At 39.6% G+C, this 71,648-nt stretch overlaps 2 protein-coding genes across 3 annotated transcripts; one reads left to right on the top strand and one right to left on the bottom strand.

Annotated features, from left to right (window-relative positions):
• The first annotated feature begins 19,268 nt into the window (after window positions 1-19,268).
• Window positions 19,269-63,795, top strand: TARBP1 (TAR (HIV-1) RNA binding protein 1). The gene is made up of 30 exons (XM_054394895.1): window positions 19,269-20,094; window positions 20,180-20,277; window positions 21,101-21,170; window positions 21,552-21,700; window positions 22,744-22,796; window positions 24,547-24,644; window positions 25,918-26,053; window positions 27,317-27,413; window positions 28,245-28,334; window positions 33,578-33,716; window positions 35,330-35,426; window positions 35,716-35,888; window positions 39,277-39,374; window positions 40,325-40,486; window positions 42,073-42,266; window positions 42,920-43,175; window positions 43,255-43,443; window positions 46,875-47,074; window positions 47,218-47,289; window positions 48,405-48,525; window positions 49,866-49,976; window positions 50,473-50,622; window positions 52,987-53,073; window positions 56,016-56,212; window positions 56,719-56,800; window positions 57,421-57,592; window positions 58,999-59,190; window positions 60,151-60,275; window positions 62,240-62,376; window positions 63,489-63,795. The coding sequence occupies exons 1-30, from the start codon at window positions 19,269-19,271 to the stop codon at window positions 63,652-63,654; spliced, it is 4,737 nt and encodes a 1,578-aa protein (XP_054250870.1). The 3' UTR covers window positions 63,655-63,795.
• A 768-nt stretch (window positions 63,796-64,563) lies between these two features.
• LOC128980425 (cytochrome c oxidase assembly factor 6 homolog) lies at window positions 64,564-66,369 on the bottom strand. 2 transcript variants are annotated; one of them, XM_054398903.1, is made up of 3 exons: window positions 66,357-66,369; window positions 66,062-66,218; window positions 64,564-64,964 (listed from the first exon to the last, which is right to left on the bottom strand). In XM_054398903.1, exons 2-3 carry the CDS (start codon window positions 66,203-66,205, stop codon window positions 64,869-64,871), a joined length of 240 nt encoding a protein of 79 aa, XP_054254878.1. In that variant the 5' UTR covers window positions 66,206-66,218; window positions 66,357-66,369; the 3' UTR covers window positions 64,564-64,868. The 2 variants fall into 2 exon arrangements, with proteins under 2 accessions (XP_054254878.1, XP_054254886.1); XM_054398911.1 differs by lacking the exon at window positions 66,357-66,369 and having other exon boundaries at window positions 64,564-64,756; window positions 64,869-64,964; window positions 66,062-66,220.
• Window positions 66,370-71,648: the final 5,279 nt, after the last annotated feature.

The raw sequence follows: 71,648 nt of genomic DNA, 5'->3' as shown, positions 1-71,648 counted from the left end.
GTATCAAGAAGTGTTTGAAGGGAAGGATGACTTCAGGGCATGCAACTGCCTTCATTTATTTCCATCTTTACAACCTGTGCCTCCATGACTGACTACACCATAACACAAAAAAAATAATTGTGGCAGTAGAGGGAATGGAAAAGGAAGACATTTCAACTAATGTCAGGAGCAACCACAAGTCACAGAAGCTGTATGGATGCTGAGAACCTACCCCTTCCTAAAGACTGAAGTATCTTTAACTAGCACTAAAAGCGTGTTCAACTGAATGGTTGTAAGCAAGGAGATACCTATCTTGGCAAGAACAAACATATTCATGGTACAAAGGGTATTGACAAGAAAAGGAAATAAACTACCACACCATATCTAAAAAAAGAGCAGATGCAAATGGTTGAGAGCACCACTGGGATCATATGTGAGGTGGGAGACCATCATCAGTGTCAGCAGGATGTATTAACAGGACTCTGAGGGATCAGTGTAATGGCTGCTGATGTTCTAGAGGTGGAAGCAGAGATAGTGTGGCAGAGGCTGTGGTACATCATGATCCCATCTTCACCTGTCAGTTAGAAACAGTCAGGGAATATATTTAGAGTTGAGTAAAAAACATAATGGTGTTGGTATTATATGCAGTACCCTGTATGAGACATCTGTTGATCTCTAAAGGGCTGGGACCAACCTCAGCAATGTATAACAAGCCGGCAGTTTCTTCCTCTGAGGGACAGAGATTCCATTGACAGCCTGCTGGGATTTGTAACCTATCTGACAACTCTTCCTCTTCTTCCACAGCTTTCACATATGTGCAGGTCATTGATATAGCTCCTGAACAAAGATGCAATATGGATAACTTCTCTCATCAAAGGATGCAAGTATCACATGTGTGAAGGAGCAGACAATTATTCCACCTTTAATAAAGAGGCAAGTATATGATATGTTGCTGACAAGGTGTACTAGCCCTTAAATAAAGACACATTCCACTTGTTATCCTATAGCTAAATCTTAGTAACTCTGGCAGAGCAGAGAGATACATTCAAACAGAAAAGCTGTCTTTTAAAAATATCTACAAGTGCAAAATGTTGTCGGTGTGACAAGGAATAGGAAATGTCCCCTGTTTCAAGAGTACCGAATCTACTGAGGTGGGTTGAATGTACAGGAAATCCCTGCAATCACATTACCCATGTTGTGGAGAATAGACATTTTCTTTGGGAATTGCCCATCTCTTCTCTGTAGCTGCAATCTGTGAGAGGAAGTCAGTAATACTCTGTCTTGGTGAAATATGACAAGAGTATAACCAACATCTGACGGTCTGTGGTGGACAATCAGCAAAGAAGTGGAAACACTGCTCTTCCCACTGCCCTTGGGAAGGACAGGACTGCACATCCCCATGCCAAATCTGTCTATTTGGGCTGCTACTTAGACTTCTAGTCAGTGGATGAGTTTAAAGCAATGAAGTACTTCAGCAGGCAGATTATCATGTGGAGTGGAAACACAGATCTGTTTACTTGCAATCCATTCTCAAATTTACTCACGTCAATCATCACCACAGCATCGCCACCAAATGGTAAAGCCAAACGAGCACTTAAAATGCCTGAAATTTTATTAATGCCAAAGAATACCAAGAAAATACATAGCATCTCTGTCCTTGACTAGAAAAACAATCTCACAGAAAGCCTTGCTCTGTCTGCTTCCACCTTCTCATGCCTTGAGCATGGCGTCATTAATGTAACTAGCAGCGATGAAGGGAATCACAGACAAACAGAAGAAACAGGAGTGATGAAATAAAGACCTCCCAGAACTACCAGCAGGAGAAGGTATTTCTATCAGACTATTTTCTCTGGACATATCATGTTCTGGGATGCAAACTATTTTCTTGATCAAAGAAAGTTCTTTCTCATGTAATATAGCATTTCTAAACACGTATTTCCATGAAACCTCAAATACATTACCCTTCTGTGCACAGAAGACTCAGAGATAGCAGTGAATGATGCACTCTGCAGGCCTGATTGACAGGGCACAGATCAAAGCAGAAGAAAAAGAGCAGTGACTGTGAGAATAGATGCAATAACCCAGAAAACACATTGCTGAAGAACCCAAGCAGAATGCAGTCATCTGCAATCATGAGTGAATGATACAGTCTCCAACATTCCCACTACCATGTGTACACATGAGGCAGTATAGTACTCTGGCATAAAAGAACAGCCCCTTCAGACAAAGAGGAAAACAGCCTTCCTCCCCAAAGAAATGTACAGAAAAAAACCAACCCAACCCAACCCAAAACAACATCAAAAACAAAAACAAAACAAAACAAAAAGCAGCCCATTATTTATAAAATGAGATGAATATTAAGCATGTACAATGGTATATTAAAGGTTCACAGACTGTGCTATTCATGCTTAATGCTGTGGTCTCAAATGTGACCAAAGCTATTAAAGTGGAGTGTCCAATTGAAACTTGGATACTCAGGCAGAGGACAATGTCACCTTAGCAAAAGTTGGTTGAGAAGCAAAAGAGGAACAAACAGATAAACCCACAGGACTGAAATGCTGCTGCAGGTAGCAGGCAGCTGGCAGTCTGGTTGGGAAGAAGAGAGAAGGAAGGGAGCAGCAGGGCTCCAGTACATCAGAGAGCCCAGCTGTAGCTGGTCAGGCTTTCCTGCCTGCTGCAAAGGGCAGGAGGAGTGATGTACTTGGTGGTCCTGTGAGACCTCAGAAGTGCAGCTTATAAATACATCCTTTTAGAGAACCACACTGAGGGCAGGAATTAGCTATCCCTGTTGATCTCTGAAGACTGTAAAACAGAGTGCGCAGACAGCAAACTTTCCCGGCTTGAGCACTGGACATCCATTACCTGTGGCTACCAAGTCTGCAAAGAAGTTCCAACCAAAATAAGCCCACCTACAGTCACTCAATAGGAGATACATACCACAAACCTAGAAATGATAGGACATTGACTAGTCTAAAAAGAGCCTAAGCTCCCTTCAGTTTTATTTTCAGCCTGCTGTAATAACATAAGCCTAGTTGCTTGAAAACTATTTGCAGAATGCATTTTTATGGGCCTTCTGCTAAGGGTAAGGAGTGCTTGGGGTGTTTGTGGGACAGTAGATGTAGGTGCCAAAATGGTAAGTAGGAAGAGGTGTGTCATACTGACTCTTCAGACCTACCTCCTGCCATCCAGTGCTTGTGCAGAGCACTGCAAAGAGGGGCTCCAGATTGCCAGCATTTCTGTCCTGGTATTTCTGAAGTTCATTCTAATTACTGAAAGTGACACCAAAATTGCAGTAACACTGATAATTGTGTTTTATGTAATAGTTGATCATTTACAAAGAAAAATCAGGGTGCCTTTGATCTGGATCATCTCTCAGGTTTTTCATGTCTATCTTGATATAGCATAAGCCAGACAAAGAAGTTAGAAAGAGTGCATATTTAAAGAATGAACCAGATAAAACAAGATGTCACCCCCCTCAGTTGTACATTTCTTGGTATTATAGCAGACATATTGCTGGATTTCAGGTTTTTGCCAGCACTCATGACAGGAAGCTGCTCCAGATAGGGAGTTCTTCAGGGTCTTGTCCTTCAGGGAGCAAATATGGTCTGAAAAGTGTCATGTACTTTTCTTCTTGTTACATCTTTCACTATTGCAGGCACAATCTTCAGCTACTCTCTGAACAGTAAATAAAAATGCTTGCAAAATGAAAACACCGCCCCCCCCAAAAAAAAACCCAAACAAAAACCCTACAACCAAAACAAATAAAATAGACTTCCTCCTCAGTAACAATTAGGCACAAAATACAAGCATCCACCAGCATTTTTATTAGTTAAGTATTTTTTTACTATCAGTGAAGCCAACTGGCTTTAAAACAAAGCCTCATCTCCATAGTTAAAAAGAACACATTTGCCATATTAGTCAAAATCAGTCTCACACAATCTCACCTAAATTTCTGGATGCAAAATGCATAGATGAAACAATTCTGGACCTGTTTTTGTTTTAAACACTTGGAGTATGTTAGGAATAATAAGACAGCAATTTCCTTTAAGGACCAATGTCCATAAATGGAACAAAATGACAAGAGTACACTGTGGTCTTCTTCCACCATCTGCTGGGTTTCCTTTGTTATTGCAGCTGAAGGGTTCCCTTTTAAAGAACATGATTATTTTATTACTCCTTTTCACTCATGACTCAGAAGCATTTTGTGACTTATGAAGTCCTGAATGAAGAAGTATTGCTAATCCTTACTGAAATGTCATATCTTACCACATTTATTGCCAGATATGAGGGAATTTTTTTTTAAGACAATGGAATGGTTTGATTTGGGTTTTTTAACATTGTTTTTCTTTCTAAAGCGAAAGAACATTTTACTGACAAAAATAGATTGTTTTGTCTCAAACTATCTCTTTCTTAACTTTGCATTACTTCATACCAGCATGAACAGGATTTTGGCTTGGATTTAGAATCATAGAATCAGCCAGATTGGAAGAGACCTCCAAGATCATCCAGTCCAACCGATCACCCAGCCCTATCCAATCAACTAGACCATGGCACCAAGTGCCTCATCCAGTCTTCTCTGGAACATCTCCACGGACAGCGACTCCACCATCTCCCTGGGCAGCCCATTCCAATGGGCAATCACCCTCTCTGTGAAGAACTTCCTCCTAATATCCAGCTATACCTCCCCTGGCACAACTTGAGACTGTGTCCTCTTGTTCTGGTGCTGGTTGCCTGGGAGAAGAGACCAACCCCCACCTGGCTACAGCCTCCGTTCGGGTAACTGTAGACAGCAATGAGGTCACCCCTGAGCCTCCTCTTCTCCAGGCCTAAACACCCCCAGCTCCCTTAGCCTCTTCTCATAGGGCTTGTGTTCCAGGCTCCTCACCATCTTCGTCACCCTTCTCTGGACACGTTCCAGTACCTCAACATCTCTCTTGAATTGAGGAGCCCAGAACCGGGCTGTGTGGCCCTGACCAGTACTGAGTACAGGAGAATAACCTCCCTGCTCCTGCTGGCTACACTATTCCTGACACAGGCCAGGATGCCATTGGCTCTCCTGGTCACCTGGGCACACTGCTGGCTCATGTTCAGCCTAGTATCAACCAGCACCCCCAGGTCCCTCTCTGTCTGGCTGCTCTCCAGCCACTCTGTCCCCAGCCTGTAGTGCTGCTTGGGGTTGTTGTGGCCAAAGTGTAGAACCCTGCACTTAGCCTTGTTGAATCTCATCCCATTGGCCTCTGCCCACCCATCCAGCCTGTCCAGGTCCCTCTGCAGAGCCCTTCTACCCTCCAACAGATCAACACCTGCTCCTAACTTGGTGTCATCTGCAAACTTACTGATGATGGACTCAATCCCCTCATCCAGATCATCAATAAAGATATTGAACAGGATGGGGCCCAGCACTGATCCCTGGGGGACACCACTAGTGACAGGCTGCCAGCTGGATGTGGCACCATTCACCACCACTTGCTGGGCACAGCCCTCCATATCATAAGCCATGACTAACCAAGTATGTCTTGCAACATTTTATTAACAGTGATCTGCAAATTAGAAGCTAAACAGATATTTCTTTTCTTAAGAGTCCAGGATTAATTCCCTCAATGGCTGTTTGGTGGGGCAAGTATTTATATAATATAAACTGAGTAGATGTACACAGAAATGAGAAATACTGAATTCCCCTTCCACGCAAAGTCAAATACACAGACACCTCAACGTGATTTTTAGACTTGTTTTTCTTAGTAGAAACGTATTTTAGGAATACAGAACTAGTTAGCATTTATGTGTTTAGTGTCAAAAAGCTGTGTATCACAACTTGATGCTATGTGAGAAGATCTCATCAGAAATGTAAAGAAGGAACATGCATTTTGGCCTGCTAATGGTGCTGAAGCTAAAACAGGCTTTTACAATGCTTCATCTGAGAACTTCCTTGCATATCTAACCTAAAAGTTGGAAGTTTTGTCTCTGGGTTTTATCTTCCAAATGTTTTCATGAGGAAAAATCTGCACCATGATCTGTTAACACCATTTTATTATAAAGCAAGGATGGTCAGAAATCTCTAGAGTGGGCCCACAACTGTAACTCAAATTATAAGCTAAAAAAACAGTTTCCCATGAAAAAGGCTGAAGATCTCCAAAGAAACAGCTTTGCAGCAACAAGAGGTAAAAATTGAATAGAACATTCTTAAAGATGGAGACTAATTTTGGCTGCATCCACTTTTGGGCAGCTACTAGAGGCAAGCCATACTTTCAGAAAATGATTCAGCTTCTGAATGCTGGGTTCCATTAAAGTGTTTCTATTCCCCAAAACCTGATGACTAGTTATTGTGGTCTTTAAGTTCTGTGATTGTGGTACAGTTTCCTGAGTGTAAAAATGGGCAATAAATGCCTCAGCAGTGTGCTTTGAGGTTTCACACACTATTGTCTGTAATATGCTTTGAACGTGTATGGTATTACCATTTTTTTAGCAGATTGAGATATAAAGAGTGAAGCAAAACAGAAATGTTGTGACAATATAATAAATGCCTCTTTTTACCTATTCCTGTATAGACAGCAAGAAGGCAATCCAAGGTAGAAATGCAAGGTCAAAGAAAAGTAATTAATTAAGAATTGTTTTGTTTTGTTTTTTAAATTACCCTCTGTCTTTATAATGAAACTGTAGAAATTATGTATTTCTAAAAATGAACTGATCTGGGAGTTTGTCCTTTGATCCCACTCTCTTCAAATTACACTACAAAAACTGAAGAGATTGTAACCTCCTGGAAAACCTTTTACAGCATCAAACAAGAGCCCTCCTCTGACTTTGAAGATATCCTGCAATCAATTAAGAAGGTCTTAAATGATGCTGGAATGAGTCAGTAGTTTTGCAGAATAACTGGCAGGCTTCCACTTAAGAGAGAATCACTGGGAATATGAGAACACAGGGCAGATTAGCCATCCCCATTAAAGATAACAGCATTAGGAGATGTTTTCAAAACACTAATGTTTTTTCTTGCCTAATGCTTTCAAAGCTGCTCTTCTCAGCTAAACTAATGAGTTGTTCTGTGTCTTTATTTTTAGTATGGGAAATTCAAAATAAACTTGGAAGAAGTTCTTTGAAGTCAAATGCACAAATCAAAATGTGAAAATGACATCCTGACACAACTGGCTGCTGCCTTATTCCTCGTGAGGTTAGTTAAACCAGAGTAACCAAAAGTGCTGTGGAAGATGAATATTTTAAACCTGTTTTCCCTTGCTTTACATTGATATGAAGGACTGTGAGAAGTGGAAGGCAGCTGCAGTGTGGGCCTTTTATATCCTGACATTCCACTGAGGAAATAACCTTGTTCTCAACCAGTGTATGACTAATTCCTTTACTGATCTGAAAACCAAAGATAACTTCTCTGTACCTAGCAGACTGGTCCTTGTGGTTTGCTTTTGTTGTACTCCTGATTTTTTTTTTTTAATCCTTCTCCCTGTAGTATTACTTCCAGTAAACACCAGGGTTTTAAAAAGACTAAAGGCTCCTAGGATTGCAGCTGGTAAATTTTCATGCAGAAGATACAGAGTATTTTCCCCACTATAGTAGATCCTCTTATCTGGTTCATTATCAGTAGAATCCCCTGTAGACTAAAATCCAGAGGCAGCGAAATACTCAAGCGTGTTCTTAAAGATAAGCTCATGTTTACATGACTCACTAGATGAAGACCTATAGACCAAAGCTGGTATAGAGAAACTGTGAAACCACGTGGACATTCTCTCAGTTGTCACATTTCTTCCAGATCTATATACTCTTTTCAGGATGAAAGCTGGAGAACCATGGATTACATGCATTTCAGCAGGCCATTTTGCTCCCCTATAGAGACAATGGTAAAATCCATTTAAGCTTTACTAGCCATCTCTTAGTCCTATCATAGGGGAGAGGGCAAAAATGGACAGTGCAGCCTGTTGCTGAATGGGAAGTCTTGGATTCTTTTTTAAAAAGAAAGCAAATGGGGTCAACAAATGAGAAAGCCAGCTGTTACTAGGAAGCATTTTAATTCCAATCTATACAGCAAATCTTCTTCAGCTACAAGAAGCAGATAAAAATGACTGCAGGTTTCAGTAGTGTTCTGTCAAGTAGGTTAGCAAAATACAGGCAGATGGCAAGGATTATATGTAATTCTTTTTCCTAATTCATCTTTTCCTGACCACTCCACTGCACTCAGTCTAACTAGAGATTTACCAGCTTAACTTCCTCTCTGTAGCTCACCGTGACAAACTACATAGTACAGATTTGCAGCTTCCTATCATTAGGAATGTTTATTTGGATGCAACTGCTTTTCATCAGCTGTCTTTAAGTGCTGCTTCTGAATGAAGGATGTTTACACTGTTACAACAGTGGAACTCTAGGTTCATTTTTAAAGCAAACATCCTAAAAACCTAGGAATATCAGTGTTTTGGTGAATGTAGCTGTGCTGCTCAGTCAAACAAGAGTTTCAGGCTAGAATCTCTTACCTAGATATGGGAAATTTCACAACACGATATTAACAGTACTAAAGAACCCTTGCTGTTTCTTTCCTGTGCTCTTTTCTCCTGTGTAAACAAAGAAAAGAGGCCACGTAGTGCAGCCCTGATAATGCTGAAAACATGCAATCCATGATTTAGAGAGGGCCCATTCTGCAGTCACAGATTCACATTGCCTGCCTGATTTTGTTCTTTCTCCTTCCTCACTCAATTATTTAAAGTTGTTTTCTTATAATTCCCACTAGTTTCTGATGGCTCTGTTTTCAAATGCCTGGCTTTGACATACACTGAGCCTGATGTTCCCAGGTATTCATGATCAATAATAGCTCCTCATGAAGTCAGTGATGGTTGGGCCCAAAGAGTGGCAGAGAATGGAGCTAAATCCAGTTGGCAGTCAGGCATAAGTGAAGTTGCCCAGAGCTCTGTTCTGAGTCCAGTTCCCTTTAATGTCTTCATCAATGATCTGGATGAGAGGTTTGAGAAAGTTTGTAGTTTGTAGACACTAAGATGGGCGAGAGTGTTGATCTCCTTGAGGGTAGGAAGGCTCTGCAGAAGGACTTGGACAGGCTGGATTGATGGGCTGAAGCCGACAAGTGCTGAGTCCGGCACCTGGGTCACAACAATCCCATGCAATGACACAGGCTTCTGGAAGAGTGGTGGAAAGCTTCCTGGCACAGAAAGACCCAGGAGTGTTGGTTGACAGTCATGTGAACACGAGCCAGTAGTGCACTCAGATGGCCAAGAAGGCCACCAGCATCCTGGCCTGTATCAGGAATAGTGTGGGCAGCAGGAGCAGAAAAGTGATTGTCTCCCTATACTCAGCACTAGTGAGGCTACGCTCTAAGCACTGTGTTCAGTTTTGGGGCCCTTACTACAAGAAAGACATTGAGTTGCTGGAGCCGGTCCAGAGAAGGGTAACGAAGCTGGTGACTGCTATGGAGAACAGGCCTTATGAGGAACAGCTGAGGGAACTGGAGTCATTTAGCATGGAAAATGAGGCTGAAGGGAAACCTTACTGCTCTCTACAACTCCCCTAAAGGAGGTTGTAGCAAGGTGTTATCTTTTTTCCTTAGTAACAAGTGATAGGACAAGAGGAAATAGCCTCAAGTTTCACCAGGGGAGGTTTAGATCGGATATTCCAAGAAACTTTTTCACTGAAAGGGTTTTCAAGCACTGGAATATGCTGCCCAAGCAGGTGGTTGAATCACCATCCCTGGAGGTGTTTAAAAGACACAGAGATGGTGATGCTAAGGGACGTGGTTTAGCACCAGATTTGGTAGAGTTAGATAATGGTTGGACTCAATGATCTTAAATGTCCTTTCCAACCAAAATGATTCTACGATTCTATTCTAAAGGGGAACTGACAGTATTCAGCACCTTCCTAAGCCTGGTTTCTAATATCTTCAGAACAAAAGGGGAAGAATGCATCCAACCTACAGTCCGTGCTGCCTCTTTGTTTCTCCTAATTGCTCTTACGCCTCCTCTGTACTAAAATGTCTTGAAAATTCCAGATCTAGGCTCTCTTCTAGACATTTTTCTGTGCACTTATTAGTCTTCTCTTTGAGTTAAAAAAAAAAAAAAATCTAGGAGATGGAAGTTGCCTTTCTTCCCATACCCTTATTTTACTTCCTTTTTCTTTTTTTTTCCACTATCACTCACTTTCTTTTCAAATGGACAAAAAAAACCCCATGCCAAACAAAAATAACCAACTAACCAAAAAACACCAAAAAGGAAAATAAAAAGGAAAGAAAGAAAAGTGGGAGGGAAAAAAAAGGACGTATCAGTGCCAACAGCACCATCTTCTGTTGTGTAGAAATTATGACGCTTTCACTCCTGTTTCCGTAAGTCCTTTGAAGATGGGTCTGTTTGCAAAATTTGGAGCTGGAGCTAGAGCTAGATCTGAACTAACTCTTCATGAGTTTTAATATCTGAACAAGTCTGAATGCACGTGGAGAAGTATGGGTGTGTGCAAGGCTACAAAAACTCAGCTCTCATAGCACTTATCTCTCTTAGCCACCTTTACATTTGTCTTTTATTGTTCTCATAAAAACTCAGTTGCAAAACTTAGGCTACTTTTACTTTCTTTCCTTATGGCTTGGCATAATGCCAGTTTCTGATTTTGGTTATTTGTTTGTTTATCACAGTGTTATCTTTATTCTCTACAGATACTACTGCACCAATTGTCATTGGGGGAAATAAGCAGCCCAAACCGATGACAAGATGATGCATAGACAGGGGATCAGCTTATCAGTCCTCATAGAAGGCCATAGATCACTGAAGGTCTTAGACCATATGCTACCTAAAATTTGTGTCCGAGTGACAACAATGGGATGTTTGAGGTATAAAAGTATAAAATGATGTGGGAGTTAGCACAAGAAAACGAATTAAGCCTTACTCAAAAATCTAATACCTGGACAATTAAGTCTGGCAGTATTGGTAGGTCAGTGTGAAATTCAGTGTCTTGGAATTAGATAACTGGATGCAAAAGGACAGACAAATGGGACTGGAAAGGGACTGGGAAAAGAAGCAGCACGTGTTTGACGTACCACAGAAGAGAGAGATAGCAGAGGGACATAAAGGGAGAGGTGGCAAGGTCAAAACAGCAGGCTGAGAAACAACACAATCTAATTAGTTTAAGATTGCTTTTCTTAGGCAAGGGAAGGGGATGTGGATGTGGTATGATGACAGCACAAATAATAATTTTAAGTATGTGGGTAGATAGAAATAGGCCTGTTTGTGAAAAATTCTGCAGACAGGATTTGCAAGATACAGGGTTGTTTGTCTTTATAGTGGAGTTTGGGGATAGAAACCTGGATCTAGCTACTCAACAGGTAGCTTGTGGGCAGTGGCAGCTGACATGTTAAACTAAGAGTAGACATACTATTTGCCAGACTGGAGTATGAGAATTGACTGGGATGCAAGTGTTGAAATTAACACTGAAAGGGAACTGTAGACAACAAACTTCAGGCTCACTGTAAGCTCAGAAAAGAAAGGAAAGACAGAGAAAAGATGATAGCTGGAGAGACAAGCTGAATCTCAGTTAAAAATGGTAAAGATTAAGACATGCTTGCATTTAACATGTGACATAAAAGAGAGGAAATAAGGCTTTCAAAGCAAGGTCAGGGGTGGTGGTGGGGTAGCAAATGAAACAAGCATGAGAGGATCAGGAGACAATAGCACAACCACCTTGCAGAAGTGCCATGACCAGCTTTTTTGACTGCAAATCAATGATTTCCTTTTTCAGTTTGAAAAGTTCTGCTTTTGTCTTTCTTAACAAGGAGGTTCTAGGACTTGAGGGCTAACTAATGAAAATGAAGCAACTTCCTTATTTCCCTTTCTTACTTGTTCTAAGTCTCTCTTTCCTTATTCCCTGGCAGAGAGTACAATTTTCTTAGCAACCATCCCTTTCTAGTTCTTCCACTTCCATCCATCTTGTCCATCTTCACTTAAGCGTACAAGTACGTATGTGTTCATACTTGGCTAGGAACCATAGTACCTGTCCTCCTTTTCCCATCTATGCTCCTCATTGAAAGAGCTGTCTTGGAGTGAGATTCAAGTACCAGCTATACATGCTTTTGTTTTTTTGCACAATAGCACTAGAAGAGAATGTGAATATACCTAACAATTTGGAAAGGTTTGTTGTATGGAACACATCTGTGCTTTTCATTTCATTCTCCCATTTTTGCTGTGGCATAGAGGTGTGGTGTGTGTTTTCTGCATGACTGTCTCAGAAACCTCCCATCTATTTCTCCTGCATGCAGAAGGAGAGAAAAGGCTGCATTATGTACCTGGTCCCACTAGACACCTTACACTAACAGAGACATGCTCCCATGGATTCCAGCAGGAAAGAAAATCATGCTGCACGGTCAGCCGAGCCTTCCTCCTTATGAATTGTGCAGAATTGCCTTTTAATGTTGTGGTGGTGAAAATTACCCCCAGCATGAAATTTTGCCAGACCAGCTCAGAAGCAAATGAAGCTGTATTTACAAGCAAAATTACAACCTACAATGAAATGCAATGAATATGTACAAAAAATGTACACTATTTACAATATTTACAGGTATTTACAATTTATAAACACCACAAGAACTGCCCTGGCCAAAGACCAGGGGAGCTAATAGCCTCTCTCTCCCTGCCCCCTTCTTGCCCCTCTGTATACAAAGGGACAAGAGAAAAGAGCAGAGAGAAGTTGTTGTTAATACCAGTCACAACAAAAATGATGCAGCCAAGGTCAATAAAGCCAGGAGAAGCATCAGCCAGAGCCAAAGAAGCAGAAAGAAAGTTAGATTGTTTACATTACTAGCTTAAGACTGTTATCTCTCCAATGGATTGTTTAGAACTATCATTATTTTCCTTTTTTACACCTAATAGTGATTTATTTACATTCTACCACTCCCTGTTCAAGATCTGAGAAAAACTTTTAAGGTACAGCCTAAAACTACCACAATCCACCCCTTCTAAACAATTCCATTGGTTGCTAATACTATCCATCTAATCTAAAATAATAGTGATGATAATGAGTAGTATAAAGTTCATCTTCCATTCCGGGTATCTCAGATGTAGATGATTCAAAAGTTCAAAAAATAGGAAATAAGAAAACAGTTTGTCTCTTCACAGATGAGTACACCCTAAAACTACCACGAATGTGCAGGTGGTAGTATGGGACTACTTTCATGAGAAGAAAGGTATTTTTTTGTGATGTGAAACCACCATCAACACAAAACTTTTGGAAGACATATACTTGGCCTAAGATCTAGTAGTCTAGTAGTCTAATGCGGTGCCTTGGTTCAGCAGAAGCTTTGTGACAATGGCGTAACACATACTTCCAAATTTGTAAGACTTAGAAATAACGGTTTGTAGTTTATACTGTAGTTTTTCCATGATGCTTTTCCAGTACAACCAACTGCTGGAATGATCATCCACAGGTTTTTCCCCAATATAGAATCTCCTATCTGTGTGATCACAGGGGAAACATTTACATCAGAATGCGCATATGTTTATCTAAAACAGCATGCACTAAGTGAAAGAGTCCTCTCTTATACATGTAAATCACGTTAGGAATGTCTCAACAAAGATAAAATCACATCTGCTCACCAGACAGTAGCTGCCCTGGGAGGGTGTAGTGGAAGACCCTTGGAATGAGCAACAAAGATAAGATCATCTCTACCCATCAAGACTGAAGCTACCTGGGAAGCAGGGGATGATGTAAAGATGCAACACATCACCTCCTGGCCTGATAAGTGCAGGGAGGTGTATTGGTGTGTGTGGACAGGTAGAAGGCAAAATGGGGAGTGGAGGTCCACGCCAGTGCGGACCCCAACAAGCACACAGAACTCCCTGGAGGCAACACCTGGAAGACAATGGGACTAGAGTGAGGGGCCAAGGGGGAGCTGCGAGAAGAACTGAATAAAAGCCCTGAGCTATACCAACTTATGGGTGAAACATCACCATGGCTCAGCCTGGCAGCAACAGCCCAGGAACACACTCTTCCTCCGCTGCCACCACCACCGAAGAAGGACCATGCCATGCCCTAAATTTTGCCTGCTGTAGGAGAGAAGAACTCCACTGAAGACAACACATGCTGGAAACATCACAGGACTCGGCAACTCCCTTCCCTCCTCTGGCTAAGGACAGCAGAAGCCGACAAGGAAATACGTACCCTGGAACGTGTCTCTCTCTCTCCCTCTCCTCCAAGACGAAGAAGTGACTCAGCAGCACCCTTCTTTGGACCTCCTCTAGCCAAAGACAGAAAAGTGTCTTGGGGTGTGATAATATAATTTCATTCCTGCTCACTCTCTCTTTCTCAGTTTTTCCTCTCTCTCTCCCCCTCTTCTCCCTTCCTCTCTTTTTTCTATATTACCCTTCAATAAATAGCCTCACTTCTGATATTTGGCCTTGTTTGTGCCTCAGTTTCACAAATGGGAATGCTATAAAAAAGAACAAGTCTCTCTCCTCCTCCAGACCGAGACATTAAGGCACTAGTGTTTTAATTAAGGGTGTGAGGAAGGAACCTCATTTCTCTTGTATTACTAAACTGGTGTAGCATTATAGGTCCTCATGAAAACCAATAAACTATTATTAAGTATGCAAGTTGTAAAATCAGCCCCACATTGGTCAACTAGTTTTCATGGGCTGGAAACCCAAATCACCAGCAAAGGTGATGCTATAAAGTTCAGACAAGAATCAACAGCAGTATGTGTTTCTCATCTCTGTCCTGCCTCCCATAGCACAGTAATAGTTAACTAATGGCACAGAGAACCTCTGGTTAAAGGAAAGGAGTGTGTAGTAAACCCTACAGGTCTAACAGGATGCTGAAAATATTTTGTGGTCTATAGATAGCAGTGGTCTGTAAAAAGGACATGCACAGACTGGCCATTTATGTCAAGATAGACTGGTTTTGATATTCCAGGGCTCAGTCTTACGCTTCTAAAAATAGATGAATCTGATTCAGGAAGACTATTTCATATGGCAGGAATAAAGCAAGCAGCTACAGGCTGTCCTATTTTAGAATCCCCCAACAGAACCGTAGAAACATTCAGGTTGGAAAAGACCCTCAGGATCAGCAAGTCCAACCGATAACCCTACTCTACAAGGTTCACCCCTAAACCATATCCCCAAGCACCACATCCAAACAACCTTTAAACACATCCAGGGTTGGTGACTCAACCACCTCCCTGGGCAGCCCATTCCAATGCCTGACCACTCTTTCTGTGAAAAAATTTTCCCTAATGTCCAGTCTAAACCTACCCAGTTGCAGCTTTAGGCCGTTCCCTCTTGTTCTATCATTAATTATCTGCAAGAAGAGACCAGCACCAGCCTCTCCACAATGTCCTTTCAGGTAGTTGTAGACAGCAACTAAGGTCTCCTCTCTTCCTCCTCTTTTTCAAACTAAGCAGCCCCAGCTCCTTCAGTCACTCTTCATAAGACTTATTTTCCAGGCCCTTCCCCAGCTTCGTTGCCCTCCTCTGCACTTGCTCCAGCACCTCCACAGCTCTCCTGTACTGAGGTGCCGAAAACTGAACACAATATTTGAGGTGTGGCCTCACCAGAGCTGAGAACAAGGGGACAATCAGCTCCCTACTCCTGCTGGACACAGCATTTCTAATACAAGCCAGGATGCCACTGGCTTTCTTGGCCACCTGGGCACACTGCTTGCTCATATTCAGTTGCTTGTTGATCAGAACCCCCAGGTCCCTGTCTGCCAGACAGCTTTCCAGCCACAATTCCCCAAGCCTGTAGCACTGCTTGTGGTTGTTGTGACCCAAGTACAGGACCTGGCATTTGGCCTTGCTGAAGCTCATCCCATTAATGTTGGCCCACTGATCCAATCGATCCAAGTCTCTCTGTAGACCCTCCCTACCCTCATGCAGATCAACACTGCCACCTAACTTGGTGTCATCGTCAAACTTACTGATGACACACTCTACGTCTTCATCAAAGTGATCAGTAAAGATGTTAAACAGAAATGGTCCCAACACAGCCCTGAGGAACACCACTTGCGACCGGTTGCCATCTGGATTTAACTCCATTGACCACTACTCTTTGGGCCCTTTCGCCCAGCCAGTGCTTTATCCAGCAGAGCCTGTGCTCATCCAAGCCATGAGCAGCCAGTTTGTCCACAAGAATTCTGTGGGGAAAGGTGTCAAAGACTTTTCAAAAGTCTAAGTAGACAATATCCACAGCCTTTCCCTCATCCAGTAGTTAGGTCGTCTTGTCATAGAAGAAGATCAGGTTGGTCAGGCAGGACCTGTCCTTCATAAACCCGTGCTGACGGGGCCTGATCCCCTGGTTGTCCTCTATATGGTGTGTGTAATGGCGCTTGAGATGACCTGCTCCATGACCTTCCCTGGTACCCAAGTCAGACTGAGGTCTATAGTTTCCTGGATCCTCCTTTCTTCCTTTCTAGATCAACCTTTGAGGTAGTCCATATGGTGAGGTTGGAGAGGACTGGAATGGAGTTGGAAGGATCAGTGAATACAGAGCATCTTCTAAATAGGTGTGTAGAGTATATGAGAGATCAGCAGGTGTGGGATGTTCTGAGTGCTGAGGCTGGTGCGGTAAGCCTTGGCTGAAAGGGCTTTGGGATCCTAAAGGTGGCTGCAGCTGGCAGGCAGGAGGTCTGTGAGCAGGGCTGCCATGGTAAGAAGGCAGGAAAAGGATGGGATAAGCTTGGAAACAGAAGAAAACAGAATGGCAAGATAAGGGTAGTTGTTGGAAGTATACAGCTGGAAAGCACACATTAAAGTCCTAACATGAGGAGGTTTAACGAGTACAGCTCAGGGGTAATGAACGTTGTGGCACCTGCCATTTGAAAACTTAAAAATTTTGCTCCTTGCTCCCCTTTCCCCCCTCTTATCTCCATATCCTCCTTTCTGGTTTTACTTTGTTGTTCTCTTTCTGCATCATGTTCCACTCAGAAGCTTACCAGCCTGACCTCCCACACTCTTATCACTCCTTTTTGTCTGATGAGACAATATGCAGTGAAACAGTTCAAATGTAAATGCTGGCGTTTACCTTGATGTAGTAAGACCTTAGATTTGGTGCCCTGCTGTAATAAAAATAAAGGCAAGGGAGAATTCAGACAATAATGGAGAAACAGCATAGCACCTAGTACTTTATTCTGTTTTGATTACTAGTTGTTGTGCAGGCCTTTAATGCTTCATTTAGTTAAGTCTTACAGGTGCTTGGGAGGGAAGAGTAAGACTGTAATAAAGAAGGAATAGCCTGCTTGGTACTTTTTCAAGCCTGATTAAAATACACCCACAATTCATCAGACTGAATGCCTCCAAGTAATAAATGGAAGAATTACTGAAGACATCAGAGCAAATGGAAAAGCAAACAAAATCTATTATGGCATTAAAGATTTCAGCTGTAAGCATCCTATTTACTAACATACATTGTACTCATTCCTCCTCAGAAAAATGTTTTTCTGTGTGTGAAACAGAGAACCAGGTTTTACATTATATTTTAGTAAATGTATCAGCTTGAAGTATTTCCTTGACCTTTTTCTAGATTCTGTATTTTATATCTAACAGATGGTATACAGAGTGGTAAGGCATACTGAAACTGTGTTAGTTAGCAGGTTTAAAATACTTCCTTTCCATCTTCTTTTTCTAGAACATATCACATATATAGCCATGTGTTAGCTAGCAGGTTTGAAATAATTCCTTTCTACCTTCGTTTTCTAGAACATATCACATATACAATCAAACCACAGGTCCACTTCTAATAAGAAGGTTCAGTCATATTGCAGTCGGTAGACTCTCACAGATAACAAATGTCTGATAAAGTTTGGGGAAAATCAATTCCTAGGAAAAGGAAAGACTGTACTCATGTGATTTAGAGAGAGTGATCGAGTGGTAGCTCACACTGAAAACTTTCAGTAAATGAAGGGTCTAGAGCACAAGCCCTATGAGGAGCAGCTGAGGGAGCTGGGGTTGGTCAGCCTGGAGAAAAGAAGGCTTGGAGGAGACCTTATTGCTCTCTAGGACTACCTGAAAGGAGGCTGGAGCAAGCAGGAGGACAGCCTCTTCTCCCTAGTGGCAAGTGACAGGACTACAGGAAACAGATGCAAGGGGTGCCAGGGAAGGTTTAGGCTAGATATTAGGAAATACTTCTTCACAGAGGGTTACAAAACATTGGAATGGTCTGCCCAGGGCAGTGGTGGAGTCACCATCCCCGGAGGTATTTAAACAGTGTGCAGACCTGGTGCTTAGGGATATGGTTTAGTGGTGACCTTGCAGTGCTGGGTCGAAGATTGGACTAGATGATCTTGAAGGTCTCTTCCAACCAAAGATATTCTGTAATTCCGTGATTCTGTGTCTTTCGCATTAAATGCATAAACAACTATGGTTTAGCCAAAGTAACTCCCACAGCCATTGGAAACCATGCTGTATCCAGGCTGCTGCACAGGGAATTTGTTGTTCATGCCTTTCACGTGAACAGAAGGTTCTAGGATTTCCCTTTCCTATGATTATGTCTTCTAGGAGAGTGGTTTGCCACCATCTTTTTTTAATGTGCTGATCATCAATTTTTTTCTCAAGAGAATTGTAATCTTGTACAGTGAATTTATACTTACAGGAAATCAGCTTGTTACCTTATGTTTTGGCTGCTTTAATATATTAAACTGCTTTGGAGCTGTTCTCTAGCCCTCAGGCCAGTGGGCTGGACCCTTATAACAAGCTAACAGCATGGAGCCAATGCCCAGGAACACCTGTGATCTTCTGAGGCAGATGCAGGACATTCAGGTGGACCTCTGGGGTGCTGTGATGACAATGTAGACTGTTTTCAAAAATTTTTCTTAGTGTAAATGTTAATAGCAAGCATGACAGATAAGAAAATGGGGCATTTTGCATATGGCCGCTGTTTGATTTTGCACTCTAATGTGCATGAGGTGTAAAAAAGTGTTTCTACTCCCTCAAACACGGTGCTAACACTTGGGATGCTTCAGTAAGGCCTTCCCGTGTTCGGCTAGTGAGAGGCAAAGTGAACTGGAAACTCATATGGATGCACACAGCAATGCCTGTGAAAGGTACACGGCACTACATCCCAGAAACCGGAGCTTTCCAGGTGCTTTCTCCCCAGCCTTTGCACAACAGCCACAAAACTCTCATTTCTAGGACCTATCTGCCCATAACACAGCTCACGGATCAACAGATCCACGCCGGAGATACCCAACTTGCTCCCGCCTCGGGAGGCAGGGCGCCACCGCGGGCCACGCACAAGCCGTCCGGACCCCGCCCGCCTGCGCAGGCGCGGCGCTCCTCTTTCCACACCCACCCCCTCCCCGCCTCCCCCGCCTCCCGCAGGATGGAGGTGGTGCTGGCCGACGCGTTGCTGGACCGATGCGGAAATCTGTGCGCTTTGTTGCGGGCCCTCTGCGCGCCGCTCTCCCCCGAGCGGGCGGAGGCGCTGCGCCTCTTGCTCCAGCGCCTGGCTGCGGGCAGCCTGCCGCCGGACGAGGCCGAAGCTCTGCAGCGGGTGGCCTGGGAGGTGGCGCTGGAGCGGTGCCGGCCGCTGCTGCGCGGCGGGGAAGGGGCGGCGGGGTCTTGCGTGGAGCGGCTGCAGCTGGCGCGGGCGGCGCGGGGGGCGCTGCGGCACTGCGTGCAGCTTTGTGGGGCGCAGCTGGCGGCACGGCTGGCGCGCGACGCCCTGACGGAGCTGGTGGCGGGCGGCGGGGCGGGCGCGGAGGCAGCGGTGGAGGCGCTGGTCGCGGCGGCGCCGCGGCTGGAGGAGCCAGCGCTGGTAGCGCGGTGCGTGGCAGCGGCGCTGGCGCTGGTGCAGGAGGAAAGTGAGGAGGCTGTGGCCTCTCTAGTGGCCGGGCGGCTACTGCCGGCGCTGGGAGGCAACGAGGTGGCCCTGCGGCGCGTTTGGGAGGGGCTGCTGAGCGGCGGGGAGGCGCCTCAGACTGGGCGGGTGCTACTGGCTTTGAGTGCACTGGCCGGTGCGCTGCTGCCTCAGGTCCCGTCAGCATTGGACGCGCGGCTCTGTCCGCGGTTCTGGCGGGTGGTGCAGGAGGGCCTGACCGAGCGGGACGCGCTATGCCGGAAGCGGGCTCGGTACCTGTTGATGCGAGCCCTGGATCTCAGCGGCAGCCAGCGCGCCGAGCTGCGCTGCCCCACGGACGGCGGAGACGGTACGGTGGGTCGGGGTGCGAGAGCGGGGAGCGTGGCTCCGCCCGGGCTGCACAGCGGAGGGAAACTTACTCTTCTTTTTGTTAGAATCGAGTCTCTTTTGGTGGTCTGCTGAGAAGACTGAGAAACTTCTGCAATTTTGGGAAACTTACATTTTGATAATGGAAACTTTGGAGGGAAACCAGGTAGGATCACCGTATACTGATCGTAGGGATCTGTGGTACCTTGTGCTGGCACATACACTGTAAATGTTTTTATCAGGCAAATAAAATTCTCGTGTTGGTTATTGATGATACTGAATTAAGGATTCACAGGAAGTTTCAATATTTAAAACACATGATGTGTAATTAATTCAGAATAAATTCAGAACTATCAACCTTTGGAGCGATTCTGGTTAAAGCAGTGTATTGGAATAAGAAAAACTGTGGTGACCTTTCTTAATAGGAATTGGGCTCTTGGAATTTAATAACCTGCCCTTGCTGGAGGGAATGACATTGGTATGGTACAGCACTTACAGCCTTGGATGGGCATTTTTCAGTTTGAGTGTCCAGTGTACTCATCCGATTCCTATAGAGCTGGGGGTTCCATAATTGTTTTGTATCATGGTTTTATTTGCCAGTTGTGTGACTACCTCTTTGTAGTTATTTTGTACATAGTTGTCTTGTAACCGAAACAATATTTACCAAAATGTTTAATTTTAGAGATTTTTTAATATTTTATTATAATTTTGATGAGTAGAGCAGTTGGTTATTGGGAAGTATTGTTGTTATGATACAGTAGCATGCAAGTATCAGTTTTTTTTCAGTGCTAAACAGTTGTTACATACTAAGAGCTGGGATCTATTGCACAGAGGTGGCAAGTTTATTTAAGTGGAGTTGTTTTGTCATAATGATATATTAATGCTATTGATAATAAATTCACATTTCTATTGATAATAAATGCCCATGAATAAATGCCAGTTCCTAAGTTTGAGATATAAACTGACTACTTACACTACTTTCATTTCAGATCCATGTCATAAAGCCAGTACTGCCAAAACTAAACAGTTTATATGAGCATGCTCTATCTGGGGAAAAAGGTAAGGTGTCACTTTTCCTGAAATATTTAAATATTGGGCAGTTAAGTCGTGCATAAGCCTTACTCCGAGAAAAAGAAATCTTAGCATATGCTTACTGTTTGCTCTGTGTTCTGGAAATATTTTTCCCAACAGCAAACACAATTAAATAGTCTTTTTCCCACCATGTTTTGCTTTACAACTTCACTTTACTTTTAATAATGTGAAAACAAAATGAAGCCAGAGATTCTTGGGGTGGGTCATATGAGCCAAGCCACTTGTACAGTTCTGTTAAAAAGTGGAAAGAAACACACCAACTCATTGGAGCAGGGAGAGAATAAATATGATGAGTCCTGAGTCACTGTGATTTCTCTGTCAGTTTAGAAGAATTTGTGTTTATAACAGGTTGTTGGTTGTTTCACCCCTCGTGGCATGTGTGCATGTATAAACGAATGTTTGAGAGTGAGAATAAAACACTGACAAAGGAAGGAATTCTTCATTTTCTGGAGCTTTATGAGACAAAGCATCTTCCAAATTCACTTGATTTTTCTGAGGTAAGGGTGTTACTGTTACTTACCAGAACAGAGATTCTGATTTGTAATACATCTTAAGACTGTTTGTCTTGGTAGTGTGTAATTAGACACTTTCTGTAAAAATACGCTCTTGCTTAGCGGTCCAAGTGAAGGCAGTATTTGTAAGTGGTGTCAAATACATGGTTATTTGAAAAACGGCCAGGCTAGAGGCAGTGCATTTTTGAGTGCAGTCATTCATGCCCATATTTCAATCTAATACTCTCTAGTCAAAAAATTGGCTTCTAATTTATTGAGATCTGTTACCAGAAGTGAAATTTTCAGAGGGGTGATTGATAGTCCAGATATTCAGAGCCCCACAAACCTCTTCAGAATTATTCATTAACTGATTGAACAGAGTTTTGGGTAAAACTGGTCAACAGCCTTCAAGGCTGTCTGCTTGCTAGATAACCCTGTGAGGAGAAGAATGGCTCTGCAGTATGATCAGTATGTTATTGTATCCCTTTAAAAGCAACACTAAAATGCTCCATACGTGGGAAGAAATCATATATAGATTGACTCCCTTGCAAGCCTACACCTTAGTAAGGAATGAACTATATTATAGAATTATTTCTTCCTTTGCTCCTTCGTAGTGTTGCCCTCAGTGGTTAACATTCCTGATTTGCATGAATTATCCCTCTTGATAATTAACTTGAAATTCAGCAACCTTGAAACATACCCTAAGTCTTTCTACTTGTATTGGCCACTAGTCTTTTATTTCATGTTCAAATATCTTCTCTCCATCTGTTTCCCAAAATGCTTTCTTACTTGCCTGCACCTTTCATAGTGCTATGTGAAAGGTGCATTTCAATAGGTACATTTCACAGTGTTCCTAGTGGAAAAATTGCTTTGCTTGTTTATTTTCCTGCTTTCCCTTGTTTCCTCCTCTCTTTGCTTCTACTACTAGCAAGAGCGTTCTCTAATTTCTGACCAAACTTTAAAATTTGGTAAAATAAATCTAGTTTGTTGCAACATAACGGTGCCTTGCAAATGTACATTTAACTTTTGTTCTTGTTTACTTTTATCAGTTTGTTATTGGACCATTAATGGATGCCCTCTCAGAAAGTGCCTTCTATAGCAGGTAAGCCACTGATTTTTTTTTTTAATTAATTGATTATTGAAAATGTATTCTGATAATAGTGGTTTAAGTACATGGGTAAAATCTTGGATAAAGGAAAATACATTAAGCAGATGGTGCTTCTAAAACTCCCCAACAGGTAAGGAGTTGTTCAGTAAAGGTGGGCGTCTGTGAGTAAGATGGAGCAGATTCAATTTAATCCTAGTGATCGCAACATAAGAGATGCCTCAAGCTCCTATTTTATACCTAGCACTGAAACTCTAATTTGAAAATTGGGATATGATAAATAAGTAACTTAGTGAAGTAATTTTTTAAAATTTTCTGATTTTCTTGGCACACGTAAAGAAATGGCTACTCTAATTGTTGCAAATTCATAACTGACTGAAGTGTTTTTTCAAAAGTGCCTGATTACATTTTGGGAAAAAATACTTTTTTACAAGATGTCAACAGATGACAGTGGCCTCTCTTTGTATAGATACAGAAGAGATGAAGGTTTGGGGAGTTGCAAGTTGCTACACAGTGTAGAGATGGTATTCAGTCCTTTATGCTAGTTGCATGATGAGTACTGAGAATGGGGAATGCTATATGCTGTGGGTTGGACAATTCAGCTGCGATTTGTAACTGTTCAGAATGATGTTGGAGGACCCTTGAGTAGCCACTCAAGGCAGCTAGAAAATTTGACACTGTCTCCTTATCCACTTTTTTGGGTGGTGGATGAAGAAGGGGTAAATATGACTGCTGTTCATTGAAATGGTGGTCAGTTTGGATTGGGTGAGTCTGGATAAGGTGTGGTCAAAATAATGTCTTTAAACGTGATGATGAATGTGACCTCTTTGGGCAGTTACATTTGTCGTCTCAGCTGGCTGCAGTAGGTTTTCCATGGAGTTTCACAACTGGGAAGTCAGAAGTTGAAGCAAGTGCTGAATATTTTCGATGTGTATATTAGAGCTGTGTTGGATTCATACTTCGTAACATCTTCTCTTAGCTTTTATATTTCTGGTGAAATGTGTTAGCATATTCATGTTTGAGTATACCAAGAATACACAAAGTTGTCATGGTTCTTATCACCAGTATGAGAGAAAACTGTAAAATCTCATGACTGATGCTAGTCCTTGATAGCCAGAATTCTGAGACTTCTAATAGGACACAGGCTGTCTCCGTTGGTCTCATGGAGAATTTCTTGTGTCCTCACTTAAAACCTGTGCTGGTCAGTGGTTTTGTTTATACAGACTTTTAACAGGGAGAAATCCTTGCTCCCTAGCACACTTGTGTAGGTAATTTGTCTATGGATCTGGCTGGTCCCATCCCTGCACTGCATACTAATCTTGTCTGGGAGGCCTTTGCAGCCTTCTCTGAGGCCTATGTCCTTCTGTGAGTGTGGGCACAGGGTTGAACTGACAATGCTGTTTCTTACCATGGACTCAGTGCAAGGTGCTTTCACTAACCTGACTCGAGGCAGCACTTGAATGCCTAAGTGTGCTGCCACCCTGTTCTTGTAGGTGGCCAGGGAGAGTCATGCTGTTGTGACTATCCCCATCTTCTCTGTGTTTTCTGGATGCTGCGTTTCTTGGTGCTGTTGGAATATTGTGATAAGTGGAGGGGACACAAGCCGATGCACTCCATCTCTATGGTCTGTTTAAGCAGTCTCTGCAGTGAATTAACCACTGAACTGCACTTGGGGTTTGTTTAGGGTCTATTCTACTTGTAGCTCTTAACATGCCAATTGTGTATTTGGTGTTTTAAAACCCAACAGGACACCAGGTCAGTTAATGGGAGCCTGTCCACCCTTGGGAATGAGGCTACAGAAGTTTTTGGCTACTTATCTCATGTGTCTTCCAGAGGAAGAAAAAGGTATATTTCAATTTCGCTGTTAGCTTTTTTAAAATAAAATAACCAAATAAAAACTATGGACACATTTTCTGTATCTTGCCTAAACATTAACCACTATTTCAATGCATTACTTGAGAGAAAAAAGGAGTAGTTCTTCTTGTGGAAGTGGAATTTCCACAGAGGAGGGAGATCTTCAGAAGATTTGAGGGATGCTGCACTATTAAACTACAAATTTGTTTTAAGGGCAAACAAGCAGGCTTGTATTTTTCTACAAAACCAAACCAAACCCAAAACACAACTCCTTAGTTCTGAAGGTGAAGAGTATTAGCTGATTTTTTTTTTCTTTATACGTCAGTGTCGATAATGCTGTGCTGAGCAAAACCTTTAGAACTGTTCATTTGGTTGTTTCTTTTGGGTGTTTTTGGAGGTCTTTTTGTTTTGTGGGCGCTGGGGTTTTTTTTAGCTTAAAATACCCCAAACAAATCCAAACGATCTGCCACGATAGTCACAGCCCGTGTAGTTAGGCATTCAGATGAGTCAGACCAAGTGCTTAAGAAGCTGAAAAAGGATTCTTTGATTGTGAGGTTGGATGGAGGAAGATTTGTTCAGATTTTGGTGCTAGTGTAGGCTGAAAAGGAGGAGCAACATTTGATAGACCAGAATTTAATATGTGGTCTAATTGGATTATATAAGGGTAGAAACCAATTCTGTTCAGTACCCTCTATCTATGGGTACACCATACATATTTCCCATATCTGTGGGAAACACCTTACATACTTCTAATGCCATAGATATCCTATTTCTCTGGCCTATCACAAGACATATATTTTATCACAAAATAGAGGGTCTGTGATTGGTAGCCCTAAGATAGGGTGACCAATTTATACAAATTGTAACTGTGGTGTCTTATTGAAGCTTGCTTTGCCTATGCCAGCATCCATTAAACAGGTTTTGCAACGTGCTTCGATCTGCCTTCACACAAACTGAGTAGCTGCTTAAAGCCATTGTCTATACTCAAAACAGTGTGATCAGTTCAGGTCACTAAAGCCAAAGTTAGGTTTATTCCTGGTTATCTCCTTACCATGTTAACCTTATTGACAGACTGCTTTTTAATGTACTTTTTTTGCTTGAGATAATTAGGAAATAATTCTATTGTCTCTCATATAATTTTCAGAAGTGATTATAACACTCTTCTATTGGGGTCTATGTTACTTAAATGCATTGGAGAACAAGAAATCACTCTGGATTATGTTTTATTTACTTTTATTTTAAGGTTTGTTTTGTTTACTTTAAGGTAGTTTCCTGTTAAAATTCATTCAGAAGATGACTACTAGACATTGGTGTGCTGTTCCCATTTTGTTTCTTTCTATGGCTCTGGCCCATATCCCTGCATGTAAAGTACTGGGTGTTGAAGGACTTCAAGCTTTAAGGTAAAATGCACACTGTGTTGTGCCCTTACAGACTTTTTTCTGAAGAAATGTGCTGAATGTGCAGATCCAGGATTTAACTCACGTTTTTTACTTCTGAGAGGATGTAATGCCTGTGTATGGGAATGGAAAGTTCTCCGTTGTTGAATTTGCAGAAGAAAGCAATTTAAGAACCAATGTATTTATTAGCTCTGCATGACTTAAAAATGAGAGTTTCACATCTCTGACCTTTGTCACTGCTTTTTAAATTTTTTTTCTGGCATCATGCCAGAATACTAGTTTTATAGCTTAGTGGTGAACTTGGTGGTAGAATAGAGTTATGGCTTGGACTCGATAATTTTTAAGGTCTTTTCCAACCTAAATGATTCTATGATCATTTTTCCCTGGTGTTGCATATTTCCTAACTAATATATACCAGACTTCTTCCTTTTCTTGTAATTGTATTAAAGCCCTGTTTAATGGCAGTTCACAGAATCACAGAATATATCTGGTTGGGAGATACATCAAAAATCATCCAGTCCAACCCTTGACCCAACACTGAAGGGTCAACACTAAACCATGTCCCTAAGTGCCAGGTCCACAAGCTGCTTGAACATCCCCAGGGATGTTCAGGGATCCACCACTGCCTGGGGCAGACCATTCCGGTGTTTGATAACCCTCTGTGAAGAAGTATTTCCTAATATTTTCCAGCTATCGTTGTGTCAAGGGGAAAGCATACAAAACTGAGAACTGAAAGACTTGTAAATAAAAGGCTAGATAAATGTTCTTGGCATGCTTATTGTCCTTAATCACACTGATGTTTCCTTAGTGCCTGCTTTCACTTCCTAGAATCATGAAAAATCAGTCATTACTCTGGTTTACTGATAGTTGAAGGAATATCAGATAAATACACAGTCAAATACACCTCTGATAAAAGATAATTTGAGATTTCTTTCAGTTTTGTGCTGACAAACATTGTATCTCTGTATTTGCTATGGTTATAAATATTGCCAGTTTTAACAAATGTAATCGTGGGTATTATGCCTTTAGTTTTCTTTTGCTTCCTCCCCTGTCAGGTATATGCTTATCCATGTTTTAATACCAGTTTTTGAAAGTACATATAGCAGTAGTCTTGCTTCTGGGTTGTATAGTCTTTGATCAGTCAATGATTGTGTTAGTAAGAATGTGTATTAAATACTGTCAACACATTAAAAATGGTTAGTAATTACCAAATACGTGTAAATGTATAAAATTCCTAAGTGTATGCCCTATTTTACCTCTTTTCAGAGATGTCCTCCAGTGTACAATGATTACACATCAGATTTTGTTGCGTGGAGCTGCTCAGTGCTATCTTCTTCAAACAGCTATGCATTTGACAGATGTGGTGAGTTCGATTTTTGTGGGACTTTTGGTTTTGCCTTATTTTCTTCCTGGTGAAATAGACGTTAACATTTTTACAGAGTCAACAATATTTAAAAATTTGCTAAATACAACACGGAAAAACCGATTTCATTGAATTCAAATTTATTTTTAGTGACTGCTTTAAAAAATGTGCTGTGTAAGTATGGATATGCTTCCGTTTGCTTTTCATAAGAGATTTTTTCATTACGTGTTATTAGTTGATCTTTTCTTGTAGAGTTTTCATGCAGTAGTCACATAATAGTATCTTCTTGTTATATCCACTGTAAAACTTGAGTTTTAACAGGTGAAAACTAAATGGACTTTCCTGAAATACTTAAAAGAATAAAAGTATTCCATAATACTAGAGTGATGAAGCCACCATTAATGTTGAAATTAAAAGACCTTTAATTACTCAGTAGTTGAAGTATTGATGTTTGGTTATCTTACAACATGCTTGCTTTCTAGATGAGTAGACAGTCTTCCATGTTGTGTGTTACAGCTATAAACTTACCTGAGCAGAATTTTGTTTTGGAAATAGAGAAATAGTGACTATCAGTGACTCCTAATCATTCATGTAAAAGGTGTCTTCACCAAATTGTACTACTTTAAAGTAGATTTTAATACTTGGTAAAATAAAATTGCGTTCCTTGGTAAAGGTAAGTTGAAGAGGCAAAAATGAGTCTGTCATGGAAAGGAAAAAAATAATTTACTTTCCTGAAACTTTTGCCAGAGGAAAGAAAATTTCTTGTCTTTTACAGATACCGTCTGTTGCGTATTACATTGGCAATTACTGTATCTTGATTAATTTCTGCAGGACAAAGTCTCCCTTCCAGAATTTTCAAGCTTTCTTCTGTCACTTAGACCAGAGGAGTCCCTAAGGAGAGATACTATGTTATGGATGGAGGTGAGAACTGAAGCTAGTTTTATGTTCATCAAACGTTGTTATGCTTTATGAGAATTAATAAGATGGGAATATTACAAAAATACTAATTATGATTTATTAAATATAAAAAATTTATCCCAAATTAATTAATTAGGTTTGTTAGCCCGGTCAATGGCAGGTATTTACATGCAAAAGGTATTAATAACATGGTAGAATACAGTCAGGAAAATCAGAAACTTGGAAATTAAAAGGAACAAAGAGGAAAAGTCTTACATACATGACAATGAACTGTAATGCCAACTTAGGTCATGAGATGGACCCTTCAGCTTAGAAATGGAGCCAAGTAATAGTAATGCCAACCTTTTCGAAATTATTAGGAAAATTAGCCAAAGTCACTCACAAAACTGCTGGGCTGTTATTCAGCAGAACTTTTGCTGGATAGTATGCTACCTGGAGCTGTGATTTGTCATCCAAGGGCAATAAAAATCCAAAACAGTAAATCTCAAAACAGAGGAAATGTGAGAGAGCGAGCTGCTACTGAAGAGCTTTGTAGCTGGAACACATGGCTGATGGAACAAAGAGCTGTTTGCCCTGAAGACAGGATAGGAACACGCAGGTCCTCACCGCAGTCAGGAATCCACTAATGAGAGGTGCGGACTTTTCTAATCGTCCCCTATAAATTCCCCTTTTGAAAATTAAACAGCCCAATGGCAGAGATTAGCTTTTTAAGTTCAGCCAATCAACTCAAAATGCTGTACAGTGTGCAAACTGCTCAAGCAGGCAGTCGCACGTGTTTCAGGCTGCGTGAAACATGTGAAGCACAGGGCTTAGCTCTCACCCTTCAGCCAGACTTGATGGCATCTGCCTATTTTCTGCTTCTCCACCTCTCCCTGGACAGGGGAAGCGAAGAGGGGGTAGTGGCAAAGCAGGTTTGACTTGGTTTTGCCTCTTCCAGGACAATTGTTCACCACCTTTACAAATACATGTTTTATCACTGCTAAATTAATATTTAAATAGTTAGCTACTTCTGCATTGGTAATTTCTGGAATTTCCGGATGTGGAGTCCTGATGGATTTATGTTTCACTTGAAAGCTGTGATTATTAAAGTTAGGAAGATGCTAATGTTAACTGTAAAGAAGCTATTGAACTGGAAGGATTCAGATTGGAATTGGAAGGGTTTTAAGGTGGATGAAGAGCAAAAATGTGATTTTCTTCATGCAGAAATGCTGAATTCTGCAGAAAAAAAGTTCTTTCTAAAGGCAGAAGCTTTTTGTAACTCAGAGCTTGTATGCCAGAATTCATTGAGCTTCCTGGTTTTGCAGATGTTGGGTGTAACCATACTGAAATGCAGATTAGAATCTGGTCTTTCTTAGACTTTTGATCTCTGAATACTTGTCCTTTAAGAGGCTTCTGTGTCCCTATCACAGTCCGAGTCTTCTGTGTGCTTTGTCATGCTTGTATGAACTAAAATTACTATTGCTAACCTTGTGTTAGTCTCTTTAATCTCTCCCATCAGGGATCCATGCTCACTCCTCTATATGGTAACTCCATGGAGAGAGTGGGAAGCAAGGTACCTTATAGAACCCAAACAGTCATGACTTGGGCTTTTCTCAAATAGAGGTGCTTTTGTTCATCAGTTTCTACAGGCAGTTATTTCTGTATATTATATTCCTTTAATGGCTACTTCAGTCTCATTTTCCCTTAGCTATCTGTTGTAAAATTTAATTTGATAGAAAAGAATGTTATTTTATGTTTGCTTTATCTTTAGAGGATATGATGGTTTTAAGACTGTCTTTTTTAATTTTTCTTCACAAAGTTTGACCAGAGAAAGTGAAAGAATGTAAATAAATCACTATGGGGTGTAAGAAAGCAAAATAATGATTATTCTAAACACTTCCATTGGAGAGGTAGAAATGTGTAAGAACCACTACTCTAAACAAGATACGGGACAGTGGGGCCGTCGGGCAGTCTCGCAGTCCATCTTTGTCTCAGTCTGCCTGCTTCTTCTCTCTCCTGGCTGAAGATAACATACTGACCTTGACGAGCTAAGTCTAACAAACCTCTCTTTGCTTCTTGGCTTTCTTCCCCTTTGCCTGCTCGGGCCGGGGGGGAGGGGGGGGGCGGGCGGGAGGAAAAAGAATCATGGCCCCCCCTCTCTTTTGGTGGGCCCCAAGGGGGCTTAGTTGTGCTTTTCTGTTGATTGTACATATTTGTAAATGTTGTGAATAGTGTATATTTGTACATATTCATTGCATTTCATCATAGATTGTAGTTTTACCTGTAAAATAGAGCTTCATTTGCTTCCAGACGGAGCTAGGCTGGTTATTGTTGGTGTGGGAGGGGGATTTCAGCTCTTACACTGTTACAAGAGGGTTAGTCTCCTAGTATGGCTCACGTTTTCCCTTCTTTTAGTTTTGAAAGTACTGTTCAAGTGGATCCTGACTGAATACAATACTAGGACTAGTATACAGGCCAAAAAAATTGTGTAAGACCTGCCTCTGACTTGCATGTTGTTTGGATGAAGCCAGCACTGGCAGAAATAACAGGGTGTGGTGGGTTGAAATTACCCCCAACTAATTTGAGAGAATTACCCCCCAACATAAAATTTGTCAGACCCGCTCAGCTGAAAGCAAATGAAGCTATCTTTAGAAGCAAAACTAAAATCTAGAAATATGAAATGCAATGAATATGTACAAAATATACAATATTTACACATATTTACAATTTATGAACAGCACAAGAAGCCCCCTGGACAAAACCAGGGGGTTACCAACAGTTTCCCCCACCTCAACTCCTGTACAAGGGAAAACAGAAAGAGAAGAGCTGAGAGTAGCTTGTTAGTACATAGTCACAATAAAGAAATGCAGCTGAGGTCAGCACACCAGCAGAAGCAGCCAGCTAGTATCTCCTAGAGCGAAGAAACCAAGAAAGAGAGAAAGATGGCTTATACAACTAACTTTGTTAGTTATCAGACCAATGGGATTATTTAGAATTTATCATTATTTTTTTTTCTTCCAATGGTAATTTATTTACATTCTATCACTTTCTACTCAATCTGTGGAAAACCCTCCTAGGCGTCAGCCTAAAACTGCCACACAGGGTAATCTCAAAGGGAAAAAAATGTGCCTATCATGTAGAACAAGATTGTAAATTCTGAATTTTCACAGGACATATGTTTTATGGCTTTGCAAGATGCAAAATACTACGGGGAAAAAATAATCCAAAGAAATAATTTTATATATAGGATAGACTGAAGCCAACTGAATACATCAATGTAACTTTTGGTTAGTTGTATAGAAATATAATCACAGAATCACAGAATGTTAGGTGCTGGAAGGGACCTCAAAAGGTCTAGTCCAACTCCCCTGCTGTAGCAGGATCACCTATACCAGGTCACACAGGAACACATCCAGAATGGTTTTGAATATCTCCAGAGAGGGAGACTCCACAACCCCCCTGGGCAACCTGTTCAGTGTTCTGGCACCCTCACAGTGAAAAAAATTTTCCTCATGTTTCTATGGAACTTCCTATGCCTCAATTTCCACCCATTGCCCCTTGTCCTGTCATTGGGCATCACCAAGAAGAGGCTGGCTCCATCCTCTTGACACCCATCTTTCACATATTTATAAATATTAATGAAGTCACCCCTCAGTCTCCTTTTCTCCAAGCTGAAGAGCCTCAGCTACCTCAATCTCTCCTCATAAGGAAGATGTTCCACTCCCTTAATCGTTTTTGTGGCTCTGTGCTGGACTCTTCCAAGCAGTTTCCTGTCCTTCTTGAACTGAGGGGCCCAGAACTGAACACAATATTCCAGATGTGGCCTCACCAGGGCAGAGTAGAGGGGAAGGAGAATCTCTCTCAACCTATTAACCACATCCCTTCTAATACAACCCAGAATGGCATTGGCTGCCTTGGCCACAAGAGCACATTGCTGGCTCATGGTCAGCCTTCCATCCACTAGGATCCCCAGGTCCTTTTCCCCCTTTCACTTCTCTGCAACAGGTGAGTGCCCAACCTGTACTGATCCATGGAGTTGTTCTTTCCAAGTGCAAGACTCTACACTTGCCCTTGTTGAACTTCACTACATTTCTCCCTGCCCAGCTCTCCAGCCTGTCTAAGTCTTGCTGAATGGCAGCACAACCCTCTGGTGTGTCAGCCACTCCACCCAGTTTTGTGTCCTCAGCAATTTTGCTGACAGTGCACTTTGTGCCCTCATCCAGGTCATTGATGAATATATTGAATAGTCCTGGTCCCAGTACTGACCCCTGAGGGACTCCATTAGACACTGGCCTCCAACCAGACTCCGTCCCATTGACCACAACTCTCTGACTTTGTTCTTTCAACCAGTTCCCAATCCACCTCACCAATTGATCATCCAGACCACACTGCCTCAGTTTAGCTGTGGCTGCTGAGGGAGACAGTGTCAAACGCTTTACGGAAATCAAGAGAAACCACATCCTCTGCTCTACCATCATCTGTCCACTTGGTTATGTCCTCATAAAAAGCTATCAGATCGGTCAAACTTGACTTCCCCTTGGTAAAATCATGTTGACTGCTCCTAATGACCCTCTTGTTCTTGATATGCCTAAGGACAGCACCGAGGATAAGTTGTTCCATCACCTTTCCAGGGATGGAGGTGAGGCTGACCAGTCTATAGTTACCTGGGTCCTCCTTACCCTTTTTGAAGATCGGAGTGACATGGATTTATGAATATCCAGATTGCTTAACTGTTCCTTAACCCAGTCCTCATCAACTAATGATATTTTCTTTTTCAATGTTCTGTTGTTATGCATACTGTGCATTTAATTTTCTTCCATTGATTTTTGGTGTAAAAGTTAAACCTGACAGTCTCACTAGAATACATTTGACTTTGGGAAGCTCTTTTAAGCTTTTTTACTTGTTTATTTTGGGAAGCTCTTTTGAGCCTTTTTTACTGGTCTTGCTCATTTTAAAGAGCTGTGGGTTGGTTTTTTATTTTAATTATATTTGTTTGTTGGTTTTGTTTTGTTCTGTTTTCTTGTATTGGTACCAATGATCTTTTTTTAGGTACTCTGAACTACTGTCCAGAAGAACTTCTTCTGTGTTAGTTAGAAGAGAATAGCCTGTTAAGCTTCAGGGTAGCTGTAGTGATGACCTCTTACAGCATGGATTTATTGATGTAACAGCTCATGTTTACAGTGCTTTAGTGTGCTGCTGCTGCATTGGTAATGTCAATACCAAGCTGGCAAATGTGGTTTGGTAGTAACATACTGGTTTTAATTTAGCTTTGCAGTTGGTTGCAAGTGAATGATGGATGCTTCAGAAAGTGCATAACCTCTGATACTGAACGTCAAGAGTCGTCATCATTATGTCAGTATGTACAAAGTCTTGTGAAAGAGTACCTTAAGACCTCAACATCTGAAAGTAAGTTAAATGTTCATTAATAAAAGATTTTGAAGAAAATGTAGTCAAAATTATGACAGTCCTTTGAGTTTTAGAATAGTTATTTGTTTATATAGTACCCGCTCAAATTCTACCTAATTTGTTGTATTCACAATTCTTAAGTTTGAACTTTATCTTCTAATTACAGTTTTCCTTCATAAAATACAGTCCTGTAGAATTAATGAGAAGCCTTAATATTCAGTTGTAATGTTGCACTAATGCTTGTTCTTTAGCTTTCTTTTGTTACTTTTTTTTGAGGTATCAGAAAATGTTGAAGTTACAGAGACAGTGTAAAGCACAAGGGAATGTGAATAGATACAGAGTCTGCAGCCTTTCTCAGCAGAGCTGTGTAGAACAACTGTTTCTGTGGAGACAGAGGCTGTGTAGTTAGGTGGCCTGGCAGCTCATTACACATCTGCTTGCAGCAGATGAGCTGCCACACATTATAACGAAGGAAGGCTCATTTTGTGCAGGTAAATTCTGAAGTGAATTCTTTAAATAATTATAACTTCAGTTTAGAATTTTTCAGATACATTGAAAGGAATGGCAATTTGATATTTTCAGACTACAACTTTTGTGTGGCATTCACTTATTTGCTGCTCAAGTACTGCAGTTGTAGAAAATTTTACATAGTTGTATGAAGCCAAACATCAAAACTGAACGCTTCAAATATTATACATATAGGAGATCAAAAAGGTAGGTCAGAGTTTGCTAATGATAAATAGCTTCAGAAGCTTACTGCAGCTAAGGAAGCTTCATTTGATTGTTTTACTGTTACAGAAGTCAGAAGCAAATTTTGTCTGTTGATGTTCCAAGGTAAATGCTTTGCTGAACATTTTGGCACATTGTCACTCCTTCCTGAAATGTTTGTTTGGTCCTTGATCTTTCTTATCTGTAATTCCATGGCAAATATTTCTGATGTTTGTGATTTCCATGTTGGATATAAATCTTAACTTAGAAGCAGCTCTGAGGAGAGAAATAAATAAATAAACCATGTCCAGTTGATAGAACTGGAGCTCTAAAGTGTGTTTGGCTTTTTAAATTCCCAAAGCTGAAAATGTATCAGTCAAAAAACCCTAGAACTAACTTCTGTACTACTATTTAAGAGACAATTTTATAAGTATGATGATGTTGTTTTGCATAAAAGATAGATGAAAAAAGAAATAGGTTTTTTGTTTCCTTTTGTTTTAGTTCACCACATAACTGGTCAAAATCACATCTGATGTTTCTGACAAAGCATAGTGGAATTTGTTTTTGTTAACTTAATTTGAATATGTTACTGTACTTTTAAAAGCAGTAGTAAAGTCTGTAGGAGCTACTGCATAATATATGCAACTGCATAATATAATATACTGCCTAAAATTTGTTCCAATATAGAGGCCAATGAGATTAGGTTCCAAAGCACAGGTGAAAGACCATTGTGTTTGAGTTCAGTTTGTATCCAGATTGAAAGAAAAATATTCTTGTAATACTCTTGTTAGCATTAGTTGTTGTTATACTACTAATTTATTTTTAAGTTATAAGCCCAAAAGTTTTAAAAATTAATAGGAAGGTTTTTTAAATACTGTGGAAAACTTTAAAATATCTTTAATCAGGAGAAAATTGCTTTATGCCTGACTGGTTTGAAGCTAAGCTTGTTGCAACAATGATTCTGTTGGCTGCAGATGTGGAGCAGATGAGGAATAAGTACAGGTAAGTATGAAACACCTTATTGTACATTTCTCTCTTTTTCAACCCCCTCCTGAAGGATCTGTTGGAATCCTGATCAAGTCAGGAAGCTGTCTATTTTTCTCTATAGACTTTCTGTCAACCTGGTTGTTCCTTAGATCTTGTCCAACTGTTGCTGCATACATGCTGAGCAACATTTTAAAAGATATTTAAGTGTCTTGGATATATGTCCTATTTATTTCCATACGTGACTTCAGCCCTTAAGGCAGATATTCGGAAGAATTCTTTCTTTTTAATTTTTGTTTTTGTGTAGTGGAAAAAACAAGGAATGGATTGAACTAGAGACTTTCTTGAACCCTCTCCTGGATGTCTTGATGAAACTTGGCAGTAATGCTTACATTCCAACACTGAAAACAGATAAAAGCCTACAGCTTCTCTTGAAGTTATTGCAGACCCGTTCGTTAAAATGTTCCAATACGCAAGATGGTTAGTGACATCTTCAGTATACTGTGTCTTGTATTAATTGTAATCTAACTGAAACTAAGATACTTGCTGGTTTAGGCTATATTGTCAAAATAATACTAACCTGGAAGAGGTAAAAGTTGACAATCTGGCATACGTGAAATTTAGCTGTGGGTCAGGACTGGAAGGACTGGAAATTTAAGATGTGGAAGTCTTTGGAGAAAGCAATTGTTACCCATCAGGATTAGATTAGCAGATAGTTAAAATTTGGAAGGCATGACTATATTGCAAGTATTTATAGGTCTATGCTTCATCAACAAATGAGTTCCATAAATTATTCAGTCACTTCAGAAACAAGCTAGTACACAAACCTAGCCTAACCCTGCTTAGTTACCACAAAGATCACCTAAAGCCTTCACTCAGTACAGAATTTTTTTCTCCTGGACATGCTGTTTTCTGAGTTGACTGGTAAGTAATTTTGTATCAACTAATGCGGTTCAGACTGCAAAATACAGAATGCCTCTGATTATTTCAGTATGAGGCATGATTTCAGTTGGTATATTTAACTGACTTGCTTTAGCTTGACCTTGGCTAGAAGCAAGGAAGTTAAAAGGTGCCTACTTAAGCATAAATCTGCCAATCTGTCAGTGTTTTAAATTCTCACAGATTGAGTGTGTTAACTTGCATACCTTTCAGGAGCGTCTGAACAACATCTATAGAGTTCTTAACACTCATTTTGTGACAACTTGGTCAGTTGCTAACCAGAACAGACCTAATTTTTTTTCCTGAAAGCAAATGAAAAAATCGCAGTATTATTTTCATGAACTGGCATCCTGAATTGGTTCATCAGGGTTCTTTGCATTTGGTTTCCAATACGCTAGATATTTTTTGTATTTTTTCTTTTCCCAGTGTTTTTGCAACATGGAATACAGGAGTAATTTTGGAGTGGAGGCTACATATTTAGATTCTCATGTGGGGAAAAAATGGTGTTTCATAAAGATGTCTAAACGCATTCATGTCTGTTACAGTTTTAGTGCCTGCCTCTTCCCCTCTTTCCCCTCCTGCCTCCTCCCTCCCCTCTTACCAAGAGATGAGACAAGGAGGGTAAAAAAAAGGCAGGGAGAGTTTGATTGCTTGATTTACACAGAATATTTTACTCTTCCACTAGAAAAGTGTCACATTACATCAGTATATATATATATATATATATAAAAAACAGAAAGAAAGGGAAAGGAAAAGTACCATCTGGAATCACAAAAACAAATGAAAAACGCACCTGCACCCTCAAGACCCGGAAAGCAAGAGAGTGACCCAGAATGCCCTGTCCAGGATGGTAACACCCTACAGTACAAAATGTTGTAAAGTTATGATTTCTGTTAGTGGTTAATGTTAGTGTTTCAAACCACTCCAATGTATAAAGGCATTCCTGAAGTAAACACTCTCATTTTAAAAAGTGCTGTATACATTCACCCTCTTCTTGAATTTTAGCGATTTGACTGAAATACTAAGTAGTAATTACACAGGTTGTTAAAGCTGTGAGATGGTCTCTAACTGCTGAAGTGGGTTTCTTCAAATGAAGCTAAGCTGGAAGATGTGCTGAGTTGCCAGTGTACATTCAGTCTATAGCATGAGGCTAGAACAAGCCTGAAGCAGAATCCGATGAAATGCATGCAAGTGCATGCTAAGTTTTTAATATCAAGAATTGAACTCTAAATAATTTCCTTGTGTGCCTTATTTCCTTATGCACATGCTAATGTAGATGTAATGGCTTGCTCCTGCTTTAGGAATTTTGACACCTGACTTAGAGTTCTTAAGGCTTGGCAAGGCCTTGCAGTATCTTCTTCCTTTTGAATGCCCTTGTAGGTACTCCAGTACAGCTCATTGTCAGTAGAGTCAAAAGGCTTTCAGAATTAGACTTCTAATATTATGTCTTTTGTGCTAAACTAAACAAGGATTATTTTTATTACATTTTTTTCCTACAATGTCTTGTGCTTCTTCCACCTGCACAGGAGAATTAGCTGTGTTGAGGGCTGGGAAGAGTAATTCTATAAAGTACAGAGTTTCTGTTGGTTAAATGGAATTGAAATGTCCTGTTTGTCAAATGGCAAATGGGAGAGAAGAATAAAGGAATTTAAGCTTGTAAATGAAAAATAAAAACAATTGGGAAGTGTCTTATTTAAGAATACTTCACTGGGGATACACATCTGAAATGCACACTGAAATCAGCAACATTTTTCTACAAGTCTTGCTGTCTGTTCTGTGGGTAGGCTTCACTATTGTGAACAGTAAGGTTTTGCCTTTTTTTTTTTTTTTTTTTTTGGTTGTGTTGGAGCCATTGGCAGTGAATTGGATTTTATGTCCAAAATGTTTATCTGAAGAATTTCTAAATTTTAATGGCAGAAGGTGTTTTAGTCTGTGACTTAAGATGAAATGTGGTAATAATCTGTCACAGGTAAACTGTTCTAAACAAATAAAATATTAGAAATGCAGTCCAGTGAGTCATTCTAATAGAGAACACTGGAAGTAAGTGCAATATAGATTTGAACTTCTGGAAATATGTCCCTTTATATTTCTACCTTTTGAAGTTCTTCCATTTCATAAAGATAAGCTTTAGGAAAAACCCCAGCAAATCCAACCTTTGGCTAACTAATTCTCCTAAATACTGAAACTGGGGACCGATACTTTTAGAACAGGGTGGTTGTTCAGAATATTGAAGAACAGATTGAAATCTGTTTGTGGTTAAGTGTTTTTCCAAAGTGATGTCACCTTCCCTGTGTAATAAACTTGTGTTTTCACTTGTGAAATGCTATGCACATGTAGTATACTTTGTAGCTTAGCCTTTACTTAAAGTGCTGCATTTCAGGGTACAATTTTGCATTTTTGTTTACAATGTTAAGCCTGAAAGCTACCCCGCTGAAATACAAGATTACTCTCTATCCAAAACTGAGTTACTTCTAAACATCAAAAGCCAACAAGAAAACAATTTTCACTTCTGTATATGTTAGAAATTAACTGCATTTTTTTCATGTTCAATTAATTGCTGCATCTGGAAACTTCTGCTCATTTTTAGATAATAAGTTGATTAATAAGCTATTTGTGCAGAAGGTTTGGAATAGGACAAAAGCATGCATTTCAAGTTGGAAAATTATGCTTTGAACCACTTGTGTGGTTTTTTTTTTCTGGTTCACTAGTGCATGATAAATCTCAGGAAAGAATATCACCTAGTAGGATTATTTCGGCCCTGTGTCTTACACTAAAGAGTGCTGAAGAGTACAGAGCTGTTTTAAAATGTTCTTAGGCATTTGAATACTTACTACTGTATAACTCTTGACTGTGTAACTTAATTAAATCTGCATAATGTAATATATTTTCTTAAGAAAATGTCATTGTCCCTCCTACCCTCTTCACACAGATGGGGTACTGTTTTTTATTTGGAAATCTCTTGTGACACCCATGGAGAGTATTCTTGAATTTATTCTCCGACAACTTACTACAAATGAGTTAAACACTGTAAGTGATTGTTATGAAGCATACTTTGGTGGTGTTTTATTTGTTTCACCAGTGTTCCTAATTTTCATATTAAATCTTTAAACACCTATAAAGTAATTTTTAATTTTTTGTGAATGAGCACAGTAATAATACAGGAAATGGAAAAGGTGTCTTGACAAGCATTGTTTAGTGTAGGTAGTCCATATTGCTTATTTCTTTCTAAATATAAAGAAATCATACAGTAAGAAATCATGAGTTTCATATCATACTATATTGTATCTACGAATACAGTTGTGGACCTAAGATGTTTGGAGTTTAGACACTTTTAGTACTTGACTTTATTGACTGTCTTCTGCTGTTTGTTGCTGTGACCAGTGTTTAAGCTTGTACCTCAGCTAAACCTGTGATTTCTAAAGCAAAATGACTTGATGGAAGAATAGATTGACTTCTTGTAAAATACCCTATTGAATCAAAGAGCTGCAGTACTTTTTAGAAAGAGGAGGTACAACTTTGCCTTGGTAAATAGCTTTCAAGTCACATATAAATTAAAAGACACAAGACATGTAAAGCAAAACATTTACAGAAGTTTCAGGTGGATAAAGAGGAATTGGAATATAATATTGATAAGAGGAATGGTGTTATTCTTGAAATAAAATAGATTTGAAAAAGAGGGGTTGGTGGAAAGTAGAAGGAAAGTAATTCACATTTTGTTGAGATTTTGAATTTTGAGAAGTAGGAACTTTGAAAGTGAGGTACAAATAGATGAGTTTCAAGAGAAGGATATGAAGTAAGAGAAAATGCAAGATTTTAAAAAGCAAACAAAACCAAACCAAAATTAAACAAAAAAATGTTCAACTGCAATCACTGCTGTTATTTTCTTTCTGTTATCATTGTTACTATTATTTTTCTTTCATTTCAGTTTAAATGTCTTCTTTTAAAGATTCAGTTTGTTTCTGTTTCCTCATTTTAAGGTTGGGGATCTGGATCGTTGTGATCTATACTTAGCTTTAATTCCAGAGATAATGAATTTGTGCTTGCAAGTCAGCTGGAAGAAAGTACCATGTATGAAGAATTTCATTTTGTCCCTGACAAATGCATCTATTCGTAATCTTCAGGAGAGAAACTGTGAAGAGGTAATTTACCATTATTTACAACAGTAAATATTTATATAAAACAACCCAGAAAAAGTTAATTAAAGCTTATTTGTGATGCTTATATAAGATTTAGATTTTTATCCAATTCTAAACATACTACACATGTAGTGTGCACATTTTGATTATACATACGTTTTGCTATGCATTTGTTGCATATAGTATATAATAAAGCAATAAAAAGTTCATGTGAATATGTATGTGTGTATATATTCCCTAACATATGTGTCTTTACTTGATAGTGTAATGTTAATGTAAGATATGTGTAGATAAGAATTTTTAAGTACTTTTGTTTTTCTATATTACGGTTTTTTAGAAGTCCGTATGGCTATAGTAAAACTTTGGATGTAATGTGTACTCAAAAGCTTTTTCCCTAGATAAGAACCAGTCTTAACAAGGAAGTTACTGCTAAATGAAAATTATTTTTGTGTCAATTATCTTGTTGAATTTCCAAGATGAAACAGAGAAGGAAATTCTAGAGCCCAGCATTGCTTCGGCTTTTTCATATAGTTACATTCATTTTTGCCATAGTTGTATGTATTAAGCTAGTATGTCTGAAATAGAGGTATTTTCAAAAGGGAAAGAAACAGTAACTTCTATAAAAGGAGGAGATTTAAATTAAGGTTTGCTGGGTAGCAAAATCGTTGGTATTTTCTGGGTTATCAGCATAACAGTTGATAATACATTAAAAGAGAGAATTTGACTTGCTAGGTTTAGTTCTCTAATGAAACAGAGGAAGAGGATTTTTTGTTTTGTTTTTCTTTTTTTTCCTCCTTTGTTTATGTGAGTTATGTACTTCTTACATTAGTTTCAAAGTAAATATTTTGATTCAAACTTAATGTACCTTGGGGGTCCTTACCAACTGATTTTGTAATTCAGTGGAATTACATTGTCATGATGATTTCTTCAGTTGCACATCAGCTTAAGAAGGAAAAAGAAATTGCTGAGTAATTACAAATGAGAAGAGTCTTTTCTGTGATCTAGATAGCTTAAAGTAACATTAAGATAAGTAACATTGAGCTTTTAATACCCTTGGGGAACTATATGCTTATTGATGTTTTTTATTGAAACTTTTAATTTCATGCTTCTTTGTATTTTGCATTATCATACAAAATAATGATAGTGGGTTTTGTGACCTGTCAGCCTCTCAGAGCAGGTAGCATGTGATATTCTGAACTTCAGCTGTCTTGTTGTGTTTGGTTTAGGCTATGTGAACCTGCATCTTGCTTTCTGATTACTGTTCGTAAATATATAAATGGCTACCTGGCCATAATTGATTCTGTCATAATTGATCTAGGCATCTGCCTTTAATGAGTAAGTGACTATAATTTGCAAAATTTATAGTTTTAAAAATGGTTGCAACTTGCGATTGATTGCAGTGACCCAGCCAACCAAAGCTGTGTTATGCATAGGGTAAGAAAATAAGGAAGTAGAAGAATGCAGAGTGTCTACCTTATGATGTCAAAAGTGATGCAAATAGGAGGATTATCAAATGTATCAGTTATTTGTATCATATTATTGGAAGAAATTGGTCCATGTTTGTTCATGTGTGATTTGGTTTTAATTAGGAGCCGAAACTTAAAGAACAAATTAAAAAGGTAGTTAGCATGGCTTCACTTACAGCAGTTTGTGAGTTAATGGACCGGAAACTTGAAGTGCACCTTGAATCTCTGCCTTCCATGGATGCTTTGAAGAGATTTATTTCCTTTTCTCAATTCAATGAAGTATTAAAAAAGCCGATGATTATTGAGGAAAAAAATAGGTATGTCTGTGTTTATATAGCCTCAGTAATTCTCTGGATAAATTTGATTAGTGTGGAGCTGTGAGTAAGATGCTGACTCTTCCTTTGACTTTTGGCCAAAATAAAAATGGTGAATTCTGAACACGACTTGCTCTTTTGTCTTAGCATTCAGGTTTTAGAATGTTTAATTAGCCGTAATTGATCAGATCAAAGGTTCTTTTGCTCAGTCCTCTAGTGCTATGAAGCCAGAGCCAGCTTTGAATATTGTTTATCCTTGTACCAGCTTAAATCTGCATATAGTGCACAAAGCCATAGCATGTACACACACAGGAGTTTAAATGGAAATTATTTACTGTTGGGGAAGGGAAGCCCAGAGCAAGCTGAGGGCCAAAACCCAAATGCTTTGGTTATAAAAAAAAAAGGGGACCAGCATGTACTGATGTTTCTATTGACTGCTCTCCCAGGTGTTTATGACTGAGATTGCCTGAGCCAGCTGTTTTTTCTCTCATTAAAAACTTTATTTGTAGATTGTCCAACCTCCTCTTGAACCTGTTAAATTTTAGCATCTTGAAGTATAGTGAATTTGTACAGTTAAGCTGTTCCTGGTGGAGCAGAAGTGTGTGGGATAGATTAAAACAGTGTATATATTTAAGAACAATATTTTTTTTTAATAGCTTGTGTGAAGAAACAACATCTCAAGGATGGGGTAGAATTGTTGCACGCTATATTAGTGACCAGTGGATTTGCCTTAGTTTCCTTTTAAATTCATTTCCAACACTGGCTCAAGAGCATGAAGGCACTTCAGAAATGTCAGTATCTACAGCTGAAAGGTCAAGAAAAATTCTGCAGTCAGCGTTAAAAGCCCTATCTATTCTTCCTTCAGACCAAGTTCTACCTGTGTTCAACTGCATGAAAGTCCTTGTTCCCAAGGTAAAAGATAAAACAATATTTATAGCTTTAAGGGTGTTTTTTGTCAAATGTAACTCTTTGTTCTTGTCTTTATTCTCAGCTTCTGGACTCCTCAGAGTCTCTCTGCATAGAAGCATTTGATTTGGTTTGGAAAATTATATCCTCTTTGAGCAACACACAGTTAATATTTTGGTCCAATTTAAAAGCTTTCGTTCAGTTCATCTTTGATACTGACGTTCTAGCTGCTGCTGCAAGTTCAAAGGGTGAAGCCTATGCCAAAATAAAAGAGGTCAGTTTTAAGAGGTTTTTTGGGGGGAATGGAACATAAATGCTATCTAGATCTAAAAATGTATTGTACTTTTTACTTTTCCTTCAGCTGTTGTTGTGGATTTTTCATTTCCAGAAAGGTAGTAGTTGAGAATGGTAAGACAGAATGTCTGAGAATTAGACTGAGGATAAACCAATATTACTGCTTGTTCTTGTAACACAGAAAATGAGAAGTACTACTTTGTTGCTTTTTAGACTGTTCAATATCTTTTGTGTTCAGTAAAATGTGAGGGGTTTTGTATTTTATTTTTACATTATGTACTTCCTTTTGAATTTTTTTGTTTGGAATTGGCCACCTGGACTGTCACAAGCTCCTAGTATTCTGGAAAAATTATGGCTCTTTCTCTAATTTAGTCTTTATGAAAATACCTTTTTTAAATGAAATGTTCAAAACTGCTATTGATTAAGCCAACTTTCACTGCTTCTTTAAAGAATTTTTCTTTTCTCTGAGATTCCAGGTGTAGAAATCATAAAAATCATAGCTGTCTTACAGTTCAATTTAATGCTGTGTGGTAGAGTGGCCTCCATAGTTAAGAACAGGTTTTGGTTTTTTTTTCTTAAGATACATACAGCTTCCTGTACTCCAAAAGTTCTTGGATATGGCATGGTGTTCTTTTTTTCAATTTAAGTCACTGAAACCATGTTCAATACCAGAATGTTGGTTCACCTTTATACACACTGGAAAGTTGTTTACTGTTGCGTTTCTACATCTTTCTTGGGGTTTCTGCTGTTTTCCCATCTGAGCATCAAGTGTATATGCCTATGCAGAAGAGTTCACAATGACCACAAGACTTTATCAGAGCAATAGTTTCCAGTGTGTATGTGTTTATATATAGGTATATATGTATGTGTATGTATGCTTAGACTTAGGTCTGATGTGCTGCTTTGCATTTAGCACATTGTTACAGTGTGGAGAGCTGGAATCCCCCTCCCATACTGACAATAACCCGGCTAACTCAGTTCAGAAGCAAATGAAGCTGTATTTACAGGCAAACTACAATCTGTGATGAAATGCAATGAATATGTACAAATATACACTATTCACAACGTTTACAAATATGTACAATCAACAGAAAAACACAACAAAGCCCCAGAGGGGCTGTGCTTTTTTTCCCCTCCCCGCTCCCTCCCTTCCCAGAGCAGGCAAAAGGGAGGAAAGCCAGGAAGCAGAGAGAGGTTTGTTAAACATAGCTCATCAAGGTCAGTATGCGGGTGTGTGTGTTATCCAGCCAGAAAAGAGATGCAGATCAGACAGAGAGAGACTGCCAGAATGCCTGTACCTTGTTTTGAGTACTGACTCTTAAATAATCATTATCTTGCTTTCTTACACCCAATTGTGATTTATTTCCGTTCTTTCACTTTTCTGCTTGAACTTCGAGAGAGGAAATTAAAGGTATAGCCTTAAAACTATCAAACACATACTAGGAGATGTTTTGGTTTAGCTTTACAATCACCATAAGTAGATCTGTCCTGGTGCCACACTCTTAAATATAAATAATATCAAATGTCTATTTTCAGCCTAGACACTCCAAAATTATGTTTAATAAAATACAGAAAAAATGGACACTTCCTATCTATATAAAAATTGCTGTGATATTTCGATATTTCTGTTAGCCTTAAATATCTTAAAATAGTCCCATTTATTTTCTCTTTATTCTTTTTGAAAACTTGCTTCGAGTGGATATTGCTGTCATCTGGTTTAAACAGTAAATAAAACTTTGCATTTGTTCGTGTGAACCAAAGCTGAAATAAGATACATGTGCAAAAATGGTAAAGTATCTCTTCAGTTCCAGGAATCAATGAGCTGTTTCTTTTAATGAGTATCTGTAATGGATAATTGTATGCTCACTGTTGTAGTAACTGATGAGCTGTAGTTACTTTTTTAAATTTTTCTTAAATCTTAAAATTGGTTTAAATTCTTAGAATTACTGTCTTACCTTCAGCGTTAGTATTTTGAGCGTTATGTAAGGTGTGCTTTGGCAACGTTGAGAGTCTTGAGTCTGTGTGACAGCTATCCCATTGTCTGCAGTGGAACATACCATGACAGCAGGCATCAAGGAGCTAATGAAGTTCTCCTGTACTCAACAAAGGGCATCTGGTCGACCCACCTTCTGCCCCTTCCTATGAAAATGAAGATAAAGTTCCCAAGCAAGTGCCTACTTATGTATATTCTTATCCCACCCCTCTGCAGTCTCTGTTGCCATGGTTGTTTTAGTTTAAGCTAAAGGAAACAAAAATGGAACTGCCTAATACTGATTTGTCACAGGAGCATAGTTTTAGTTTTTCCTACTACAGTGCACTCTCTCTTTTTTTAGTAATAGTTAGAAGGGGTGGAACAAAGTGGTGGATTTGAGCCTGAAAAGGGAATATGCATATGGTAAAATCCAGAAGGGCTTCCACAGAGGTGCCCAGAGCACTGTGTTCTTAGATATCATTTATTTTGCTGCACTTCTTTTCCTTTGTTATTATTCAAGTGATAATTGTACTAGAACTTAAATGTCTTTTGTGTGTGCTGGGCTTTTACTATGTTAATGAAACCATTTTAAAACATCCCAGGATTGAGAAGTATGTAGTGAATGTCATGCTGCTTGCGTACAGGTGAAACACAACAGTCTAGTTTTGAGTTACTAGGAAAGTTACAATGCCTGTCTTTACACCAAAAGGAAACCTTGAATTCTTTGTAAGGAGACAAAGTTTCTAAGGTGGAGATTTTTTTCCCAGAAACTGTTTCTTCAGAGTGCATTCCAGTATTTCAATTTAATCTCTTTATGAGCTTCTTGGTGCTTTAATCCTTAACAAGTCAGAACAGCTTTCTCTATAAAAGGGAGTTACTGTCAAAGAATTGTCACATTATCAAAAGTATAATAATTTTGGAGAAGTGAACAGAAGAAGCTTTTTTTTGTAAGAGCTATCACACCTTCTGGAAGGTTAAATATGTCCTCAAAATTAAGAAGTAAATGGTACAAACACTTTTCTGCTTTAACTCAAATATGAATTTTAAGGTCACCATCATTAAAGAAGAGAATTAGTGATATGGCTACCTTTGGTGAAAAAAAATCTGTTCGATGTTTAATATTTTTTTTCTAAATTGATAAGGTTTGTACTTGTGAAGTAAGCTCGGGTGCATTTATTCCAGTTACGAGATTTGAGTAAGGCATTTGGTATTACATCTCTTTAAGCAAAGACCAGTTCAGTCTTTTGTTAGCATAAGCATTTACTGGGCCAGTTGTTGCCTGTTCTCCTGCCCTTTTTGTAAATAGATTGAAGATAGCATTAACCTTAGCAGAGATAGGATGCAGAAGAGGAGCAGACCTGCTAAAATAGGTATTACTGCAATATTATGATTCTAGCACCTCTGAAAACTATATTCTATATCTTTCTTCTCCTTTTCAGATAATTTTCAAGCTCATAGATATGTCCACTACAAAGACTGGAGTCTTCAATGTAGTCCTTACTCATTGTTGTCGATCTTGGATAGTTCCAACTGTTGATGAGAGAAGTGCCTTGACAAATGCTTTCTTAAATGCTGCAAATTACTCTGAGCTTATCATTGAGGCTTGTGTCTTTGGAACTGTATTTAGGAGAGATCAAAGGTATAAAAAAAATCTCCTTGTGATTATATTTGTTATAGTTTTGTGTGCCTTGTTTTCTTTTAAACCTTGATATAACTATTGAAAACAGGTTTTTGTATCCTACCCTGATAATTTTGTGCTTTTGTCTTCTTTCTTCTGTGAAGACTTATTCAGGATGTGCATGCCTTCATAGAAGATCTTGGAGAAAAATGTGCAGCAAATGTTGTTACAGAAAGGTAATGATTTCTAGGATACATCTTCGAATATTTGGTGTGTCTTCATTACAATTGATGCTACAACAGGGAGGATGCTAGTTTTGTTGTCAGCTTCCTATGGTAGAATTACGGAATATCTTGAGTTGGAAGTGACCTATAAAGAGTATGTTTGTAAGCTTTAAAAATGCTGGTAAAAGGGATATACATTACATTATATTCATAATTCAAATACAAAACATAGACAAATGCCAAGGATTTCCAGGAAAATATATCACACTTGTTAACCAAATAGGACTGAAATAACTACTTCCTCGTTGTTTCATTTCATAAAATACTTTCTAGGACGCAGAGCTGGTATGTACCTCATCACTGTATGCAAAACAGTTTAAGAAACTTGGATTTACTGCAGTCTTTTTGTGGAGCTTGGCTTTTAAATGCTGCTCATAGGCCTTTTTAGCTTGAATACCAGCAATGGGCACTGCCTCCAATTTGTGAAACAGGGATGCTGGCTACTGTTACTGAAATTTTTTGTGGTTTCACTCCCTCTCTTAGTCAGTGGAAGAAAGTCAGAGAAACATTTCTAACATAGTATTTTGAGATAAAACCTGAGCTTTTAAAAGATCAACTGCCAAAGTTCACTACTACTACTTTATATTCTGCCACGAGTTTCTTAGTTTTCAAATACTTGATAGTGGCAGTCTGCAACTGTATGATCCTTTGTTATCTGTTAACATTAATTTTCCTCCTGGTGTTAATTATTCCAGGTGTCCCTGAGTTACTAATAGGAATCAAGTGTTGTTTTGGACTAGAATTTTTGACCAAAACTGTCAGCATAAATTACTTATTTTTAAGGTTACAGTTTACAGGCACAGAACATCAGAAACTTTTAATGATACAACTGTTTCTGTAGAAAATTATTTTAAACGTTTACATTCTGTTAAAGACACAGATAGAAGCAGGGACAGATAGTCTTCTTCATAAGCAATGGTGGGCAAACTTTAAAATTCTGGTTCTGGATATTTGCATATTGTTGCAATGTCCAGATGATGCTTGGTGCTTTTCTGTAATGTAGGAATTGTCTTTGCAGAAGTAGAGTTTGATTTTTTTTTTTTTTTTTTTTTTAATCATTTTTACAGTACAAATCGAGATGATCACTACGTTCGGATTTGTGCTGTTAAATTTCTGTGCTTGTTGGATGGATCAAATATCTTGCATAAGACGTTTATGGAAGACATTTTCATCAAACTACTTGATAAAGTAAACTTCATTTCTTTTAGTATATAAATGTGATGTTAGTACAATTACTAAAGCAGAAAGTTAAGTTATTTGTATAGCGTTTCTAGATTTGCCCAGTAATACTACTTATTCTTGTTATGAGACAAGTTAATTCAGCCAAATCAAAATAGTAAAAATTGTGGTTCGGGTCTATTTTTCTCTTCTTAGCAAATTTTCTGACTTCATGGGACGTTACCCAAATTGTAACTATTGTTCCGTTAAGAATCTTCCTTTAGGCTGCATTTTGAAGCAACACATTTCACTTTGAACAACTGCAGACTATATTTCAAATTCAGAGTGCTACAGTCTCCTTAGAAGACCTTTGTAAATAGAATTAATGGAGAAGGCTGGGGTCAGATTTTGCTGCTTATTCAATGCCAGTAAAGTCAGTGGTATATTAGTGCAGCTGCTAATAGAACATTGCCTGTGCATTCAGATAAAGAATTGTGCTTGTCTGAAGAACAAGAAATGGGTAGACTTCATTCCTGTCAGCTACTGGAGAAAAATGGATAATATTTATAAGATTAATCAAGTGGAAAATGTGAACTCTAAAAGCTATTTTCTTAAATTTGAAGTTTAAATGTTAAAAAATAAGGTGGATTTACATTGTAATATTAATATAGGTCTTGGGTCACCAAATTATTTTATTTTTAAAAAGTTAAGGAAATAGCGTCATGTATCTTGAAGGCAAAACCAGAAAAGGAATCTATACTATATAAGATTATGAACTTCAAACCTTTTTAAAGGTCCATTTATCTCATCTGTTTTCTTCACATAAAGCATCTATTTGCAGAATACCAATTTCTGTCTCAAAACTAAGGCTGTAATTAGAAGCTCATCTACTATGTAGCATGACTAAGCCCATTTTTGACATGTACACAGCAATGTGGCAATGGTTCATTTATATATTCATTTATTTACTTAGGATCTTTAGTGCTTAAATAATTGATTGAAAGTTTGGGTCTGCATGCTCCATTGTGTGCAGTACTGCTTTACTTATTTGTATAAGGTAGGTGCTGTCAATTCTTTGACTTTCTTCTGTTTGAAGAGTCTTAATACCTAACACTTTTTGTACTCTTAAGTAAAAATACTGAGTGTTTGGGGTTGATTTTGGTTTTGGTTTTCCAGCTTTCCAAACTTGTCATGGACAAGCTTCAAAATTTGATTGTAAATAAATGAAATCAATACATTTTTCGTGACTTCATATTTAATGTTGATACTAGGTGTGCAGTAGATGCTGTTTTCTCAGTGCAGTCAATTATATTTTCATGTATACAATTTTAAAGGAAGAATAGACAGTGAAACTTTTAATTTGCTTTTAGGATGAATTGGTATCCAGAGCCAGGACACGCTATTATGCAAACTCTTTACAGCACAGAATTAAAAACCGTGTGTGGCAGACACTCTTACTTCTTCTTCCAAAGCTTGACCAGGTATTGCTGTGACTTCTTAAATAAACAAATAAATGTACTTTCAAGAATAATTTGGTGTCATGCAAACTATGTATGCTAAATTACAGCAGGGTATAAAAGGCATGAAATCCTTATGTGGTCTTTCAGTTGAACTGATGATACATTTCTAGAGGTCACTGAAAACTGGTTCTTGGATTTGTGAATTATAGGTAACTAGGTTGTTGCTGTTAAAGCTAGCTAAAACTGTAATGACTATCTGATTTAAAGCTTTTCATTTAGTAAAACCACTACTAATTTATGAGCACTCAGAAAATTGAGAAGTGTGAGTTTCATCTAATGCTTCTTCATAATAAAATATTTTAGAAGTATAATAAACTAGATGGTTCTAAAATATTGTCATTTGAGTATAAAATATTTGTAATTTAATGATAAAGCAGAGAATGGTTTATTTAGAATAGTTATTTCCATGAAGAAAACTAACAATATAATAAACTATTGTCTGATTTTGTTTTCTCAGAATTTTTTGTGTGGAACACTTGACAAAGTTTTTCAGGCTGGATTTAGTAACAATCAGGCATCTGTGAAATACTTCATAGAATGGATTGTTATCTTGAGTCTACATAAGTACCCCCAATTCCTTAACAAATTCTGGGATTGCTTTTGCTATGTAAGTAAGAACTTGGGCATTCACTTGAAGAGTAATTTTAACAAAGAGGGTACAGCTTGTCTTATCATATCTCACATCCTCTTTTTTTTCCATCTTCTTTATTCCAGTTTTCCTTTAGAAGCAGTGGGTTGTTGAGCAGATCAATTAACTTGGAAATGAAATATAGTCAGAGACATTTGAAAATTTGTGATAGAAGTGTACAAAGACAAGTAAATTATTCCAGTTGAGAGATTTCATTTTGTAAGGTACTACTCTGGGCAGAGTAGAGCTGGCATAGTGAGTTAGAATACTTGCCAATTACAAGAGCCATCAGGAACACAGATTAGGAATTTGCCCTAGATTCTGAGTTAGGGAGGATACCGCAAAGTCACTTGTGGTTTCCACATCCAACTTTTATCTTTTGCATCTTGCTTGTCAGTAGGAACATGACCTGTTTTCAATACATTCAGTGTTCAGTTTGTAATAGTGACTCACAGTGGAGTTGCATAACGTGGTTTCGAGACTGGAGACAGGGTTTGAATTATGGTACCCCAAAGTCATGAAAGGGTTGACTGAGAGCTGATTTATTAGCATGTATTTTTTTTATTTCTTGGATTCTTCTTTAAGTAATTACCCATGAGAGCTGACTTGTAGAAATAGTAATTATATGTATTGATAGTCATGAATTTCTTAATGTTGTACATTATGGCTGAGTAGGAAATGTGTGTATTTGCATCTCCTCTTGTATAGTAGTTTTTTAAAAAGCCGAATAGTACAACAAAAATCAAAATATAAATAAAAAAATGGGAAAACTTACATATACACTTATATGTATATTTCTTCTCCCAAACCAGACAAATTTTAAGTACTGCTTGGAGACAACTTTACTTTTTAGTGAGGCATGCTGTGGGTTTGGGTGGGGGTTATTTTTGGGTGAAGGTTTTTTTTCCTGTGCAGGGTAAAAGAATTTTCTTTCAGTTTACAATTTATGCTTTTTGAAATGCATAAAGCTGTGTCATCATGGCTTATCTGAACTGATGAAAAGTGCTGGAAGAGATGGAACCTTTTCCTTTTTCAGGGTTCGTTCCAAAAGCTCAGACAGATGAAATTACTGTTGTTTAAGTAAATGATAATCTGTTGGATCAAAGTGATCTGAGGCTGGTAACAGATGTACTGAATCACAGCAGGCAAACAGAGCAAGCAGAAAATACGTAGATTTATGAAATAGAAATACAGATGGTATTTTCAGAGACTATTCTGGAAAATGGTGACTCTGCAAAGATTTTCAGAATGCGGCCAACAGCATCCTTATCAGGAACAGTGTGGTGAGCAGGAGTAGGGAAGTGATCATGCCCCCACTGGTAAGACCTCATCCCAAATACGTGTTCAGTTTTGGGCCTCTCACTACAAGGATGGCATTACAAGGATGACATTTAGGTGCTGCAGTGTGTCCACAGAGAAAGGCGATGAATCTGGTTGAAGGGTCTAGAGAACAAGTCTTAGGAGAAGCAGCTAAGGGAACTGGGATTGTTCAGTCTGGAGAAAAGGAGGCTGAGGGATCACCTTGCTGGTCGTTAAAACTACCTGAAGGAGGTTATAGTGAGGTGGGGGTCAGTCTTGTCTTCCAAGTAGCAAGTGACAAAACAAGAGAAAATGGCTTTAGGTTGTAGTAGTGGAGGTTTAGACTGAGCATTAGGAAAACTTTCTTCACTGAAAAGCACAGGCTGTCCTGGGAAGTGGTTGAATCATCATTCCTGAAGGTATATGAAAGACCGGTGGACTACAGTGCCTTAGGGACATGGTTTAGCAGTGGACTTAATAATACCTTGTTAATGGTTGGCCACTATGATCTTAAACTTTTCCAGCCTAAAAAATTCTATGATTGACATTCTGTATTGAAAATAATCTGAAGCTGAGCACCTAGTGCAGTGCTGTGACAAAATGGATGAATAGGAACTATTTTCTGTAAACAGAAGTAGTGTAATCAGAATGAGGAAACTAATTTCCTGTAGGACAGAATGTGCTTAACGCTGATGATAGTCTACTTGGTCTGTGTCAGATACCCATGTTTGTGATGACATGGAAAAGTGGAAGCACTGAAAAGAATCCTCATGGTTTTTATTTGGGTGAATTTGGGTTGAGTTTGAACTTATTTACACTGCTGTATACTTTTTCAGATTTATGTGTTAGTAAAAATCAAATAATGTGTTAGAAGAAAAATTAAATCTTAATAATATGAACTTCATATTTTAGTAATTTTGCTATGGAAATGCAGGGCTTTTTAAATAGTGTTGATATTATTGCATCTGCAGAATATGCTGTGAAAAAAGGGTATAAAAATGTTTTAGATATACGTATTTCTTACTCTATTCTCTTTCACTTTAGAATGAAGAAAAGCTTAAAACAAGCATCTGCACATTTTTATCAGTGTTATCACACTTTGACATCATTCTTCAAAATACCTCAGAGAAGGTGAGATTGACTATACGTGTTCATTCTTTATTCAGTTGCACTGTAAATGAATTTCTGAAATAAACCAGTCTATTTCCAAAAAAATTTTGATACCTTCTTCCAACTGAGATGTCCAAGGAAAAACTAGCTCTTCCTGTTACCTTTGTAACATACTGAACTTAGAAAAATTAGCTGAATATTCTGGATACATAGTGCCTGATTACCTGTGAGCTTTTCTAGAATAGCTATTCCAGTTTTAACTAAACATGTAGATGCACACGATTTTGTTGTTCTTGATGCTTTAGTTTCATTGCATGAAGGTGTCCAGACATAATCTGGAAGAAGGAAACTTTCTATAGAATAATGATACTCAAATATGGAGTTATTCAGCAATAGCTAGTCCATATTACATTCAGAATTCTTCATTTGGAATTCTCATATTTTTTATTGAACTTCAAAACACAGTCAGATGTTACACCGAATTGTAGAATTGCTTCATTTGCAAAAGAGCTCTGAGATCATTGAGTCGAACTGTTGACCTAACACCACTGTGGCCATTAAAACATGTCCTGAAGCACCACATCTACTTGTGTTTTTGAACACCTCCAGGGATGGTTACCCCATCACCTACCTGGGAAGCCTATTCCAATGCCTGACCATGCTTTCAGTAAAGAAATTTTTCCTAATACCCAACTTAAACCTCCCCTGGTGCAGTTTGAGGCCATCTTCTCTCCTTCTGTCACTTGATACTAGGGAGAATTTAGAATCATAGAATCAGTCAGGGTTGGAAGGGACCACAATGATCATCTAGTTCCAACCTCCCTGCCATGGGCAGGGACACCTCACACTAGATCAGGCTGGCCAGAGCCTCATCCAGCCTGGCCTTAAACACCTCCAGGGATGGGGCCTCAACCACCTCCCTGGACAACCCATTCCAGGCTCTCACCACTCTCATGGGGAAGAACTTCTTCCTCACATCCAGCCTGAATCTCCCCACTTCCAGCTTTGTCCATTCCCCTTAGTCCAGTCACTACCTGATATCCTAAAAAGTCCCTCCCCAGCTTTCTTGTAGGCCCCCTTCAGATACTGGAAGGCCACAAGAAGGTCACCTCGGAGCCTTCTCCTCTCCAGACGGAACACCACCAACTCTCTCAGTCTGTCCTCACAGGAGAGGTGCTCCAGCCCTCTGATCATCCTGGTGGCCCTTCTCTGGACACGTTCCAGCACTTCCAGATCCCTCTTGTAATAGGGGCTCCAGAACTGGATGCAGTACTCCAGGTGGGGTCTCACCAGAGCTGAGTAGAGGGGGAGAATCACCTCCCTTGACCTGCTGGCCACATTTCTCCTGATGCAGCCCAGGATCTGGTTGGCTTTCTGGGCTGCAAGTGCACATTGACAGCTCATGTTGAGCTTCTCATCCACCAGCACCCCCAAGTCCCTCTCCTCAGGGCTGCTCTCAAGCCAGTCACTGCCCAGTCTATATTGTTGCCTGGGATTGCTCAAACTCAGCTGCAGGACCCTGCACTTGGTCTTGTTGAACCTCATGAGCCTGGCTTGTGCCCACCTCTCCAGCCTGTCAAGGTCCCTCTGGATGCCATCCCTTCCCTCCAGTGTGTCTGCTGCACCACACAGCTTGCTGAGGGTGCACTCAATGCCACTGTCCATGTCACCAACAAAGATGTTGAACAAGACTGGTCCCAGCACTGATCCCTGAGGGACTCTGCTTGTCACTGGCCTCCACTGGGACATGGAGCCATTAGTAGCCACTCTTTGGGTGCATCCATCAAGCCAGTTCTTTATCCATCTCGTGGTCCACCCATCAAGCCCATGTGTCACCAGTTTGGAGCCCAGGATGTGGTGCAGGACAGCATCAAAGGCTTTGCTCAGGTCCAGGTAAATAACATCAGTCGCTCGCTCCTCATCTATTAATGTTGTGACCTATTCATAGAAGGCCACCAGGTTTGTCAGGCAGGATTTGCCCTTGGTGAAGCCATGCTGACTGTACCAAATCACCTCTTCACTATTCTTCTGTCTCAGTAGTGCCTCCAGGAGGATCTGCTCCATGATCTTACCGGGCACAGAGGTGAAACTGACTGGCCTGTAGTTCTCTGGTTCTTCCTTCTTACCCTTTTTGAAAATGGGAGTTACGTTTCCACTTTTCCAGTCGGTGGGGACTTCCCCAGACTGCCAGGACTTTTGGAATATAATAAAGAGGGGTTTAGCAACCTCATCTGCCAGTTCTTTCAGTACCTGTGGGTGTATCCCGTTGGGTCCCATGGACTTGAACACTTTCAGGTGATTATGAACCAGATCTCTTGCTGCTTGGGCAGCTTCCTTATATACCCCCCGTTCTAGCTGTCCTTTACCAACGCTTACCTCACTATAGCCTCCTTTCAGGTAGTTTTAGAGAGCAATGAGGTCACTCTTCAGTCTCATTTTCTCCAGGCTAAATGATCCCAGTTGCCTTAGCTACTCCTCATAAGACATGTTCCCTGGCCTATCATGATCTTAGCTTCATTTCCCTTCTCTGGACATGATCAGAGCATCTACTTCACATCTATAGCAATCCTGTTTAGAATCATGTATAGAATCATGTATAGAAATCCAGGCATTTCTGTTGTTTAATTTTACTGTTTGCATGCATTTGCAAGATCAAAGATCTAAGTGCTAAAGAATCGGAAGTCGTTATAGGTATCTGTGTATGCAGAATAATTATTTGTAAAGCAAATTAATACATTTTCAAAACACAATTGGGGCTGTAGGCTTGCACCCTGGTGAGAAGGAAGGAATAAAAGTGGGACCGTGTTCCAAAGCCTGTATTTGCACATAGGTGTATTGTTAAACCTTTGGACTTCCTGAAAAGCTGCTATTTGAGGAATCCACTGTTTCTTGTGCCACTCTTTGTTACTTGTGAATATTAAGATTTAACATAAAGAAACTTTTTTTTTATCTTTGTTTTTTAGAAGCCAGCTTTGAAGAAAGCCCTTATAGTTGTTCTGCAGTGGTGCTTTAACCATAATTTCAGTGTTCGACTTTATGCGTTAATTGCCCTTAAAAAAATATGGAGTATGTGCAGAATGCTGCATGTGGAAGAATTTGAAGCTCTGACACCAGTTATTGAATCTAGCCTTCAACAAGTGGAAAATATGCACGGCACAGGGTTTGTAACATTCTTCTGATATGCAGCTTAGTATTGTCCTTCTGAGCCATTTGCAGCAAGTCCAATTTTTGAAAACAGTGCTTGATAATTTCTGTGGGGGTTTATGGGGTTTTTTTAACTGCTGTTCTTCGGGGGATGGGTTTTGACAGCTAAAAGTTTTCACTGAACCATAGGCTAGTATTCAGTTTCTTTCAGAGGCCTAGATGAGATAGTTGTTCTTCACAAACTTGCTTTTGTCAGTAATAGAATTTGGAGATGTGTTATGGTCTTTCTTAAAACAGAAATAAAACTTATTTCCTGAGTGCTGGTGTTTGGTTGTTTGGGAGCTTTTTATTTGGTTTTAGTGTTCGGGTTTTTTTCAACGGCTCCTTAATTGCTGGAGTATTTTCTTCACCATAAAGCATATATTAAATACAATCAGGTTGTCTTATGCCAGTTTGACAATGAAAAAGAAATCCAGTATGTTGCCTTTTTTGTGCATGTTGCCTTACCTTCTGTAATTGCAGGAATGCTAAAAGGAACTGGCAGCGAATCCAGGATCACTTCTTCTTTGCAACATTTCATCCACTTCAGGATTATAGTCTAGAGGCAAGTCCAAGACTGTCGCTCATCATTGTATTTGTTTTGGCAACTGTATTTTTATCTTTCTGTATTCTTATGCAGGCTGAGTGATCAACTACTACTCATCCAAAATTCTTAAGAATTGCTTCACTTTCAAGCTAAGGATGCAGCTTGATTCTCTAAATATTACTGTGTTAAAAACATCAGTCTTATAAGAAGAGGTGTATGTGATGAAGCTGCCCATCTATTTGGGAGTTCATCAGGTGTTATGTTTATGGCTGGGAATGTTACTTAGAATAACTGAAGAGTATCTACTTAACTGCATAACGTTTGTTAGGATTTTTAGAAGTAACTCCTATTTTTAGAAGTAACTTGAGGTTGCTTAACTGGATTGATTGATGCAACCAGGATATAGATGTGTAATTTCTAGAGTATCTTTTTCAGCTATCCTTTCTGCTATAGCTTAAAATAACTAACAGCTGAATAAACACACAGAATCACAGAGTGCATCCAGTTGGAAGAAACCTAGCATTAAAATCACTGAATGCTAGATTAAACATATGCAGTAAAACTACCAGAGACTAATTTATTCTCTGTTTTGCTTGCTTTAAGTGGTGCTCTTCTAATAACATGGTGTTATATTGCAGACAATATTTCACACTCTACCCCGCCTTTCGGAACTTGCTGAAGATGAATGGATCTCACTCTCTAAATTTGACAAGTTCACTGATGTTTCTTTGCCACCAGCATTTCAGTGGTATCATTCTCGAACAGAACTTCGTGATCTGAAACCAAGTGACTGGTCTCAGCAAGACATGGGTAAAATATAGCTAGTCTGTATTATAATTATTTGTAGTAGATGTATGCTTCTGTATTCAATCTGATCTCTGCATTTTTCATCTGAAGAAGACTTGTATTTATGTGAAGAGAGTATATACTGTAAAATAATAATAGATGACTAATCATAGAATGGTTCAGGTTGGAAGGGACCTTAAAGACCATGGGCATGGACACTTTCCTCTAGACCAAGCTACTCAAAACTCTATCCTACCTGGATGTGGTGGGTTGAAATTACCACACAAAAATAAAATCACCAGACTGGGATGGAAGCAAATGAAGCCGTATTTACAAGCAAACTAAAATCTAGAAATATGAAATGCAATGAATATGTACAAAATATAGAATATATTTACTATATATATAATTTTTTTTACAATTTCTAAATAACACAGAAACCAGGGGGACCATTCGCCTTCTCCCACACTCACTCCCTTCTTCCCGTTACCTCACACTGTAGTCAAAAGAGAGATACCCTGGCAAGGCCATGGAAGAGAGAGAGAGAGAATTTGCAAGCAGAAGTGACAGAAGAAGAAAAGAGAAAGAACTGTTTATGCCTCTACACTATGTCCCCATTAGCAATCCAATGAATTATATAGACCTTATCATTATTTTTCCTTTTACATCCAATGGTAATTCATTTTACTTTCAGTCTTTGCAGTCAGGATCTAGGCTAAAGTAACAAACTGTAACACTGGTCTGGAAGATGTCCAGGCAGGGGGCATCTGCAGCTTCTCTAGGCAACACTTTCCAGTGTCTTGCCACACCCTCAGTAAAGAATTTTTTCCTAGTATCTAACCTAAGTAAACCATCTTGTAGTTCAAAACTGTTACCCCTTGTCACATCTTTAAATTCCCTTATAGAGACCTTCCACATCTTTCCTGTAGGTCTCCTTCAAGTACCCTTTACTACTCCCTATAAGCCACTATAAGGTATCCCCAGAGCCTATTCTTCTCCAGGCTGAACAACCTCATGTCTCTCAGCTTTAGGGATGGTGTTTTAGCCTGCTGACATCTTTGTTGCCCTCTTCTGGACCCCCTCAAGCAGGTCCATGTCTGTCTTGTGCTGAGGACTCCAGAGCTGTATGCAGTATTCCAGGTAGGGTCTTGTGAGAGCAGGGCAGACAGGGGAAACCACCTCCCTCGATCTGTTTTTTACTCTTCTTTTGATGCAGCCCAGGATGCTATTGTTTTTTTGGGGCTCTGAGTGCACATTGCAGGTTCATACACAGTTTTTCATCCACCAGCACCCCAAAGGCCTTCTCTGCAGCTCTGCTCTCAATCCATATAATGGTGTCTACAGTATTACCATTTAGATAGTCTTCTTTACTGAAGCAGTAGTTTTTACTACTGCTGGCATATCCATATGATTGCAGCTTGTTTTCACAGGTTCAAATTCAGCTGAAACAACTAGCCAGACAGAATGGACTGATGTTCAGAAAAAGATTATACCCTGGAAAAACAGTACTCCTGGTTTGGACCCGGAAATGGTATTTCAGGATCGTGCTGCTAAACTTGGTAAATCAAACAGCAGACTGATTGTGGTGGCTTCACTTATTGATAAACCTACCAATTTAGGAGGTAAGGTCGATTGCACATTTTAAAACTTTTTGTAAGTTGGCCTTTGAGCCCACTTTGATAATAGGAATTAATTTCATCTTGTGTTGATAATTTGAAAATTATTCAAGTGTTACTCCAATAATTATCCTGAACATCAGGATATACTCCAACATCATTATCCTGAAAAAAAAACTGATAACCAAAAGAAATACTACCTGCTTCAGGGAAGTCTTCAGTAGTTGCATTTTAAAGGGAAAAAGAAGTATTTGCATGTAGCAGATGTTAATTAAATATAACTTTGCTGTAAATCATGCTCAGTTTGTTACTATTTTTATATTCCTTGTTAGCTGAGTTTTTCAGCCATGTATACAGTTAAAGGAAACAATCTGCTTTTACTTTTTTTTTCTCTAACAATTAAACCAAATGTTGTAGACTTAGTCATGACTGTTGAACAGGAAAGTGCCCGTTGCTGATTAAGTACTCCTTCACAACATGATGCACGCTGTGATTTAATAAATCCTGCAAATACTTCATTGCATTGTGATTGCTGTTGGCAGCAGTTTAAATAACTGTGGTGAGACTTAATGAAACGTAAGCCCACAAGTTGGTGCTGTCTGCACTGTAGTGCTGTGTCATTCTCTTGAGGCTTTCATTTAACAGGTACTGGATTTGGAGCTTAACCATGTTTGTCCATCCACCCCTGCTGAGGCTCATACACTGAACCATTGCTTTGTGTAATTAGTATTGTAGAAGTATGTTGTCAAACACAGTGCTTTTCTAATTTTACTCTTTTACAAAATACTTTTTTTTTCTGATAAATTACATCAAACAAGGTGTGGCTTGGAACAGATCTAAGAAGCACCTGAAACTGATAAAAAACTGAGGATTAAAGTAACCATTACTCTTGTCCTTTTCACTTGCTAAAATATTCTGTCTTGTTTATTTTCTACACAAAAATAACATTAATTCTTCTGTTTGTAGGTTTATGTCGTACAAGTGAAATATTTGGGGCATCTGCACTAGTTGTCGGCAGTCTTCATTACATACAGGATAAGCAATTTCAGCATCTTAGTGTTTCTGCAGAGCAGTGGCTCCCTCTTGTTGAGGTGAATCTTGAGTTCATCAGATGCATAGTTCAGTCTTTTAGCTTGCAAAAATGAACTTTTAATTCAACAGACACCCATTGGCATCTCTGAGATTTGATCTTGAGTGTTTTGATATAAAGTTTGAGTCAATCTCATAAAAAAGAACTTTTAAAATGCTTTTAAGCTGTCATAGTTACATCTTAATTTGTTTCATAGTGAAGTATTGGAATTGAATGTTTGTTTATTAAAAGTTGAACATTTGTCTTGCTCAATCCATTGCCTTTGGTAACTTTGAGGGGATGATCTTTGAGTTTGCCTGAAGCCAACTTGTGCTAAACTTTTAGAACCTATTATCTAATTTTTAAAAATGAGGGTTTCAATCTCCATTTAATAATCGGTAGAAAATGTTTGTAATATTTTATAAATAATCAGTTTTTCAAGATCAGCTTTATGTCACCTGAAGAATTCAGTACAAGTTTTTATTATTTTGTTTTCCACCCAAATCAAAATTTTCCTCAGGATAGCTGTAGTGTGTTTTGCCTGAATGCTGATGGACACATGTTCTTGTGCCTAATCTCTGTACAGAAGTGTACTGGTGATAGGGCTTCTGTTGCATGAAGAAATTTGCATTGACTACAAATAAACAGTTTAGAGAGTAAGATGAAAGCAACTAAGAAATTCTTCAATGCAAAGTGTCACAAGTTTTAAGGCAGGCACTTAAGCCAGCTCAGGTTCACTACTGGCTGTTGTTTTAGAAAAGAATTCCAGGTTAAATAAGAAACATTGTTTTGACTGGGAATAACTTAACAAGGCGGGAATTATAAAAATAAAGTTATCTTTATTTTCCTGAAAACCCTGCCCCAAAATTATGTACAAAACTGGTTCAATTTTATTTACAGGTTCTGTTCATTTGGGAATTCCACAAGGATGTTTATGGACAACTTTAGTACAATTTAAAGAATTCAGAAAATGGAAAAGTCTAAGCCACAAAACAGCTTTACCCCACTTATAAAATCAGAGGCAAACCAGGACCTTAGGAATAAGCCGAGAGTGCCAGATTTTACTCAGGAGGGCAGAGTAGGAACTTGGAGATGGTCCCTGGATCTCTCTGTGGCGGCAGCCTCCAGAACCGCAAACTTTTTAATCCAATTTGTGGATCATGCGGCATAAATCCAAAGAAAAGGGACCCACGAAAGTCAGAGTCCTTAGTCATGGCTCCCACGAGGCAAATCTCGTGAAGCAGCGCTGCCTTAGCAGCATAAGAGAAGCCATACTGCTGGCGTGTTTCCAGAGAACAGCCACAGTTTATGGCAGGCAGGGTCGCTCCAGCATGAGGTAGGGAGCAGGAACCCAGGGTGTACAGGTTTGGGTGCTGCAGGCTAATCTCTCCAATTTCACTGTGAATCTAGTGAGTCCAAAACAAGTCCCAAAACCAAGTCCAAGATCACTTTCTGGTCACTCTATTTAAGATTTCCCTAGACAATGTGTCCAGTGCCAATATATGCTGGGTGCAAAGAACCCATTAATCACAATTCCAGATCCCAGCGCAGGCTTCCCCATGAATGAATACACATGAGGGACTTTAGCTCCCAGCGGGAGGAAAGGCCTTTTTTACCTTTCCCTGCTCAAGCCCACAGTGGGAGGGAAAAAGAATTTTGTGCCTTTTGTCTTCCCCCACTCAAACTTCCACAGATGGAGGCGGGGGAAAGGTGAGTTTGGAGCACCCTACAACAACCATGTACCTTGTCCCTACAAAGTGATTCTTTCACATTCAGATGTAAGGCTTGTAGCTGTCAAAAGCTTAAAAGCTATCATTCATTGTATTCATGGAGTACATTTTTGTGACATTACCAATGTATGTGGACAGAGTTTTGGAGGATAAAAGTAATTAATCTTAAAAACTGTCCAAGTAAACTCAGTATTTTTAGAGTAAGAAGCTTACAAATGGTGATATTTAAATATTTATTTCTACTTTTTATGGACAGGTGAAACCATCTCAGCTTGTTGATTATTTACAGCAGAAAAAAACAGAAGGCTACACTATTATTGGTGTGGAGCAGACAGCTAAAAGTTTTGATCTTACAGAATACTGCTTTCCAGAGAAGTCACTATTATTGCTGGGGTAAGAACACACCTTTCTATAAATCTACCTCTTGCAGTCCATCTCTTTTGCTAGTCTGAGTTTGGTCATATGATGACCAACTGACACTAGTAAAGGTGGATTTAAAATAGGAAGTGGTTACACTACGATTCTTTTTCAATGGGTGGAGGTAGCAACAGCATGGATTATAGTTTTCCAGGTGTGATAGACCATCATCTGTTCACTTTAATATGTGGCCCTGTATGTGTAGCCATGTAGGCTATGGTGAGCTTAGCAAGGAGGTCTGCCCATTGGTCCTGCTTAATTTGGTGAGGAGGACTGGAATGGGAGCATGCAAAGCTGGGATATGCTTTAAAAATTAAGAATGACACCAGATGAAGTTATCAAATTTTTGCAGTGCAATCATAGGCTGGAATGACTTCAGAGAAAAGCAATAATCAGTTCCTATAATCACTTCAGATGTGACAAAAGGCCTGCCCTAAAATCTCGAAGGAAGTGCCTGAAGTCAGAAAACTATTGGAATTGCAGAGCCACTGAGACCAGGAGGGATGGCCTGCCTATCCTTTTATGACAACATAGGCAGAAATACCTGGGTTTCGACCTTTTCATATGTAGCTTATTTTCAGAATTTAGTTCTCATAATCACTTCATTCTCTTCTAATTAAAACCATAGCTTTAATTACCGATAATATTTGGTATCTTCTGGTGTGCTCATTCTGAAGAGGTGAAACGCTTCCAGTTCCAAGGCTTCGATCAGTCTTGACATTCCCTCATACCTTACAAAATGTTGTGCTTGGCAGTTGAGCTTCCCTGCCAGACAGCAGCTTCATGCTGTGGTTTATTTTGCTATATAGGGAGTTTCAAAATAAAGGCCGAGAGGGAGCCCTTGTATTGGGTATGCAGCTGCTGCTGGACCAGTGAACTAAACATGAAGTGCCCTAGCAGTTTTCCTACCTCAAGTGTTTATTTGTATCACTGTTTTTAAAACATAAAATCATTTCTTGTCCTCATCAGTTATATGGAGGGCAGAGAGACCATTTGTCAAAGGGTATTTGGATGCTGATGTGAAGCATCTCCTGCTTTCTGGAATATCATCTTTTCTCAGATAAAAGTGACTGCTGCTTCTTTTCTAGAAATGAACATGAAGGAATCCCAGCAAATCTCATCCACCATCTGGATGTCTGTGTGGAAATACCTCAGCAGGGTATTATTCGATCACTCAATGTTCATGTAAGTGGAGCTCTACTGATCTGGGAGTACACAAGGCAACAAGTGATCAAGCAAAAACAACAAATGTAACTGCCAAGAGCTTTGTGCCTTACAGTATGTGCCTTCCTATGGTGCTACAGCATGAAATTCTGAATACATGAGATGCAAACTCAGGGTGAATGAGGATTCTTAAGTTTTGCATGTTTTCTTCTCTATAGTGTTTGGACTGACTTTTAAATGCCTTTATACTTTACCTCTTTAAATAAAATTGTTGCATTGGAAATAAATACTATTTATATTGCATATGGTATGTGTGATTTTTCTACTATTAGAACATAAGAATAGTACTGTGAACAATCCTGAACTCAAAGCATAGGATTACTACTACTGCAGTTACTTAAATCGTGATGATCACGCCTGACAGTGAAGCAGTGCCTTCCTATAAGGACAATAAAGGACAATAAAAATTTACAGTAGCCAAAGTATTCAATGCCTCCAGCATCTACATATACTATATTGAATTCTGACTTGCAGAAATTATGTATTTATATTATTGCATTAAATTCTGCCCCTTGTTTAAATGCCTTCCACAGTCAAGTTTACTAATCCTGCTGTAACCAGTCTGTATCTTTAAAAGGAGTTGCACCAGTACGGTAATCAGAAACACTTAATAAAAGGTCATAATGTGGGCATCCTGTTCAATACCTGCCATACTTCTAGCAGAGGTGCTGACGGAAATAGTTACTTCAAATGCAAAAAATTCCTACATAAAAAGAAGTTTCTACTGCTTACAAAAAACAAGCATACTCAAAATATGTAAATTTATGTATCACATGCACAAGATGCTTTAGGTCTTTTGAGTTAAAAGTCTTTTGTACTTTAAAATACTTTGTAAACGACATACCACCACCTCCTTTTGACAAGGAAGGGAAGTGGGAATGGACTGTGTGTTTTTAATGAAAAGGTGGTTCACTTATTGAAAAAAAATTTATTGTTCTCATTAGAATATGTACATTATACCATTAAATAATAATTTCTTCCTGTCAAGTTGACTAATTACCCATTCAAAACCTTAGATTGTGAACAGCCCTGCAGCGTATTTCTTTCATCTTTGACTTACACTCATGAAAAAGCTGTCCATGACTATCTTTTTTGCAGTAGAGACACAAGACCTTGCAACAAGAACAGCAGCCTGCATTTCAGGGAGACAGAAGACCAGTTCTTGGGCTCAGGCACTTTCTGTTGCTTTCTCATGCTTCTTCCTTCCAGTTATTCTCACCAGATTTATTTTGAAAGCAAAGTACCTAAGACTTTCCTGCAGCTTCTGGAGGATGATACCCTTCTGTTTCAAGCTTCCTTTTATATTTCAAAAAGTCTCTTCTTTTGTCAAAATATTTAACCTGTTTAAAAAGAAAAAATATGTTCATCAGAAGAACTAGTGGAGGAAGGGGCTTTGTTCATAAAACTAAGGAATAAAACAGTTTTTGATCACTGAACTTGAGGATTTTAACTTAATATAAGAGTTTCTTGCTCTGTTGAAGACTAAGGAGTGGAGCATATTTAGTTCTTCTAAGTTTAATGTGTTGAAAGTGGACTTTAGTTCGTCATAACAATTCCATTACTTCTATGAACACCTAATAAAAGCAGTCTACTTGCTTTGCTGTTTTCACTGATATGAACAAATGTTATTTGTAATGCAAAGATGAGTTTAGCTGCTTTTTTTGTAGTATTAGACCACATGACCTCTGAACTCATCACCTAGAGCCACTGATATGCATGCATCATTGCTAGAGATGACATGACTGCAATGTTTGAAGTGTAAGCAATACAGCAACTCTCTGTGTACTTGCGTTTTTCTTAACTAACTTCAGTCCACTAGCTCAAACAGGAACTGTTCTGCCCCTAGAAGCTACTGTTACTAAAGGCCAATGCCTGTGAAAAAAGTTTGAAATTACAGCTGAGCTTAGGAAACCACAAAGCTCGTGAGTTATGTGTAAGCAGGTGGTTTACTGTGAAATTGTACTGCATCTAGAAGGTAATTTCTATGCACAGGAAAGCATCGTATCTGAGTCTTGCACCTGCAAGCCCTGCATGTCATCTCCCTTCTGTGTGAACCTTCCTTCTCTAGTAATTCCTGTGCACTTCTAAAAGCTTCAGAGTATCTTTCAGAACGTTAATAAGCCTGCATGCTTGTACAGCTGCATATTTATTTGGAACTTTGAGACTGTGTTTTCCTTTCCATGATGTATTTTCCCCTATTGTTCACATTCCACAGGCCCGCTTAGGAGTTTTCCTTTCCCAGGAAGACCGTAAGCATGCAGACCAAGTTACACTAAGTGCAGGGTTCACCCTGAAGTGTAAGACCGCACAGGCTCGGCGATCCAAGAAGCGGCAGTTGCCACCGTTAACAAGACACATGTAATTACTTGTGCAATTCAACGCCCTGCTCGTTTAGCATGGGCTTTGAGAGGCCGAGTACTGAGCGGCGGCTGCTCACCCACTGCTGCGGACACCGTGACTCAAAGGACAGCCGCAGCTTCTCGCACTTGGATGCATCGTCCGCGTGCCTATCCAAGCACTGCCAGAACTCGTCCCGGGCCCCCCAGCAGGCCTTCCTCTCTTCCATCGTTGGCGCCGACATCTTCGCTACCAACCTGCACACAAACGGTGGCCGTCCACGGGCCGAGCCGGCTGCAAGCCCTCACCGCCCTGCCCGCGGCCCTAAGGCGCCGGGAATAGGGGGTGCCCGACCAGCACGGCTCACCAGCGGAAAGGCTCCACAGAACACTCACCCGACCGGCTCAGCCTCCGCGGCGAAGGTCACAGCCCCGGTGGCGGAAGCGGCCGCGCTGGAGAGGAGGGGCGCGACGCTTTTCCTAGTGCGCAGGCGCAGCGCCGCCGCCAGTGTGGGATTGTCGGTGGGGGGGGCAGCTTGGTCAGCTTTGCGGCTGGGGCCGTGGTCGCCGTAGAGAGGGAGCAGTCCCTTCCTCCCAGCCGGCTGGGCCGGACTAGTCCTGGTCACGGAGCTCTGCAAATGCTCCTGTCCGCAGCGGTTCCTCCTGCAGGCGTTTCCGGCGTGGAGGGAGCCTTCTCCCTGAGGTCGAAGGAGGGAGAGCCGTGGGTTTGCGAAAGGCATGTTTTAGACCCCAGGGATAATTGTTTTCGCTGGCTTGCACACAATTCGGTGCGTTTATAAAAACACGTTGGAAAGGTTTTATATGACAGATTTAGTCACTAAGTCAATCTGATTAAAAAAAAAAAAAACAAACACAAAACTAGGAAGGACTGATTTACCCTGAAGAAAGAAAAAATTCCCTGTAGCAAAGATGAGTAAATGATACCTGAAGCCTGGAGGCTGGATGGGTGGCTACCTAGGGAGCTCAGTCTAGCAGCAACACCAGGCATGAAACCTGAAGTGCTTGCAAATAGCATCCAGGAGCGAACACTGTTTCATTATTTTATTTGGGATTTGGTGGCCTAGTCCCTGTGGGCGAGGAATTGGTATTCTTCCTATTACTCACTGGTCGGCTGGAAATACAGAGCAGTTGTAAAAGCTACGGCATGTATCACCAGAGTAACACATTGCAATTTTGGGAAGGGTGACGTTTTGGCACCTAGGAAGAGCCTAAGTCTGCAGGGTGCAGAGCCTTTGGCAGCCCTCAGACCAGTGGCTTTACCAGGAAGGTAAAGCCAGTAACTAGGTAAGGTCGATAACTAGTGGTCCTTCTGATGTGTGAGGCCACTTTGCAGCCAGGTTGGGGAGCAGGTGTATCTGTTGAGCTACATTTGAGCAGCACTTCTTCCTCAACATGTGGTAATGATTCTTGGTGGCTCACTTGTCTCAACAAAAAAAGGTATTTTAAGAGAAGACCAAAGATTTGTACTTCTTCAGCAGAGGACCCTGCAAATTAGGCAAATCTGGAGGGGATTTGTTCAAGGATTGGGTTTTTTTGAGCAAAATGAGTGCAAAATTAGCATATGGTATATGGTTTACAACACTGTCCATGTCCTCATCCTTGCCTATTTGTTTAAACACCTTCTGTTTGCTAAGGTAAGAGATAGAAATGCAGTAATTTAATTTCTAATAGAACAGGACTTTTAAGGTGAGTTAGAAGTCACAACAAAAGTAGAATTTCAATTATGTTTTCCTGTTGAATTAATATAGAAGTAAATTTATATAGTCGTTTACTTATGACCCTTTTGTGCTCAGGCTTTTGCAAAGTAAGCTTTTACAAGCATGAACATTGAAAGGAAAATTAATGTTGCATCTCAAGACTGAAATGTGATAATAGGAAATGTTAGTTGTGGTTTAGATTTCAAAATTTATGGTGTGTATAGTGTCAATTATTGCATTAACAAAACAGAGGGTACAATGTGGTTATATATAATTATATAACACTTCTGAGATATTTTTTATAAATGGTTTGTTATTTAGTGGCCTGTATCCCAAGAAATACTTACTGGATACAGTTGTAAGTAACTCTGTGTGATGTATATTATGGAAATATAGTGATCTGATTTTGGAAAGTGCATAAACAGGGAAAAAATATAATACATTTTTAATGGAAATACTTCCATTTGGTTAAACTGCTATCACAAAGAGGTAGATTTTTGTTTTGTTTTGTTAGTTAGTGTATTCTAAGTACCTGTCTTTAGTTTTTTACTTTTGGGAAATGTGTCCAGTAAGTAATAAATGGGATATTTATAATAGCCAGGTAGAGGCAAATGATCTAGAAAGATGAGAGACTGAAAAAATGCCAGATTTGTTAGGTGTGCTGGTTGCCACATTTGAAGCCTCTGAATTACATTTCCATTTAGTGAGACAGATGTTAAAGGTGCCTGTCTCCCACTGAAACTCTTGCCACCAATACATTGAAGTCAGTGGTGGAGTTTATACAGTAGTTCAGTTCTCAGACTGTTTTTTGCCTGTTCTTGCTAACTCTTCTGTTGCTCTTGATTAGCAATTCTGTAAGCCTAGGCAGGATGAGATAAGCTTGCTTTGCACCGGTGTTGATATGTAGCTTTTTGCAGGAAAGATAGATGGGAAACTGGGAGTCTGCCTGTTCTGCAAGCAGACTCCAATTTTAAAAGCTATGTAAATGGAAAAAGAAAATTAATCTTTTGAGTTTCATTTGAGTGCCTTCAGTGTTCTGTGGCATGTTATATGCTAAAAGCAAAGGAGTTGTTCCTAGTTCTCTCTGAAACTGAAACACATCTGAAAATACTTTACAAACAATCTATCTGCATGCTTACATTCAGGTATTCTGTTTAATAATCCCTCAGATGCACTGATTACCTTCTGCAAGTATTGTCTGTGAAGTGTAGGTGTACTTTACCAGGTGGGATTGCATACACATGCACAATGGCAACGTCCCCCTCAGACATGGTGAAGATTTGTTCCCTGGATCAATATTAATTTCTTAGCAGCCAAGCTAGCAATTCCTTTGGCCAAATCCAAAATCACACAATGAAAGAGAGATGGTTTTCTTTACAAGTTAGGAAGAAATTCAGAATATATAATTGTCCAAAAATCAGAGAGTATTTTGCAACTTACTCTGCCTACGCTGCAGTCATTAAAGACTTGGCAGCATCAGAAGCCAGAGGGATAGCAAGACCTACTGCAGTGAGACAGCAAATCTATGTTCACTGGTCCATCATGCATACTCATATCCAGCAGGGCAGGAAATTAAAACTGAAGTTCCCATTTTGTAAGTTCTTATAAATCCTGTTGCTTGGACCTTGCTGGAATCTAGCTTTTAGGATTCTTTTAGGAATAACGATCTTTTATGATTCTTCTAATCATAGAATGGCTTAGGTTGGAAGGGGCCTTAGAGATCATCTGCTCCAACTTCCCTGACATGGGCAGGGATGCCTCTCTACTTGACTCAGCAGCTGAAGGCCTCATCCAACCTGATCTTGAACACCTCTGGGGAGGAGGCATCCACAGCCTTCCTGGTGTCGTCAGCAAACTTGCTTAGGGTACACTTAATGCCACTGTCCATGTCACTGACAAACGTGTTAAACAGCACAGGACCCATTACAGATCTCTGAGGAACTGCACCTATAAGAGTCTTTTAAGCATCTAGGTCAGTCATGGATAGGTGCAGAAGCTGGAGTTTCGTGTAAATAACCTGCAGAAGTTAGCCAAGACAGCCATCCCATAGGGAAAGGCAAAGGAGAGGTCTCAGTCTCTGAGTCTTGCCTTTGCATGTTAATAGGAGTTTGAAGGGTGGATGACTTTCCATAGACTTTCCATCTTGGCCCATTCTTTTTCGAGAGAATAGGAAGCACTGCACTTGGATTTCTGAAGAATTTCTAATGATGCTTCTTACCAAAGAAATGAAGCTACTGTGGATCAAATGAGAGGGTTTTCTTGTGTACTAATAACTGGTTAGTGAGTTGGAAAACAGAGAGCAGGAATAAATTATTGCTGTTCAAAAGCAGAGAGACTATCAAAGGAGCTGTGCTAGGCCAGCCTTCTTGTGTGCACTCGTAAGGGATTGGTCAAACCCCTCCATTTACTGATGATACCTTTTTTACTGATTCAGGAAAGTGAAGACTAAAACTGAGAGCAGATCTCCTGCTGTCATGAGGCCAGGCAGTAAAATAGCTGGTGGCATTCAGCATTAACACACACAAGGTAAATGAAATAGTGAAAAAGTCTAAAATACAAGGTGAGTGGCTCTGAATTTGCAGTTGTCACTCATCAGAAAGAGTCTCAGTTCATAGTGGATAACTATTAAAGCAGATCTACTTTAGTTTTCTTAAGTTAGGTGAAAGATGCTCTGTGGCTTTATTGCTGTTGTTCCAAATGAATGCACTGCTGACTATCTTGAGATCTTAGGTGGACTGAATGTAGAAGGGAAACCTGGAGCTGAAGAGCTGGAAAACTCTTCTAGAGTTCTCCTCTAAAGCGATCATCTAGGTCAGCAGTAGATTAAAGAAGTGTCTGTAGATCATTGCAGAGGCATTGCATCTAACAGGGTCTTAAATACACTACTGATGTGAGGTCCACAACCTCCCTTGTTTAAGCCTTTTCCAGAATTGTAACTTCCATTATAAGTTCCACTCTTCATTACTGAGAAGTAAGTTGGTTGCAACCTAGTGTGGCTATTATGTTCATGGATAAATATTGATTGCTGTCTTCTTTAGAATGATCTTGTGCTTATATAAGATCCCTCTAACAGTTTCAGGTAGAAGAAAGAAATATGATGCTTATTGTTTCCAGAAATGGTAGTTGGAGTACTGGTCCTGCCCTCAGGAATGTGATTTCCTCTTAAAAGAAGACTTTCAGACTGCAGGAGGGCATCTGTTAATTTGACATTCTGTGACGGTTTGACTGAGCTAGCCTGGTTATTGTTGCGGGGGGGGGGGGGGGGGGGGGGTCGGAATTTCAGCTCACACTGACACACATTCTTTTTTATTTCACAAGAACTTTCAGCTACCTTTTGTTTCTTTTTTCCCCCCTTTTTAATACTCAGAAATTTCAGATAAAGTGCAGATAATTATGGAAATGCCCTAGAACATGCCAGCTAAAGAAGAAAAATCTAATTGCTTTTTGCTTTTATATGATGAGCTAATTAAACTCATCCATCAAAATCCTTTATTGCTGGCAGTTTCCACAAAGACAGCTTGTACAAGGGCTGCGAAAGAGGTTTCTCAGCCTTGGCCTTTGCCAAGGATCAGCTTATATTTGGAGGCCTTGAAGAACTCTGTCCTTTCTGCAGTACATGATCAGAGACACAGAGCCAAACTCCCCGTAGTTTATGACTTTAGAGCATGTGCACAGATTCCATTTCTTCAAATTGGAGTTGTAGCAAAGGACACGTGGGCATCTTCCTCTGGAAAGTGTTTCTCAGAAGTAATCTCACCTGATCCAGTCAGCTGCTCTCTTGTGTTCCTGCTTCATACCACCTGCATCATTTCTGGCTTCTGTTCTTCCCCCTTTCCTTGAAGAAACCCTCAGTCCCAAGCTGGTTTCTGAGTCTGAGCCCCCCCTATTCCAAGCCTGCTTTCTGAGTCCATGTGGCCCAGGTGGGTGATTTGTACTATTTATAGGACTTCTGAGATGCTGGAGATCTATG

Source organism: Indicator indicator, chromosome 2 (genome assembly GCF_027791375.1).
Source record: "Indicator indicator isolate 239-I01 chromosome 2, UM_Iind_1.1, whole genome shotgun sequence".
Classification (NCBI taxonomy): Eukaryota; Metazoa; Chordata; class Aves; order Piciformes; family Indicatoridae; genus Indicator; species Indicator indicator.
Note: the sequence above shows the minus strand (reverse complement) of the source record. Positions and strands in the feature narration are given on the sequence as shown.

Excerpts from the sequence above, each read along its gene's own strand:
- TARBP1 (XM_054394895.1), top strand. The coding sequence starts at position 19,269 with ATGGAGGTGGTGCTGGCCGACGCGTTGCTGGACCGATGCGGAAATCTG. Across the intron at positions 22,797-24,546 it reads GAAAGTGCCTTCTATAGCAG|GACACCAGGTCAGTTAATGG; the intron begins GTAAGCCACTGA and ends AAAACCCAACAG. Across the intron at positions 43,444-46,874 it reads CCTATGCCAAAATAAAAGAG|ATAATTTTCAAGCTCATAGA; the intron begins GTCAGTTTTAAG and ends TCTCCTTTTCAG.
- LOC128980425 (XM_054398903.1), bottom strand. The coding sequence starts at position 66,205 with ATGTCGGCGCCAACGATGGAAGAGAGGAAGGCCTGCTGGGGGGCCCGG. Across the intron at positions 64,965-66,061 it reads CACGGTGTCCGCAGCAGTGG|GTTAAATATTTTGACAAAAG; the intron begins GTGAGCAGCCGC and ends CTTTTTAAACAG.